The following is a 71434-nucleotide window of genomic DNA, read 5'->3' on the forward strand; positions in this document are numbered from 1 at the left end:
TTAGTAGATAATAGTACATTATTTATTATGAATTTTGTTCCTCCGAGAAACAAAATTATAGCTTTTTCGGAGTCTTCTATCATATTGCCTGAGCCAATAATAGTATTAACATATTCTTCTTTTGGCACAAGATGGGTAAAATATATATCACTTTTTAGAATGGTGTGCAAACTTGCACTATCCGCAAGGCATACATCTTCATTATATATCCTTGCCTTTTTCTTCAAAGACAAATATTAATAAAATGAGTAGAAATATTTGCACAGTAAAATTATTTTCTTGATTGAAAATATTTTTCTAAAAAGTATAGTATATACTAAAAATTTTATTGTTATTATCTTGACACTTTCAGTAATTTTGAAATTCATGAATATTTTATCAAACATTATTTATATATATTATACTTGAAATTCAGATGCATAGAAAATAAAACTTAACAAGAAGTTTCTTATATTATTTATTTACATGAATACTTAACAATCCTACATATTAAACTATTCCGTCATTGATGAAATGACCAATATTTTCTTCAGGATCCTCAAAGAAATCAGATACATCATAATGAGTGGTGTAATTTTTAATATCATTTGAAACAAAATTTGTTTCCTTTCCTAGGCCATCTTTTATCAAAGATGCTTGATAAAGATCGACTAGGTGCCTTGGCGTACGACAGGTACGCGACCAATGGCCCTTTCCACCACAACGGAAATATTTATCCTCTGTTGATTTATTTTACCCATTATTTCTTTTTTTATCCCACTTCTGGTGAGATCCTTTCTTGTGAACATAATTCTTCTTCCTTCCATAATTTTTCTTGCTACTAAAACCTTGTCATTTACCTCTTCTAGGGTAATGATTTGTCGCACTTGCTTCAGGAAATGGGGCGGCGCCAGTTGGGCGCGCTTCATGATTTTTTTAAAAGCAACTCATTGTTGCGTTCAGCAACAAGAAGGCAAGAAATTAACTCAAAATATTTTTTAAATCCCTTTTTCTGATACTGCTGTTGAATGAGCACATTCGAGAAAGTTTTCTCTAATATATCATTATCAGTTATCTTTTCTCCACATAATTTCATTCGTGAGTTGATTCGAAACATTGCTGAATTATATTCATTTATGGATTTAAAATCCTATAGACGCAAATGCGTCAATTCATATCGGGTTTGAGGAAGTATCACCGTCTTTTAATGATTATACCTTTTTTCAAGGTCTTTCCACAGATCTGCAGGATCTTTTAATGTGAGATATTCATTTTTCAATCATTCGTCAAGATGACGATGAAGAAAGATCATGGCTTTAGCTTTATTCATATGGGATGTATTATTTTCAGCCTTAATGGTATCTCCAAAATTCATTGAATCAAGATGGATTTCAGCATCTAGTATCCATAATAAATAGTTATTTCCAGATATATCAAGAGCCTTAAATGTAAGATGAGAGAGCTTCAACATAATGAAAATTTGTTACCTGAGTCTTATTAAAAATTGATCAGAGTCTCGTGCTGATAACGTGTTGTAAAATAAATAAAAATAAATAAATAAGAAAGAGGTAATAGATTGAGAAATATAATTAGATAATGATATTCACCACAATTACTATTTCATATAATAAAGATGATTAATATATTTACTAATATTATATATAAAGAGTGAAAGAGAGGAGTATTTAGAATAGTTATAACATAACGAGAGAGAGAATTATTTTATTGTTGTGTGTTGTTTCAAGGGTGATTTCTCCTATTTATACAGGTGACAAGCCTTTGTTTTCAACTTTTCATTAATTTTAAATTTGTTTTAAAAAGTAATTCCTTTGATAGGAAAAAGATTAGCTGCCCAAATTATAAATGGAGATTCATTCCATTCTTATCACAGCATAAACGTACATTTTCTTAATTTTTAGATTTTTTTCCTAATTTTTTTTGTTAGATTTTGAATTTTTCTTTATATATGTTTTAGATTTTTTTTATTATAAAATTTTAAAATAATTTTGGATATTCTTTTTGGATATTCTTAATTTTAGGGTTCACCAAAGATCGAACTATTGACCTTTCGAATCTAGAACTCTAATACCATGTCATGATACCACTCATCCCAAAAGCTTACACTGATAAAAAAAGGTAACACTAGTAGTTATATCTCTAATACTCCTTAAACCTCCATTGTACACATTGTACAAATATTCTATTGGCTCTCTATACTTTCCCATTAAATATTTCTTTTTATTAGGTTTTTAGATATTTCTCATGCTAATTTGAATTTATGTTCTCTCCAAAGAGAAAATAAAAAAAAAGTTCAAATGTTCTTTTTTTAATTTTTTGGATATCCTATTTTTATTAGTTTTTAGATATTTTTTATTACGTTTTGAATATTTTTCTTAATTATAAATTTTAAAATAGTTTTTTAAATAGTTTTTGATATTTTTTTATAATAATTTTAGATATTTATTATCATTTGAATTTAGATTTTTTTTAAATTTTAAATATTTTTTATTAAATTTTTAAATATTTCTCGTGATAATTTAAATTTATATTTTCTTAAAGAGAAAATTAAAATAAAATACTAATCGATTGCAGTTGGCTGCATCCCTTATTTACCTAACAAAATTATTCTAAAAAAATATGTTATATTCTCAGACATATTATGCCTAGCTAGCAATATCATATTCAGGTATTATAACAAAATTTGTTTATTTAGTGCCATTAATGTTTAAGAATTATTTTTAATAGTTTCGATAATAAATTAGGATAAACTTGTTTTATCATATATATTTTTTTAGGATAAAGTACTTAGATAAATCAAATGCAGTCAAATATTACTTGTATCATCTAAATCAAAAGATGATGTGCATCTTCTAAAAAGATTTTTTTATATAAATCGAATCAGAGTAATTTAAATTACAAATTCTGATAGTAATTTGAATTAAGCTGCTTAGATTTACTAGGGGAGATTTTGATTTTAATAAATCGAATTAGTCAATTTTGAGTTATACTGCTCCATATAATTTACTTTATTAGAGACCAACTTGCATAAATAGGTTAGACAGATTTACTAGAGCTTTAGTAACATATATAAATGGAGGCTGACTAATTTGATTTAGTTGGGAGCAAATGTGACGGGCTCCAAATTAGTTAATTATTAAAAAAATATAATATTAAATTATAATGTGATTTTTTAAGTATATTTAATCTTTTTTATTATTTTTTAGTATATTTTTTAGATAGTATTTTTATAGTATTTAATTATAATATGTTATAATTTTTTATTATTATAATAAAATTAAAATTTGTTTATTAAATTAAAAATAATATATAAAAATTGATAACTTTTAAGTACTTTTATAATAAAAATTAATATTTATTTATTAAATTAAAAATAACATATTTTAGTATTTTTTAAGTACTCTCGATAAAATTATTACTGTTTTGGATTCTAACTTTTTACTAGTTATGCTTTTATTATTATTTATGGTTAATTTTTTATTTAATTTATTATTTTTAACAAAAACATTAATACATATTATAAAAAATTAAAATAATAAACAGTGCACAAAAATTACCATGATAAATATTTTATAATATCAAATATAAAATATTTTATAATTTTTCGAGTACTCTCAGTATTCTTTTATTTAGTATTATTTTGGATCGTAAAATTAGTTAATTACTTATGATTTTATTGTTATGTATATGATCAGTTTTTTATTTATTTTGTACTTTTTAATAAGATTAATAATTTATATTATAATAAAATTATAATAAAAAATTTAATAAAAAAAGTACTAAGAATGATAAAAAAAATAGCCAATGAGTTATAGCTCAAATGGCATAGACTCCCCATACTCAATTAAGAAGTCGCCATACTCAATTAAGAGGTTGCGGGTTCGAGTCTCATATCTTTGGTAAAAAAAAAAAAAGAATGATAAAAAAATAAATATTTGAAATAACTTGAAATAAATATGAATTTTTATGGAATCAACCAACATAAACGCATTGCCTAATCTAATTCGATTTATGCATGTTGGTCTTCACCAGGTAAATCGAATTAAGCTCCATCGATTTATTAGAAAACACACACCAAAAATGCATAAATATGCTCAGCTGAATTACTCTAATTCGATTTATATAAAGAATTTCTCTAGGAGATACACGTATTATTTTTTAAATTGGGTGATATAGATAATATTTGACTGTATTTGATTTATTTAAGTACTTTACCTTATTTTTTAGAATATTTAAAATTTAAAATTAGTCCCAATATTTGACAAAAAAAAAAAAACAATTAAAAAAATATACTAGTAATTTCATCTTTAAATTTTTATTCCCTTGAGATGAAAATATCAAATATATACCTTTTGAATGGGAAGAAATTATTCTACTTATTCCTAAGAATTATATTTTAAAACTTTAAATAAATAGTAACATATTATATTTCTATAAATATTTATATATATTTCTTGAAACGATAGTCAAACCCGGAAAGAAACTTACAATAGTGTAAATTCTACACACTCACAAAAATAAAATATATATATATAAGTTTTACATATAATATGACTTTAATAATGTTATTCTATCACGCGAGCATTTTAACGATTTCTTCTCCTTCACTTTTGGAGGTTGGAATACTTTTTTGAGTTAGTTATTAACTGAATTTGTAAAGATAGTCCAAAACGCAAGTCAATCTTCATTATTACGTTTTACCTAATTTTCTCAAATCTCACAAAAAAAATCATGGACCATATATTTTCTCTTTGCTGAATTAGGAAACGAAAATTTGTACTTGCATACCGGTGTGAGTGCAGGAGACTATACATGCCAGTGATAACACTGTCTCTTCAAAGGGAGGAAAGTGATTAAATTAAAAAAACAAAAAACAAAAAATTATTTGTAAAATAGTGGAAAACTTTGAATATATTATTTTTTTATTTAAGAAAAGATATATATTTTTCTTCTTTTTATTCCTTCAAAGAATAAATTATTCAAATAATATCCAAAAATTTTATATTATTGACCAAAATAATCTTAAAAAGTATTAATAACAAATAAATTTTCGAAAAATTTAAAAATATGATAAAAAGACTAGATATTAAATATATAATATAAAAATTTTTTAAAGATTATATTTTGATGTAACTTTTTGTAAATATCATTAAAAAAATAAAATTTTTTTATTGTAATTTTCCATCAAGTAAATTTTTTTAAATTTTTTTATTGCAAATGACTAATTTATTTTTGAAAACTAAAAAAAAAATTCGAGATCAAATTTTGCTACCAATTTTTTTGTATACGTTTTAAATATTTATTCAAATGTTGGCACAAAAATTTAAATAAAATGGATAAGTCGTTTATAAAATTTGTAATTTTGTTGTCACTTGTAAAAAATATAATATTTATTGATTATTTTTCTTGTATTTTTAAAATCATTCAAGAACTGTTTTAACCATAATACTTTTTAAGGATCTTTTTGTCGGTGCCTGAATATTTTGAGTACCAAATTAATAATTAACTTTTCTTTCAAATAAATTTTCCATTTTATATTTTTAGTTTCTATATTTAAATTGATACTCCAAAATCTGAATTGATTATAATATGTCAAGAGGCTCAATAGCAGAAAAGAATTTCTAATGAAGTAATTATGCATATAAAAAATTATCTTATAATTGTATATATAAAGTTGTTAAAATCAAAAGTTTATATAAAAATAAAGTAGTAAATTAAAAGTATAAAACATGAATTCATAAAATAGATTAAATTATAAATCTATCTGTTTTAATAAAAATTATCAGAACTAATTAACTTAAATCATATATCACATGTCAAGAAAGTGTGAAATTTAACAATATTAAAATAATAACAAATTTCAATAAATTAAAAATTCTACTGATTTCTTTGTTAAAAGTTTAGATTGCACGAAGCCACTAGCGCGTGGTAAACCGCCTTAAGAAAAAATTATATATTTAATTCATAAATTTATCATCTTTCACGGTGGCAAGAGCAAAATATAAAAACCCCATTATATTGTGGCTGCTGGGGACCCCGGGGTATAGTGTATTTAGTGGGAGCGAAAAGGATCAAAACGATTCGTTTCGTCCAATCCTTTTCTTCGTTCTCTCTTTTCGTTTCTCCGTTCTATGCCTCCCTCTCCAATTAATTTTTTTTTTAAATATATTTGTTTATTTATTTACTGAAGAGCCAAAGAGAGAGAGAGAGGGCACAGAGCACCGAGCAGCCTCCACGAATCTAAAATCGCATTACGGCGCGTGATTCGCACTCGATGCTTTGAAGCCATTCTCCTAAACCCGCAATTTCCAACTTCCACAGGCCACCATTGCTCTCTTTCTCTCTGTGTATTGAATTTCAATCCACAAGAACGGTACAATAAACAACTAAACCTTGTTTATCCTTATGGAAAGTCAATTCCATTCATGCCACTAGGTCAAATTAAACAATATTTATTTGTTCTCATATTTTGAATTTGAATTTTCATTTTACTTTGTTCAAATTTTCAGGAGTTCGTGCTTTCCTTTGGTTCATGTGTTTGATATTGTTTTGCTTGATTGGTTTTACTCTGTGGATGTGTTTGTTGTGTGTTCTGTTTCTGGTTAATTTTTGGCACATTGAATTTAGGGTTTCATAATCTTTTTTGTTTTCCTGTTAGTGATTGTTTTGAATGGTGCAGAGGAATGTGTGATGCGTTCTATGGTGGGTCAGAGGTCTAGAGGAGAGTTTTGTAGCCGTGGAGGCTGCTTCTGTGGTTGAATCTGTTACTCATTCATGAGGTTTAGTCTACTCTCTGCCCTTGTGGATTTTTCTGATTGATGAATGTTGTGAAATTGAGTGACTGTATTCAATGGAGAATATGAATTTGTTTTGGTGTCAATAATGATATGAAAATCTTGAGGAAGAATTCATGGGTTTGATGGTTAAATTAATGCATCTTACAACTTGTATACACATTATCTCTTATTTTGTTTGAGTTGGTTGTAGAATGTGAACAAAGGGCTTCTTTTCATGCTCTCCTTTTAGTTTATTTGCTGCTTTAAGAGAGAGAATAGGTTTTGATTTCAGAAATGTTGTACATTAGAGGGGACACTCTGCAACTGGATGATGTTGCTGTGGTTAACTTGGATATTAGTGGATAATGTTGTACATTAGAAGGTTGATGATGCTGAATTGGATGTATAATGTGAAGGTGATTGCTGATTCATCTCATAGAAAAGAAATAGTGAATTTGGAGATTGTTTACACTCCGTCATTAAGGTTGCATTTGGTTAGTATCCATGGACAAATACAGGGACAGGATAGGACACAAATATGTTTGGTTGCACTAAGACAAAGACTAAGAGTGTCACGGTGGGATGCAGAATTACATTGTCTTGGTATCTCTGTCTTACTATCTTGTCCCATTCTGTTCCTTGTTCCAAACACATCTAAGTTACTTATGGCCTTAGGAAATGGCAGATAATGACCTTGTCATGGAACCCTCAAATATATCCACTATCCAGGGACCAAAGAAGACCAAAAACAAAAAAACAAAAAAAGAAGGCATAGTTGATTTTAAGTAGTAAATTAGGTGTTAGGCTTAAGGACTTTCTGGCAGTTTTAGGAACGAGGTAACAAATCATAAATTGTTGTAGCTAAGAATGGAGGGTGGATCTAATAGTGGGTAGTCTAGTAGCTAAAGATAGAGAGAAACCTGGAAATACCGTAGGAGAAAACTATTAAAAGTGGTGTAGAGCTTTTAAATCAATTTCTAAATGTAAAAATAAGACACAACATCATGCCAGCGCCTAATCTATGTAGCCAATCCAATCTTCTGGGACAAGGTTTATTATTCTTTTTTTTTTTATTGTGCGTCTTTCATAGTCCAGACATGATATTTTGGTTTTTCTTTGGAAAAAGAGCATGCTTGGGAACTTCCTAAATCAGCTTTTCTTCACCCTCGAAAAAGCTGTTTCTTTTTTTTTTTTTGGGGTAGGGTGGGTGTGGGGGTTGGGGAAGAAAACTTGTTTGGGTAAAATTTTAAAATAGATTATAATCAACTGCTTATAGCTGAGAAACAACTTTTGAAGTTTATGATGTTAAGTAGAAGTTCATTATTTCAGATATTTTAGGACTTTATTAAATTGACCTCAAGTATCAAATAATATATAAAACATCATTTTATACCCTCTCTAGTGATTTTATTATATAAAAGCAATTTTGTTTTCGTCGACAATCTAAACAAAACATATTGTCTTAAAATTACTTTTTAGCTAAGGTATCCAAACATAAATTAATTCTATATAATCAATTACATAAAAATGATTATACAGATAAATAATTTTGATTTTAGAGCTTTCCCAAACACACTGAAGTTTTGCAAATTTCAGCTCTGGATTTTTGAAATATTCCTGTTATCCTCTGATTGGAAAAAAGGACCATTTTATTTTTAAATCTTTAAACTCTATATATTATGTTTGAATGTCAATCCAAGATTAGGAGCTGGTTGTTTTGAATGCTCATTACTCAATCTTTTCTTCAAGTTGTTATTTCCGATGGAAAATCAATATTCATGCAGTCTTTGAGGGTGAGATGGTGGAGATAGATTTAAGTTTATCAATTACTATTTACTGGTTGATTTATCTCTCTCTTTTTTATTCTTTTGGGTAGGAACAAGGGAATCATCGGCAATGATAGTTATACTTTTGTTTTATCCGTATACTTTCTCAATAAATGAATTCAATATCTGAATCTTGGCTATAAACTATTTGTTGCTCTTCTTTCCAATGATTTCCTTAATTGCCTTTTACATTTTGTTTTCACTTTTATTTTGTCACAAAATAATGAGTTGTAAGTTTAGGCTCTATCTGTGCTTCACAGGAATATGGCTTTGCAGAAGTATGTTCCTCCTGGTAATGCACCTTCTGTGAATTTGAAACGTTTAACTATTTCCAAGAAGGTGCCTGAAAAAGCTCAGCTTAAGATGGCAAATCAGAATCGTGACATGGATGTGGATGTTGACCTTAGAGAAGTTTATTTTCTCATGATGCACTTCCTTTCTGCTGGGCCGTGCCATAAAACTTATATGCAGTTCAGGAATGAACTTCTTGAACATCAACTCTTACCTAGAAGGTATCATGCTTGGTATTCAAGGAGTGGGGCACCTAGTGCTGATGAAGATGATGATGGTCTATCATTCTCTTTAACTTACGATAAGTTGTTGGAGAGGTATTATGATATTTTCCTTTTTTTTCTTCAATTTTTTTATTTTTATTTTTTAGCCTCTTCTGACTCTCTAAACGAATTTGTCTTCACTGTTAGACTCTTCAAAATTCACCTACACTGGCCCATTTTAACATTCATGTTTTTCATCTTACTGTTAGTTGTATTGATATCTTATGGTAGATTACCTGTTTGCTATTCATTTATGCTGTAATTTTTGAACAAATAAGTATGTAATGATTTTTTTTTCAATTTTTTAAAATGTTAACTTTCTTTATGATCTTTGCAACACAGTTGACTTCATAATTACTTATTCTACAGGTATCCTCACATTGAAAAGGATCACTTAGTCAAGCTTTTGAAGCAATTGTTATTAAATACAGCCTCCCCATCTCTTCGCATGAGTAGTGGAAATGCTCCAAATGCAGCTGATGTTCCTACTCTTTTGGGGAAGGGTTCGTTTTCACTTCTGAGCTGTATGTGTCATTTATTTGTGTTTTTTTTTTTTGTTATTATTATTAACTTCAGCATTAACACTTCATTGTGCTGTGGAAATTCTCAAACTAATTAGTGAATTAACTGATTATACTTTTCTCTGTTACAGATGACAATGATAAAATAAATGAAGTCAAGCGGCCACCTCCTCACATGCGCTGGCCTCATATGAAAGCCAATCAGGTTCATGGGCTTAATTTGAGGGAAATTGGGGGTGGTTTTCCCAGACACCATCGTGCACCATCTATACGTGCTGCTTGCTATGCAATTGCAAAGCCTTCTACAATGGTACAGAAAATGCAAAATATCAAGAGGATAAGAGGACACCGTAATGCTGTCTATTGTGGTAGGTTATTCTTTGTAGTGCTAAATAATCTAGCTTATGTTTAGAATTTTTATGTAACTTTGTTGTCCCTGTACTTTTCCTGAAATAAGAATTTACCTTGTTTCTTTTTCGTTTCCTTTAAGGGTTACAGTAGAGTAGAGATACATAGTTGGAGAAGCCATATTATATATATTTAATGGGTAGCTGTCTTATTTAAAAGATGATAGAGGCAGAAATAGCTTACTGTCAGAAATGTCATATAGGAAAAAAAATGTCATAATTGATCCTTCTATTGTCTCTTTCTCCTCCTAAGGTATTATATAATATTAATACACATTGTATTATAGAGCAAGGGACAAAGCACAATTAGGGGTGAATAAAACACTTGAACATGCCAAAGACAATTAACCACAACGAAGACGGAAAGATATAATCCGGTAAAAGTGCTTTTTTGTGTTGGGGGGGGGGGGGAGAGTAAGGCTTGCTGAGCAAGCTACACAGTGAGGGTAGAAGAGTCTTTTACCTGCCAAGCTGTCAGACTAGTTAGGCAGATAAATGATTCTCTGCATGCAAGTCTATCATAATAATCTGTACGCATACTCTATTAAATGACAATCAATCCCTTGGAACTGCCAGATTAGAACAGCAAAAGGAAGCCATAATCACAATCCTACCTCATGGCAGTTAAGGGGCGGCTGCATCCTTAAAGGTGCCTTGTGCTCCAATCAGATGCTCCATAACACTGAAATTATCAGTTCCACTATTTTAGCCATCAATTGGTCTAAACTCTCTTGTGTATCATTTGAAGATTTCATACCGCTCTAGGCCTTACCATCTTCGTCCCCCTCACACCCCCCTTCCCCCTTTTTCTCTCCTCCTTTCTTGAATTATGCTAGTTGCTTATTGAACATGCGACTGAGTTTACTTTAACACATGCCACAGCTATATTAGATCGGTCAGGGAGATATGTCATCACGGGCTCAGATGATCGACTGGTAAAAATTTGGTCAATGGAAACTGCCTATTGTTTGGCCAGTTGCCGTGGACATGAGGTGCATTTGTTTTGTACAATAAATTTTATTTCTCCTGTTTGTCTAGATTTTCATTTGTTTGATATTCTTTGGCCTTTAGATTGAACTGTATGCTATGTTTGATAGGGTGATATCACTGACCTGGCTGTGAGTTCAAACAATGCTTTAGTTGCATCATCATCGAATGACTGTATCATTCGAGTTGTAAGCTCCATGTGACTTATTCAGTTGTATCATTTTGTTTTCCTTCTCCATTGTCCCTGTGCTTTCTGTATGCACTTTATGTTTGACTATTTTATTCTCATAGTGGCGCTTGCCAGATGGCTTACCAATATCAGTTTTGCGGGGACATACTGGAGCTGTTACTGCAATAGCATTTAGTCCAAGAACTGTGTACCATCTTTTATCGTAAGTTTGTTATAATAAAGAAAACAAAGAAGTTTGTAATATAGTCATATGCCTGTGATGTGGATGCTAATCATAAAATGCACAGTAAATTTGAGGTTACCAATCTAATTATGAGATACTTAAGTAGTCCCGTGGTACCATGAGACACACAATTGCCCATAGAGTTTAGCCATTTTGTTACCGTTTCTCTATTTTGATTTTGTCTGACTCTTGATGATTAATCCATCTTATCCATTTACTTTAGGCCCGGAATATAATAGTTTATAAACATTAGGGGGTTATCTTCAGTATAAATTTATCTTTTTATCGTGAATATAATAGTTTAGGGGAGATAATCTGTGTGAGTTGGATTTTAAAGGATCAATCTATTAAACGGTCCTGATTTCTTCCTATTGATGCTATTTTATCATGACATTGAAAATGTTATTTTCAACTTCAGCCTACAGATTTTTGTATGCATTTAATGGTCTGACCTGATTTGCTTTTGCATGTATTATCCTTACCTTAAGAATTGCAAGCTTTCTCTCCCAAGTTAATATTGTGTCTTGTATATTTTGCAGTTCCTCTGATGATGGAACTTGTAGGATATGGGATGCAAGGTACACTCAGTCAAGTCCAAGAATATATGTTCCGAGGCCTTCTGATTCTGTAATTGGTTAGTTGATTCTTTTGTGAATTGATTGAGTAATTTCTTTTTTGTGAGAAGAACTAACATGGAATACCTTATTCAGGGAGGAATGGTGTTTCGTCTTCTAGTACCTTGCCACATAGCCATCAGATCTTTTGCTGCGCCTTTAATGCTAATGGGACTGTCTTTGTCACTGGTAGCTCTGATAATCTTGCTAGGGTACATATCTCTTGATACATACATCATACATGTCTGAATATGAAAATATCTCTTATTTCCTCTATCATATATTTGAATGCCATAGTGTATAGGCTTTAATGGTCATCATATGCTAACAAAACAGCCTCAAAACTAAAATTTACTGTAGAAATAACTCGTTTTCCATTTATAAGAGTACCCAACTATCTCTGACATATTGTTAAGTGCTAGCATCTAAATGAGTGTTTAGCTTTGCATGTTAAGTAGCATTCAGAGAAGTTTACAATCAAGATGTTTAATGCTCACAGAGGCAGAGGAAGAGAAAGGAAGAAAAGAACCCATAGAAAAAAAAAAAGAGGAGGGGGGGGGGTGGCTTTAGGTTTCCTTTAATTAAACCAATCATGTATTTATTGAAATGGATTTTCAGCTTCACAATTTCTTATCTAACTTCAAGGTTTTACAGGTCTGGAATGCTTGTAAACCAAGTGTGGATGATACTGAACAGCCAAATCACGAGATAGATGTGTTATCTGGGCATGAAAATGATGTAAACTATGTGCAATTTAGGTTTGTATTGCTCCAGTATCTGATATACTGGTTGATAGATGAAATTTTTGCGTGCTTATGCCCTTTGCTTCATGTTTTGCAGTGGATGTGCAGTAGCATCTCGGTTTTCCACATCAGAAACTTGGAAAGAGGAAAATCTTCCCAAATTTAAGAATTCATGGTGGGTGGGTGTGTATATATATCTTCGGGAACTAGTGTTTTGAATGTTCTGACTCCTAGATTGGCCCTCTCCTCTCCTCTGCTTTCTTCCAGCTAAAAATGCCTTCTGCCCAGTTCTCGATGCTTTTGCCATCTAATAATCTAGTCGGCTTTTATTCCAGGTTGAATCATGACAATATTGTTACCTGCTCTCGTGATGGGAGTGCTATTATATGGATTCCCAAATCACGCAGGTCACATGTAAGATTCATCAAATGTAATTTCTTCTATGGTTGCTTTCTTTCTTTTTCCTCTTTTTATGAAAGAAAGTGAGAGTTGTGGCTACTTTGTTACCCAAATTACCAAAGATTAGTTGACTACATTCTAGCTTTTCAAATTTTTTCCATTTAGGGGAAAAGTGGTCGCTGGACTCGGGCATATCATCTGAGAGTTCCACCTCCACCTATGCCTCCTCAACCTCAGAGAGGTGGTCCTCGTCAGAGAACTCTACCCACTCCACGTGGTGTAAATATGATTGTTTGGAGCCTAGATAACCGCTTTGTCCTTGCAGCTATTATGGGTGAGTTCGTTTGTTTTTGTCTCTCCTGTAGTGCTCCCCTCTTTCCCTTCTCTCTTGGCTTTCCTTTTTCACCGTTTTTCTGCTTTTTATTTTGTCTCATTGTCATACCTTATTTAATGTTCATGTATAAGTTATTGTGGGAGATTTAGTTTTCTTGTAAGCAATTAACTGAAATAGGAATAAAAATCATATCTAAATTAGCAAAGAAAGTTATATGATAATGCAACTGCTATAAATAGTTTTTTTTTGCACACCACAATCATGCATGCATTGTGATCATGCAATCCTATTTCATCATTTGGTCGCGACTACTATATCTGACTGCTAAACCTTTTTGCAGATTGCAGAATATGTGTTTGGAATGCTTCTGATGGCAGCTTAGTACACTCGTTGACTGGACATACTGATTCTGTGAGTATTCACTTTCTTGGTTTTTGCTTTAAATACCATTTTTTCACTGTCAGAAGACATAGCAGTTGTGGTTTATAGGCTTGTTACGACAATTATATGCATGACATCTGATACTTATTGTTGTGTTTCTCCGTTTTTGTTTCAAAGTTTACAAGTTGATTTGATTATGTTTCAAACGGTTGACCTTTTTGTTTTGCAATTCACTAGATATCATTTTTTGCTTTATAATGATAAAGCACAGGGCTTTTTAAGAGAGAGAAGAGAAGTGAAAAAAAGAAAAAAAAAGGGGGGGGGGGGGTCATGATCTGAGCTTTGGGATTACTTGTCCTCCTTTGAATTGCATTTCTTTGTTTCAAGTAATTTTGTTTTCTTTTACATCAGACAACAAAAAAGTGGATGGGTAGGTGTTACAATTGTGGTTGTGGGGAGAGAGAGGAGGGAGAGAGAGAGAGAGAGAGAGAGAGAGAGAGAGAGAGAGAGAGAGAGAGGGGGGGGGGGGGACGTGGGTATTATTTTCTATAGTTGTCCCATTCAATTGGATTCATATGGTGTAACCATTAGCTAACTAGACTGCCTTTCATTTGTCTGCATGCTTTATTTTTCTGCAGTGCTGAAGGAAAAAAGTATGATAATATTGAATGCTTATTTTCTGCAGAATCTGTCTGATATGACATGCTTTGTTCTTTTCTGTGTGTAGACATATGTTCTGGATGTTCACCCATTTAATCCTCGGATAGCTATGAGTGCTGGATATGATGGAAGAACTATTGTGTGGGATGTGAGTCACCGGTTATTTTTTTATCTTGCAGATTTCTAGGCATTCTTATGTTGTTTATATGACTTCGATATTTCATGATTTTAGATATGGGAAGGCATGCCTATCCGGATATACGAGATGTCACATTTTAAGTTGGTAGATGGGAAGTTTTCTCCGTGAGTATAAGTGTGCCAGCTTAGAAATTTAGCTTGCAATAAATTCTCTAGACATATTTGGTGGTTTCAATAGTTTTCAAAAGTTATTCTCATGGTATAAACACCAATAATTTTTATTTTCAGCTATAGCCTTGTTTTGTTGGTATATGATGTTTTATTAATCCATTTGTACACTACCTGAATCAGTTTGTTTATGTTTTGTTGAATCATACATTTATTTTATAGGGATGGGACATCCATAATACTTTCAGATGATGTTGGTCAACTATATATATTAAGTACAGGTCAAGGTGAGTCCCAGAAAGATGCAAAATATGATCAGGTACATATATCTCTAACCCATTACATGCTTTCTGTCTCTTTGCTAATGTTTGGAACTAATATTCTTGGCCAATATTGACAGTTCTTTCTTGGTGATTATCGTCCTCTCATTCAAGACACCCATGGTAATGTACTTGACCAGGTTAGTTGATTGCTTAATTTTCTTTTTCATTATGAAGGCTGTATAACATCCCATTAACTTCTTATACCTCTGCTGCGACTGCTGTGTATCTTTATCTTTTTGAGTGAGGTTGTTGGTGAAGTTTTTTCTAGGAATTAATCCATGCATTTTTCTACTTATGCCAATTGAAAATTTATGTACCCAAATACTCCTTTCTATTTGCACTGACGCTAAACTACTACATTTTAATTTTTAATGCATTGGTAGGTTAGTTCGGTACTAACCAGCTGTCAACGCATTTAAAAACCTAAAACAGCGTAATGCAAGGTAAAAAGAGTATTTTGGTACATAATCGTTAACTTAGAGTAAGGTTTAATTTGTTTTAATAGTAGGAATATTAATATAAGAAAGCTCAAGGTTAAACTGTATTTGATTCACTCCTGAAAAATTAAATGATACATTTTATGATGGATCATCCACTGGCACCTGATATGATAAATTTAAGCAATTATGTTGTCGAAATCCTTAAGTGTTGATAAAATGACTCTCTCTAAAGTTATGATGCTTTTTCTGATTCATGTTTTATTTATGGTCGTATAAAGTCCGCATTTTCTTATCTGTAACTGGTATTAAATTTTGAATCAGGAAACTCAGATTGTACCCTATCGACGAAATCTGCAAGATTTGCTTTGTGATTCAGGTTAATTCTGCTTCCTGGGTCTGTCCATGATTTTATATATATATATATACTGTATTTCTTTTGTTTCTGTTTTCCTCGGTTATTCTTCTTATACATTGTTGTTATATGTTGTCAAATTTCCAGCAATGATTCCTTATCCAGAACCTTATCAGAGTGAATTTCAGCAAAGACGATTAGGAGCTTTAGGCCTTGAGTGGCGGCCATCATCGCTAAGGCTTGCTGTTGGTCCTGACTTCAGTTTGGACCCAGATTATCATATGCTTCCATTGGCAGACTTGGATCTGCTTACAGAACCCCTTCCGGAGTTTATAGATGCTATGGATTGGGCTCCAGAAATTGAAGTGTTTAGTGATGATGCAGATTCAGAATATAATGTCACTGAAGATTTCTCTTCTCGAGGCGAGCAAGAATGTTCAAGCTCCAATGGCTCTGGCGATACAGGGTGCAGCACGGACAACAGTGAAGGGGAGGATGCTCATATGGACTGTATCCGTAGATCAAAAAGAAAAAGACAGAAGACTGAAGTAAGTATACAGAGAATGTAAACAGCATGCTCCTAAGGACTTCTGTAACTAATTTGAATTATCCTGTTTTCTTTTCTACAGATCGAGATTATGACTTCTTCTGGGAGACGTGTGAAAAGGAGGAACTTGGATGAGGTTGATGGCAATAATTTAACTGGTAGTCGAAGCAGAAAGGGAAAAAGTGGCCAAAAAGCATCAAGGAAAACTTCTAAATCCAAATCTTCCAGACCTCAAAGAGCTGCTGCACGCAATGCTCTACACTTATTTTCTAAAATTACTGGTACACCAACAGATGGAGAAGATGATAGTTTGGTTGGTGATTTTTCAGATAGTGAATCAACACTGCAAGATTCTAACATGGACAGTGATGAATCTGATAGAGCTGCACAGAATGATCAACTGAAATCTTCAAAAGGAAAAGAAGTATCAACATATGAATCGGAGGACATGAAATCTCATGGGTTAACGGAGACTGATGCAGTTGCAGGGAACAGAAGGAGATTGGTTCTCAAGTTGCCAATTCGTGATTCATCGAAACATACTCATGGATTTGACAACCAAGCTGAGTTGGTTGGGTCGTCATCAAAATCTGCACAGGAAGCTCATAATTTTAATAAGAATAGTTGTATGGATGAAGGTTATTCTGGCAGTGGAAGTTACCATACAATTGAAGGATCACATCGGTTGAATATTGAAGTAGACCGTGTAGACTTGCTGGAGAAAATTAGATGGGGAGTGGTTAGGCCTCGTTCTTCCAAACCCCTGAGAGTGGGAGAAGCTGCAGCATCAAATGCAAATCCTGACTCTCTGAAGTTTAGTAATCATCTCATTGAAACAGAAAAAGAGGAGAAGGAATTTAGTCCATTGACCCCTCCTTCAGAAACCAAAAATGATGAAAATATGGTAGACAGTCTAGCAGATATCAATGACAATGGTGATTGTACTACTCATCCTTTTAACCCTTTTGAGAATGGTGAGAATGAGGAAGAGCTCACAACTACCAGAGATCACAGGAATAAAGAGGAATCACTAGTGTCAGCCCTGATTCCTGATAATACAGGTACTGCATTTGTTAGCAATAGTGGTGCTGAGCAACTGCCTGAACCAAATAGCAGTTTCCCTTCCGTATTAACAAAGTTAAGGTCAAAAAGAGGTTCAAGAGATCCTGAATGTTCATCCAAGCATGGAACAAAATCTCCAGTGCTAAAGAATAGTGCATGTAGCAATCATGCCAGCAATGAACAGTGTATGATTGTTACTGAGAATGATGACAACAGCAAGGTAGTAATACCCAATCAGGGAGAAAATGGATCACAAGAAATAGATGCTCAAGGTACACAACATTGTACTTCAAATGGTCCACTAGAGCCACATCCCCGAAGAGATAAAATGTTCAAAGCCGTTTACAAAAGATCAAGATCAAATAGGGCATCTAATAATTCATCTAATGGTGGTGCTTTAGGAGAATCCACTTCTAATGGAAGCAATAGTAATTTCAATACATCAGTGGGTTTCAGTAATGGCACAAATAAGGATGTTCGTGACAATGGATCAATAGAGCTGGAGCCAATCACATCTGACCCAAATGACAAGGGGAATCATCTCAAAGTGGAAAATGGGCATGAAGATGGTGTTGGTAGAAGTCAACATAACATGCAGACCAATGGAGTAAAGTTTACAGAAGAAGAAAGAGGTTCTAGTTCAAAATCGACCGTTGGTATAAGGTCCACCAGGAGCCGGAGATCTAGTTACAATATTCATGAAACTCATGAAACTAGTCCTGTAAATAGAAAAAAATCACTACAATCAGCTAATAAAGGATCGTGGTTGCTGTTATCAACTCAGGAAGAAGGTTGTAGATTTATTCCACAACAGGGAGATGAGGTTGTATATTTGAGGCAGGTTAGTCATAACATTACCTATTACATTTTATAGTTTTGCGTGTGTGGTTTATTTTATTTTATCTTTTTATTGGTTTATCTTAGGTTTATGGTTTAAGTATTATTGCTTTTATAGGTGTAATATCTTTCTTAAGAAATATCATCAACGAGATGGATGATGGTTTTTCTAGGTGTTATATTAGTTTTGTATGTCTCTTACAATATGTTTTCCTTCGAAAATATCCATTTTTCAGGGGCACCAGGAATACATAGCTAATTATAGTCGCAAAAAGGAAGCAGGACCTTGGATGTCGATTAAGGAAAATATAAGAGCTGTAGAATATTGTATAGTTCAAAGCCTTGACTATGCTCATGATTCGGGTTCTGGTGATGGATGCTGCAAAATGATCCTTCAGTTTGTTGATCCTGATTCTAGTGTTTTCGGCAAATCTTTTAAATTGAATTTACCAGATGTGACTGGCTTCCCAGATTTTCTGGTTGAAAGAACCAGGTTTGATGCTGCTATGCAAAGAAATTGGACGCGCAGGGATAAATGCAGGGTTTGGTGGAAAGATGACAGCGAGTCCGATGGAAGTTGGTGGGAAGGTCGAATTATGTGTGAAAAAGCCAAATCTTCTGAATTTCCAGACAGTCCATGGGAGAGATATACTATTCGGTACAAGAATGATCTTACAGAAACACATTTACACAGTCCTTGGGAGCTTTTTGATGCTGATACTCAATGGGAACAGCCTCATATTGATGATGAAGTAAGAAACAAGCTGTTAACTGCACTCACCAAATTACAGGAGTCGGGAAATAAAGTTCAGGTATCATCTTAAAAATCCCTGCCATTTTTGACTTTTGTCTTTGCAGGCAAAAACAATGTACATACTTACCTTTTGTCACCAATATCCAGGATCGTTATGGAGTTCATGAATTGCAGAAAATTTCATCCAAGTTAAAATTTTTGAACAGGTATTCGATCTATAGCCTTTTTGAAGTTGCACTATGTAATGTGTATCACTATCAACATTTACTTGAAGATTTCTTGTAAATTTGCAGATTCCCTGTTCCACTGTCTCTTGATTTGATAGAGTCAAGGTTAGAGAACAATTATTACCGAAGATTGGAGGCACTGAAACATGATGTGACAATTCTGCTTTCAAATGCAGCTGCATATTTTGAAAAAGATGCGGGGATGTCAACAAAAATCAAACGCCTTTCAGAATGGTTCACGAAAACATTTTTATCTTTATAGCTCTTAGCTTCTTTCTAGGCACATAGCGCAATTTTAAGGCCAAAGGGGCCTTAACTATTTAATTTTTTAGGCTAAATTTTTTGTAGATATTTTCCCCCCCGTTTGTTCTCCATTTGGATTAGTTTCTTTATTGTTTAATGAACTTGCTGCTGAGTTTAGTGATAGGAAAGAATATCGGGATATAGTAGCATTTTGCTGTGGAAAATTTCTGCAGCTACATTCAACATTGTATAGAGATACTCATTTGATAGCAAATGCAAAGTTCACATTCAGATTCTAATCCTGCTGTCTGATTGAGCTAATTACTAACCCTGCTTCTCTTTTGATAATTTTGACTTCTAAAATGGCATGTATTCAACTTCGAGGAATGTGCATTTGTCATTTGAACACTAATTGAAAATTAAAATCACAAATTGATTAAATATTTTTATTTAATAAATAGTTTCTAATTCAAATATTTTATTGTTTATTGTGTTAACTTTCCTTGGAGGGTAGTAATTAGTAAATATTGCATTGAAATGAAAGAATGATAGGTATATTGAACCAAAGATATTTAAAAAAAGTGATAAGATTTCTTATACAAAAAAAGAGAGCTTAAAATTAAGAGAAAAGGACAAATAGGTCTCTGATCTTTTGTCCCGCGGACATTTTCGTCCCTGACCATTAAAAAATACTTTTAAATCCCTGACCTTCACAAAATTTGAACGGATCAGTCCCTCCGTCCAAATGCCTCCGTCAGGGACTGATCCGTCCAAGTTTTGTGAAGGTCAGGGACTTAAAAGTATTTTTCAATGGTCAGGGACGAAAATGTCCGCGGGACAAAAGGTCAGGACCTATTTGTCCTTTTCTCTAAAATTAAAGATAAAGCAATGTAAGACAAACACTTATATAGCTGTCAGATAAAATTCATGATCTAACTTCAAGTTGAATTATTTATGGTAATATTAAGAGGTAAAAATGAAAAAAAGAATGTTAATTATGTCGCTAGAAGTCCAACAACGGCATAAAAAACTTTTTGAGAAGTCCCTAACCCAAAGGTAGTTGTTGGTTGACTTCTGGTTGTATAATTGTCATTTCCTAAAAAATATAGTCTAATCTATTTGAACTCTTCATAAAACGTCACCAGTGTAACTCTAAACAACTGTTATAGCAACTTTTCATTCCAGTTCAATTACCCACATCTCACATTTGGTATAAAAAACATCAAGCTCATGTGAATAAAAGTTCAATTTAATAAAGCATAAATTCAGATTCCTTCTCGGCAAACATGATAATAATGGAATTTTGGTTCTAAAGTTGAGTGTTTAACCAAGAAAATTCACTCTCTCTTGGATGACAAAATAAATTGGATCTTTCTAACATAAAACCCTGAATAGAGCCACCATCAGTCTCTCCATCGGTATCCACAGTTTGGATTACAGCAAACAAAGAAAAGCGTCATTCCTTCTTCCCCTCGGGCTGTTGCCTGCATACATTTAAACAAACAGCCATCAATAATTGAAATACAAGAGTTTCTTGACATGGAGCTCTGTGTTTATCCAAATTCATAGCATATCGAAAGCATACACCAAAACATCTTTCACCAACACAACATAACTGCATGATTTTTGTGGGCAACTATGAATGCTTTTAGAGTTTATGATTTAGGTATACATGGACAAACTCATTGAGCTGCCTGCCTGTCTTCTGTTTAGTTAAGAACTAACTTCGCACTTTTGAACAAGTTATATCAAAAGCAAATACACTTCCTATGTAGCAGGAAGAAATCCCCTATCATATAAAGTTAGACCAAAATATCAAGCACCACATTTGAGCAAAAATCTCCCCTATGTTGATCTATATGATGAATACATCTCCCTCATTTTCTAGCAATGTTCTCAAGTCTGTAACTCTAAACAGTTCAGAGTCTGATTTGATCACTTAAGCAGCACAGAACAATGAAGCTTTGCATCTTTACACTTCTACACATATTCTATAATCAAGAGCCTTTTACGCTCGAGTTTATGTTTGAGGCGTTTTTGGTCACAGGTTTTCCTTCAAAGTAAAAGACTTGGTTTTATTGCTCTCCTGTGATTCAAACTTCTGGATTGGGAGGGAGAGAGTCGAAAGCTAAGGCCATCTGGTCAGTATATGCAAAGTAAACTCATGAATCTCATTAAGACTATATGACTACCTTCCATCATTCTGGGCATTGGTGCATGCACTAAACAAGGGATATCCCTTAACTGTAGAACTTACTATTGCAAGAAAATCAAGACATATTTGGCAGACATTATTGTTGCCATGGAACACCTTTTCTACCCTCTAAATATCTCAATAAAAATAAAATGCAATTCTTCAGTGCTATAATCAACAGTTTACCTGGAAGAAAACGGCTTCTCCATGGTTGCACTGAACACATCTAACTGCCTTGGTGCGAGGTAGAGTTGGATCTGCAGCCACATCCTGCAACACCTGAGTTCGCTCTCCCACAGAATGGTGCACCTCATTTCTGTACACACAGTTGTTATCAGCAACCTCCTGAACAAACCAGTCAAACAAGCAGTTCCCAATTAACTTTCAGACATCAGAACAAGAAAACAATGGCTCCATAACCAACAACACAAAGGCCAGAAGCAACAAATTGTCACACCAAAAGTGCATGAAAAACGCATGCACCCACCACTTCCAGTTCAGATAATTCTAAGCTTCAAATCCCAAATTATTTGCTTTTTATCAATGATTCGATGAAACAAATAAACAAGATTAATGTTTTGCTCCAAAAAACGAAAGAAGAAGTCTTTTTAACCAATGATTTGGCAAAAGTAAACAAACAAGTTTATTTATTTTTATTTATTTATTTATTTATTTTTGCTGTGTGGTAAAATGTTAGTAGCATACTTAAATGGAATCTATCCTGAAGGAGAAGCGTACGAAAGAGAAAACAGAAGAAGAGAACCTGGTGATCGCAATTACGGCATGCATAAAGAAGAATCTTCTGCTCCCTGTCTTCCTTAGGGTACAGAATGTTGTTGCTGATACCAAATCCCAAATCCAATTTTGATCAGTTATTCATTGTAAGCATTTTATCAAACAATACGAGTGCATGAATCAGCTTATTCTGAATTCAAAGAATTTCACAATCAAAATTAGACAGAAAACGATTTTATCTTCAAAAAGATAATTGGGTAGCAACCATTCGCGGCAAAATTTCATGGTACTCATGTTTGCAAGGCTCTAACAAGCAACAAGATTCACAGCTTCGAATCTTTGATTCTGCGTCTTTTTGCGCGGGCTCTCGTTTCTTGTTTCTTGTTTCTTCTTCCTACTGCCACTACTTCAGCTCAGTAAATTTATTTATTTATTATATAGAGAGCGCAATGATTTACAAGTCCTAATTTCCTTTCTAATTATTCTCTTATTAAAAATTCAAATATTATAACATAAAAATCTAGAACTAACTTTATTTAAAAATTGGAGAATAAATGGGGATTTTGTATAATTTTTCTTACTCCTTATATAAATGTAAAATATGAAATTAAAGAATATAATATAGTTAGAGTTTAATTTTAATGTAGCAAAAATCATTCACGGGGTCCATGAAAATAACAATTCCGCTACACATTCAAGTCTTTTTGGCAATTAAGTTCAATTAAAATGGTCCAAATCTAACAAAATCCACTCACACAACATGAGCGTTCTTCTTTTTCTTCGTGTTTTTTTCCGTATTTTTTTACGCCTTCGTCTCCTTCTTTTTATTGGTGCAATTTGAGTTTTTTTTTCTCTTCTTATCTTCCTCATTTGGTATTGTTTTCTTTGTTTGATTTTTTTTTATTTTATTCCTCTTAAAAATATAAAACAAGAAGAATTATGAAAAAATAAAAAATAAATAAAAAAAGAAGAAGAAGAAAAAGATGTAGAGAAAAGATTTTGAATTATGCAAAATTTATCAGAACAAAAAACACTAAAATTTTTTAACAATAACACGTAAAAATTTTCTAAGTTTTAACACTAAAATTTTACTACGAAAATACAAAAAGTATATTTTTTAATGTTGTATTTTTTTTCTTCTTTTTATTTTTTTTCTTTTTGTCTTTTTTACCAACTATATGTACATAAACAATAAACTATTTTTATAAAGTACATGTTCAAATTACTTTGTTACAATCAACTATTCTTATAATGTACACATAGCACTTTTTATATTACTTTGGTAAAATTTTCAATCACAAATGAAAAAAAGCTTATACAAATATTGTTACTTAAATAAAAATAAATAAACTAAAATAACTCCACGTTTTCTTCTAAAATTACGTTAAAGTTTTGAGTCTTGTAAATAGATGGAAATAGAAACACAGTTTTGCTCTGATATCAGTTCACTAAACATGAGCTACATAGCCAAGTTCCACAATGGCTTGGCATTATAAAAAACTACATGAGTACAAAAGCTATAATTGAAATGATTTTTTGGTTAGCAATCACTCTAAACACCTCTCAAATTTTATCTTCAATCCAATATGGAACTTGAATTGAGCAGCCTCAGTCTCTCCATCGGTGACCGCAATTCGGGTTGCAGCAAACGAAAAAAAGACACATTTCTTCTTCACCTCTGGCTGTTCCCTGCAAACATTACAAATTCAAAACTATACATAATCAAAAACTAATCAAAATTTATTTGAAACAGCAGCAAAGAAATGAGCAATATTTCTTCACTATGATCTTAAAATAGGAAGTTCAAACACTTCAGATTCAAAGGTTTACATCAAACGTTTCTTCACCCACATAATATAAATGAAGAAAATCCTAAATTATTTCTTAATCTAAGAATTCCAAAAAAACAGAACAATTGATCAAGTACTGCATTTTAGCAAATACTATGATCCCATATACACAAAAACATAAAATTACCAAAATTGTCCGGACTTCAAAACATAATCAGTACATTATAGAATCAAGTTTAAGCTAGAAACATTCCTGTTTAAGCAAAAGCATTCACAAGCTTTCCGTAGATAAATTTTGTTTTTCATTCACACTGAGTAGGTGGTAGAAGTTGAAATCCAATACTAACTAGTCAAGATTTTAATTTATCCACAAAATAAGTCATGACTTTCAACGAGTCAAAATGACTCTACTTCCTATCATTCCATGAACACACAAAACAGACCAAAATTCCTAAATTGCAAAATCAGAATCCAACTTATGAGATAGAAAATCATTGGAAATTTGGAATTGCCCTTACATTGGAGTGGAACACCCTCTTCTCTCTTTTCCTCAAACATTTAATATCAAATAAAATAACAAGAAAAGCAATTCTTCAATGCCATTGAGTTGGAATTTACCTGAAAGAACACAGCTTCTCCATGGTTGCATTGACTGCAGCGAGCCGCCTTGGTGCGTGGAAGAGTTGGGTCTGCAGCTAGATTCTCAGTAGCCTGAGTATTCTCTGCTGTAGAATGATGTATCTTTGTTCTGTACACAATGTTGCTATCAGCAATCTCCTGAAAAATAAATCAAATTAAAAATAAAAGGGGTAAGCACATACTAAGTAAGTTACAAACTCCAGGACTGAAAAATTGGTCACCCAACATTCCAAATCAAAGACAACCAAGCCAAAATCTTTATATTAATGATTCTGTAAAAAAATAAAACAAAAAAAAAGAGTAAAAGTTCCTTTATAAATAATTTTGTTAAAAATGTGAACTTTCTGGGAACTAAAAACTAGGTTGATTGGAATCAATGGATTTAGTACGGGAAAAGGGTTCACCTCGTGATCGCAATTGCGGCACGCGTACATGAGAATCTTTAACTCCTTGTCTTCCTTAGGGTACAGAATGTTATTGCTGAAAACGGAACCGAAACCCACCCCATTTTATAATTAACTGTTAATAAGAACAAGCATATGAACACATGAATGAGTGAAACATGGGAAAAGGGGGCACAAACCATTTGGTGCAAAACTTCATGCCACCCATCTTGCCATTGAATCGAGAAGAAGAAGAAGAAGACATGGTGATGATGCTGACTGCTGCTGAGTCTCACTCTCTGCTCTTTTTCGCGGGCTCTTGTTAAATTTGTGTGCTGCTGCCCTTTGCTCTATTTATGGAAGAGGTGGAGAAATAAAATTATTTTTTTGTTGGGAAATTAAGGTGTGTTTGGATTGTTTTTTTATTTAATTAGAAAACATAATATTTGTTTAAACGGAAAATATAAAAAATATTTTTTAATAATAATTTATTAAAATCAATTATAAAGTAAAATAATATTTTATTTTTAAAAATATTATAAAAGTGATTTTTTAAATTAATCATATGGACTTGAAAAATATTAGTTCATTTGAACATTTATAATTTTGGGTTAATTATACTAACTTTTCCTAATGTTTGACATAATATATAACAATAACATTCTTTTAATTATATCACTCTAAAGTTTAAATAAGAGATAGTGTTATTGTTCTTTGCTTAATACAAATGTAGTAAGCGGAGAGAGAGAGAAAAAAAAGGAAGAGCACGAGGGACATTTATGTGTCACTGTTTACTATTTTGGAGGACCAAAATAATAAGTAGGGATATGTACTTTCCATGTGTTCTTTTTTTCTTCTTTTGGAGGATTTAATTAGTATTTTTTTAAGGACTAATTAGTCCAAGATCAACATCTTCGAGAATCTAATTGTCACTTTACTCAAAACAAAATTTAAAACCTTCTCTTTTCTTCTCTTTCCAACTACATTTCCTCGTCTCTTCTTTATTTTTTTCTCTTTGCAACCAACTACCCAATATAATCACACTTATCTTCATCATCTTGTTTTCTTTTTCTTTTCTATTTTATCTTTATTTATTCAAAATATCATCATTTTTTCAAAAACCCCAAATCATCGAATTTTGACTTAACGAGCGAAGAAAGCATTTAACTTTTGAGTTCCGATTATTATTAAGGCTTCAAGAATTGTAAAGTTATTGGACATCAATTGATAGTTCGGTGGCGCGCTCAGAGTTGTTTCCGGTTCTTTGGAACCAAGTTGTAAGTGGATATTATGTCTATAATTATTTTTTAAGTGTATTATTATTAACATTTAAATTGAATCATTATTTTTAGAATTTGAAAATATTTTATTATTGTGACTTTTGAATTTTTGAAATAAATATTAATTTGTGAACAACTTATAATTTTATAAAAATACACACGAGACAATATTTATATATTTTGTAAAGCACACATATTTTTTTTACTTGACTTTATTAAACTTTAATTAAATTTTAGTATATATTCTTATTTATATTTGATTTACTATGAAATTTAGTAATATGTTATAAGTATTAGAGATTTGTTATAAGTGATTTGGTTTAGGAGATTCTGACTAAAAAATCGTAATTAACGGCAATTATGGCATTAACTTAGATGTATCTAACACAAAACTCAGCTAGCACCTAGCAGGGGCGTTGCTAGTCCAATGTGTAGGCCACATGTTAGATCTATTATAACGTACGAGCACACTAGACAAAAGGACTACCTTTAGAGGTGGAGCCGCCCTAAGTGTGTAATATTCGATTTGATTTGACTTCTGGAATGAGATTTTTCATTTCCGTTCATCCGCTTAACTATATATCTATTTGTTTGCATAATTAATTGATATGAATTTCTTATTTCTGTAAAGAAATGTAATTTTTAAGGTAAAATTTGTATTGTCTCATGTTAGTTATAGATATAATGTTTGCTCACTGAGTTGCAAAACTCACCCTAACATATTCCCATATTTTTTAGATACAAGTGTCATTCCAGGTTCCATTCCACTCGTCTCACAGTAGATCTTATTCATTTCGGTAAGCTCTTCTTCTTTCCAAGGGCTATGTGATATATAATAGAATCTTTATGCAAAAACCTAGAGTTTGTCAATGCTACATATGTCACAGGCAGAGTCCTCGTGTGTGTTATGTTATTTTGAATCTCGAACTGTTAATATAATACTTATGACTTAGTTATGTAAAACGCATGAATTTAACTATATACTTTAATTATCAACTTAATATATATAATGCGATTTTGACATATTGAGTTGTGAATATGGTTAGAATATATTGTTGTTGTCGTCTTTGAAAATAGATGTTTATTATTGATACAAGAAGATAATATTCATATTAGTAATATTCTAAGAATAAAAAAAATTCTGTTTGTTTTTCTAAAAATTAGATCATTTGACTTGCTGAAAGACTTATCCCTTAAACACTAGTCATGATTTACTTCGGACCATGATAAATGAACTTTTTTTCCTCATATTTTCATTGCATCTTGCATCAATAATTATCATCTAAAAAAATTTTTATCCGTAATGATAAGACAATGTAACTTGTAAAATTTTAACCAATAACTGTGTTTAAGCTATTTGTTTAAAATTTAACCAATAAGGAAGTTTTTTTTATTGAAAATCAAAAAATAATTTAATGTTTTCAAAGTACATTTATTTAAAAAAAAACTTTGTTTATTATTTTTTACATCATTTATGCTCGTTACATATATATTAATATCCTTCTCTAAAAGGATTTTAATCTATACATTTTCAATACTAAAGATATGAGATTCACATATATGAAATGAGACTCACACTTTATGCATATCAAACTCATTTTATTGGTCTTAATTATTAAGTTGCAACCTATTAACAAAAAACCAAGCACGGTTTATTTTGAGTTGTCACAAGAAAACATCATCTATGTCGTAATCCTGGCCAGCATGATTAGCCTGAATTTGATGCATACCATTCTTGAAAAGAAAGAGAGCACAAGCCTCCATTTGGGTATCCATCTTCCCTCTAATCTTAGAAACAAGTCTCTTAGTATAATCCAAAGTTAGCTTCACAGGTCCTTCAACTTCAACACACAATCCAATCCTCTTGTTGTTGGTTATCTTCATTCTCACATTGAAAGTCAACTCATCATCAACCACAAAAGCATGCTTAACCTTCACCATTTCCACAAACTCGGCATTCACCTTCTTTCTTGTCATGGAGAAACAGCTGCCGGAGCCGGTGTCACGACAAACATAGCACAAGAGCTCGGCGTCCGACAGCGGCGGCACGCAATAACTCTCCTTAAAGGAATCGTAGGAACCCGAAAGCTTTGTGTTTGTGTTGCATAAGACACCGTACCGGTCGTCCCTTATGATACGCATGCTCAAGTTGGCAGAAGCTCCCTTACCGTTTTCCTCGATGAGATTGATCTGCACCACGTTCACCTGGCCGGTACACCCCATCTCCGATATGATACAAGAAAGGTGTCGCTTGCCGAGGGTGTACGTGGTGCACCTTTCCGTGGAGAACACGCCAGTTTTGCTATCTCTGGCTTTTTGCATGCTGTTGCTCAGTTCCAATGGAGGGTTGCCAGGTTTGAGTCTGATCACACTCCTATTACTATTATTGTTCCCAAGCATGATGATGAACAAGGTTTATCTGGTTTATTTTTTGTTGGATGAATCCCTGGCTTTTGCATCATTTTCTATTTGCTAATTTATAGGTGAGATTAAACTGAATAATCCATGTACATCAAAGATTCTCAGCGTTAAAGAAAAGCTTGGCATATGAATTATTGTTTTAAGGGTCATCTACAAGATGTATAAGAACGTGACACACAATAGGGAATAGAAAAATATCAGGTCAAAGGCATTTATTTGAAAGAACATGAAAGGTCCAAAATTGGTACTATATCAGCTTAGGGTTAGAGATATCCTTAAGTTCTGTATGTATGAAAAGGAATACTGCATTAGCAGATCAAATTGCATCTGATTCTTGCTAGTTGATAGGCAAACTGATGCGTTTATATAGATCATTCTAAGGTATATAAAAAATCAACTTCTAGAAAATCAACTTCTATAACTTCTCGTAGATATTATATATCAAAATATAAAATATACATTTAAAATAAATAAAATAATACATGTATTTATACGTAAATATATAATAACTAATTTGATAATTAATTATTAGTAGGCACATAACATTTTTTATATTCAGCATATAGCCCAAAGATACTAGATACTAAATTTCTTAATAAATTTGCATTGTTAACTAAAATTTTTACCAAGTATTTAACTGCAATTTATTTTTTAGATCAACCATTTACCAAAGTAATACTAAAGCCCGCTTAATCCAACTAGATTTGTAAAAATCTCTGCTGAGTTTTAAATGTGCTAGCAAAATAGTTTTCTATTCGTAAAACTCAAACAGAGACAAACTGGATATATATCTCTTGCTAAATGCTAAAATGCTTCAAATTTTTCATGTTTGAAGTTGTCAAGTTTAGATTTTTCTTTTAACAACTCTAGTAAATAAAAAATAATACGGTGTTATAAAAAGGAGAAGCTAATGCTTACTTAGGCAAAACCACAATGAATTGAAAAACACTTGGCAATTAAGACATATAAATTATAATAAAAAATTAAATTTAAGAGAAAAATCATTGCAGTATGTACTAGTAACTCTAAGAATCAAGAAGGGAAAGAAAAGGGTACTAATATTAAAAACGAATGTTAACAAAACATCCACTCAGAAAATCCCAGTGAGGAGATTTGCAGCAGTGGAGATTGCAGCTCCAGTGATAGCACACTGCACAATGTGTTCATGAGATGAGTCTTCCAGTGTTAGTGCAAGTGTTGCCCCAGTGATTGCTCCAGCAACTGCACTATTTTTCTGCATCAAACAGATTAAAAATTCAACTTGCACTCTTATCTTCCACAAAACTTAAGGGTATGTTTGCGAGTTTGGTTTTGGAGGGAAAACGAGGAAGGAAGGGGCTTGATGTAAACTTGGCTCATGTTATACTCCAAACTCTTTCCTTCCGTCTTTTTTTCCTCCAAAATGAAACTAAGAGACATATCGTATTTAGACTGAACATCACAGAGGAGAAAATGTTCTACCAGAGAAGCATCAAGTAGCTGGAACATAAAGATCATATATCATTGAAGTTCTTAGCCTAAATTGGTTTTATCTACATTTGTAATCATGGTAGCGGTTATGTTATAATTACAAAAATAAATTTGGCTAATCCAACGGCAATTGTTGCTGCGATTTTGGACTTTCAAGCTAATAAGAGCTGGTGGTGTTGTTCAAAGCTATGTGATAAAAAAAGGAGAAAAAGAAGTATTACCCAATCATGAGCTCCGCGAGCTTCCTTCAAGCCATATGTAAGACCTGAATATATTCCAGCAGCCAATCCTGCATTTCGCAAGATTCTTTGAGGTTCATATGTTGATGTTGGGACATTTTACCCTTTAAATTTTGTAATACTAATAATTTCCAAGGATAATACTTGTATCGAGTTCCTTATCTTTGTTGGAACTAGTAAAATTAAGATATACATTTTTGTGAAGAGAAGTCTACATATCATCATTCTTTAATTTGAGAATGGGAAAAAAAAGATTCATGGAACTTGACCAAGTATTCTTTTTTTTTTTTCTTTAAGGTAAGTAGAAACAATACTTAAAACGGGAAAATGCAAGTTATTATAACACACAATAGAAGTTATCACTAATCTAGAAAAGATCACTCAATGATATTACAGAAGTAAATGGTGTCTTGGGTTGAGGGGATATATCATTACCCCATTGTAAGGACTCTTTTCCAGTGTTCTTCACCTGAAGAAGAGAAAAGGCAATACAATCAACAAAAAAAATGTACAATTTTAACTAATAGCTAACTTATCTAAGTTTGGCACTACAAATGTTAAATTGTGGAACAATATTAAAGCCATAATAAAGTAATCTTATATATGAAGTTATAAACTCACCAGTGCCTCAAGGGACTTGCAGCTGGTTTCTCCTGAATGCACAAAACAAGAGTGTTATATTTATCAAGTTATACAACTTATAATCAGTACAACGTTGTAGCGATTGACCATGTAACAGAATATATATGTAAGTGAAATGTTCTTTACACATCCAAACATTGTATTGTGTCCATATCTGCTCCACTAGTCACCTTTAGATTTTGATGTGGCCATGTTTCAATATCTGAACTCTTTTGTATCTTTAGATCTTAGTAGGTGTCTCATATACATCAATTTTTAGATGTTCAAAAAACACATTTGGCAATGCAGTCTATATACTACACTTGTAAAATGATATTAAAGAACTAACACAACTTATTCTTTATGTTTCCAACAATATTCTCAGTTGTTTTAAAAGAGATTTAACACTAGTTCATAAATGTTAAAGAAGATAAAATATTAGTGGTGATTTGGGAGTGCAGAGCAAGCAAACCATAATGCATAAATAGATAGCTACTATATATTAAAACTTTGAATTGATAGAAATGAGGTGAATTCAAGTGTGTTAGATGCACCTTTTAGACCTGAAAAACACTGCGTCTTCTTCTTCTTTGCACCTGTAATTTCTGGCGGTAAAGCCCCACCATTATTAACAGCCCCGCAACCTATATGAAACCAGATCATGGACACAAAAAATGCATCATGTGGTATAACATACATCATAGATGATAAAATAAAATAAGAATTAATTTCCAACATGCCTCAACATTCTTATCTCGTTTTATTAAAAAGAAAAGAAAGACATTAATATAATATATAATTTGCAATGATCACCCGTACATTGGCAACAAATCAGCAATGATATTTGAACCTATTATTTCATGCATATTGCATAGTATCCAGATTCTTCACCACTAAACCACTCTTAGTGGCTTAATTACAATAATCATATATGTCACAAAAATTGAGAAAACACAACTTCAAATTAAATCAATCTAAATCAAATCACAACCAGCAATAATGTAAATCATGCTACTCAAATTACCTAAGTTGAACTCTTTAATCTCCTTAATTTATTACATAAAGAGAATAGAAAAAATAAGCTTTTTTTTTCTAATTATGGTGTGTTAGTTAGCATGATATATTATTTTCTTCAACTGTAAACTCTTATGGCGCCCATTAATGTACCTTCAATGGCCGTGAAATAAGCCTCACGCGACACAGCTTGCACTGCTCCTACCTGCAACACAGTGCATATAAGACATCACCATTCATCAACCGCAAGATCCGTTATCACAATAAGAAGGAAATCCGCCATATCAGAATAATCGAAACAAGAATCAAGTAAATCAAATTGGAAATGCATGCATGCAAATAAATAGAAATGGGGAAATTGAATACACCGGCGGCTTTGAGAAAGCTCTCAGCGATGCGGTTGAGAAGAGGGTGGCCAAGATCCAACATTCCCTCTTTGTCGAAGTTGCAGAGCTCATCAAGCAGAGACCGCGTCTCCAAGTTACTGCTTGTGCTAATGTTCATCTTTTCTTTCTTCCTTTCTTTCTTTCTTTCTTCTATTTCTGTTAATGTAACTGCTTCGGGTGAAATGAATAAAAGAACACTAGTGTGTTTGAGGGACACGTGTAGGGAGGAGGGAGATGACACGTGGCGTATTGCGGGGAAGAGGTGGTAAGTGGAAATAACAAGGTTGATGGAGTACACCATTTCAAGCCACTAAAAAAGGAGCAATGCCTTCTTCCATTTTCACCTTACGACTCAGTCCTCTCCTCCTTCCCTCCTTATTACTTGTATTTTTTTAAATAGATATTAGGATAGATTATATAACATGTAATACTTAATTATTTAGTTTAAAATATAAAATAACAATAGCTTAATAATCAAAGAACGTGTTTAAAACAAATAACGCATAATAATCATGTTTGGATTCATATGAATTGACCTTATTATACAATTAGTGAACATTTATCAATCAATACATAATATGATGTCGCTGTTACAACCTTATTCTTTCACTAAAATACCTCGGACATATTACGTAAGATTACTTTATCACAACAATGATATATCCATTTCAAAATATTACGATGAAAATATCCAAACGGAAACAAAATATGAACCTCCCACTGCATCAAAGGAAAGGGAAAAAAAATTCAAAAGGCTTCAGTAATCAGTTCTTGTAGCTGCATCTCCACAAATTAAAACTCGATGGATGTTAATTAAGTCCGAATCCCGTTTTCAATGTAATATACCACTAAGAATCCGTTGATTCACATAATGAAACAGCAAAGTAAATTGTAAGCATGAAGCATACAGTGTTAGTGAGCCAGCATGAAATACTGAGGGTGGATTCTATGACATTCGTCCCTTGTTTTCGTCTTCCAAAATATATATATCAAATAAGTAAACCAAAAACCATCCACTGCCGGAGATGTATACATACTACTGTTATTATTAGGCGTGATGAGCATCTTGAAGACAAGGTTAACCTTGCCTTCAATGTTAATAGTATTATGACAAATTCACGTACCTCATCTCCAACCTTCGGTGAAATTCATTATGACTCGTTTATTTGTAAAAGGAACGTAAAGTCATTAAACTCTTCTAAACCTACTTTCAAGAAAGTTACTGTTATGCCGTAATATCAAATATATTACCGAAAACTTCGGAGATTCAACGTGATAAGAAAAGAGAAATTTATTTCACTGGATCTTAGAAGATGTAAGAATACTTTGCCCTTAATATTATTATCAACCAAATCAAAAGGAAAAGTCACTCACAAGATAAGATCACTGCAGCCAAAACTGAAGGAACAAAGCAAACACTACCATGAGATGGACGTGAAGTTGCTAAAAGTCAAGCAGTCACAACAATATAAAATTTCAAGGCAAAACTTTTCTTTTTGCGTTTTGGATGGGGTACAGATCTTAGGGCAAAGCTAATCATCGTAATTACAGTTGAAGTTGACAGAACTGCATTGCAAGTCCAATGCATGCGTTAACAGCTTAATACAGATTTACAACGGACTCTGTTTTTCTCATTACTACATTTCTGAGATATTGGTCCTAAACTCAACTGCACATTCTCTATTATCACATCCACCACAAAAAAAGGGGGGAAGAACAAGAAAACAGAAAAGTAAAAACCTGTGTTGGGCGAATATTAGTGCCCTCTATCAAGTTGATATAACTTAGAAAACGGCGAAACAATGATAGCAAGATCAACCCCCAACCCCAGACCCTCTGGCAGGAACCATGAAAATGAGGTGGTAGGTAAAATTAGGCGAGACAGAAAAGAAAACGAGAATTATCGCTGGTGAATGTTACACAAAAGCAACAATTACTATGCTCAAAGCCTGTAATAGCCAACCAAAGCATAGGAGCAGATCCAAGTTGCAGTATTAATGTCTTCCGCATCTCAGCGACACTGTACAGAATCTCTGCATGTTGTCAACGGAATGCAAAATAAGAACTTACCCCCTTGTAGAAAACCTTTCTTTTCTTCTGGCTCATAGCTTTGGCGTACGCTCAGTAACCACCTAGCCACCAGCATATCCATAGGTCAGACAACATGAACAATAAGCCTTCCACAATACGATTCTGAAAGCCTAAGATCCGTTGACAGCCATCTCTGGTGAGGATTTTGGTGAAACCAATGGATGTTCCTCAGTACCCAACTGGCCATTCTCCAGGGTGCCAGGTAACCTTTCAGAAACATTTCTTGAGGCAGCAGTTTCTCTATCTAAATGGTTCTCTTCATTTGTTGTATTGCTAATCTCAGAACAGGTTCCAGAAACACTTGACCCCTTTTCTTGATTGCCTTCCCCTGGGCTCTCCCTCCCATCATTTGGCCAAGGGCCTGTATGAATGTTCATTGCAGTTCTCTTAACAGGTAGCACAGCCTGGCTCAATGTTGAACACAACGCAGCAAAAACACTCTCTTTTGATTTTGAGTTCTTAGACAGTTTCTGCTTCTTCACTGACTCAGGATCCTTATCCTTTGAAGGCAATTTCCTTTTCAGCCTGAGAGACTCCATTGTCCCTTCATCCTCTTCAGAAGTCTCCAGTTGCTTCCTTTGTGGCGGCCTGTAATCCTCATCATCCTCGTCATCATCATAATCAACCAGTGCACCAGACCTTGGACTGAAAATCAAGAAAAAGGCATCATCACTTTACGGATGATGATTGAGAGAACAGGACTAGGAGAACCCTAAACATAAGCCAGCATACCTCTGCGAGTAGCCTGCAGCAACTCCATTGGACAAAACAGGTTTTTGCTGCTGCCCTTTCTGATTTCGCGAAATGGATGCAGATGTATCCTCTTCATCACTGAATAAACCATCAAAAATCAAGACACACCATGCTATCTGTATAAAACCAACTATAATATTCATGAAAGAATATACATACCTGTCTTCATTAAAGTACTCTTCCTCTTCTTTCTCCAAACAACGCTCATCAGTTCGTCTTCGAAGGTCAGTCACATTAGATGTACTTTTTGTACCACCATTATCTACACACTGCATGCAAGCATGTAAGCTCAAGAGTCAAGACCATGTGCTTGATAAGAGTTGGGTAAACACAAGGAATATACCTGCTCATACTTTACTTTCAGCGAGCGAATGGATACCAAATACTCAAATTTCATCAACTGGTCCCAGAAGGATTCAATTATATATTTCAGCAACAATGTTAGATTCTCCTGCATTAAATGTAATCAGCACAAAATCATGCAAGGCACTTAAGATCCACAATGACTACATAATAAAGGAGAGTTACCTTGCGAATATACTCAAAAAGTTCAAGAACCGCAGAGTTAAGCAGATTGTAGCGATTTCCATTGGCAACAAAGGCATCTACAATTGGTTTGAGAAGATTATTTCTAACAAAATGGATAATCAGATGCTCATCCTGCAGGCAAACCCACAAACTATTAGTTGCACTACATATGAGGACCAAGACACCAACAGTCTGAAGGGAAATAAGAATTATATAGAGGGGTAAAAGAAATGAAATCACAATGATATTAACCTAAATCGATATACCTAGCTTCACAGAATAAAAAAAAAAAAGTCATCCAGCTCAAACAAACTTTCAATGTGAATCTTAGAACAAGAAATCTTATAAAACGATTATGGACATCTTCTACACTAGAAGCTATAACATAAGCAACTTAAAGTAATAACTAAGTCTACCAATATTCCCAGAAGTTATACAAACTATTGTGGTTATATAACTGTTACTCTTCTTGTCCTCAAAGGTGAGAAGGATAAAAAATAAATATCAAATAATCTACACCTGTTTTAGGCAAATAAGGATGCTCAAATAATCTACACCTGTTTTAGGCAGGCAACAAGAATAAGGATGCTCTATAACAGCTAAGATTAACTCATATTCAACAGGTTCTCTTACCTGTTTACTTTCCAAATATAGTATATCGCATACATCTAATTTAATTAGACATGCATACAAAAACTAACAGGTAGAATTAATTGTGCTTGCTAGTATTGTTTTAACTAAATTGTTGAGATAAGTTACAGAGAAAATGGGAAAATGAACTCTAGTTCAACAAGGAAGATGAGGTGATTACATGCAACAAGGGAAAAGGAACAAGCTACTAACTGATATTAAATTTCACGAGAGAAATTGCAGACTACAAAAGAAAAATGAACTAAAATGTGCCGACATAGGGTTTTTCCGTTTGCATCTCAGTGGTGCCCTACTAATGGTCTCTTCAAAGATGTTTAGATATGTAGACAGATCAGCGGAATAATGTTACATATCCAAGTCTTTTTATAAATCAAGTCCAGCCAAGTTAAACAACAAGACTTGAAATAATGCGACCCATAATTGATTTTTGTTGATGTTAGACCAACTTGATTGGACTTGGTTAATAAGAACACTTGGATGTATATCATTATTCAGATTGGCATGCCTTGTTACGTAGCTCAATCACTTGGACCTACATTTTCTCTTTTGCTTTATTCCTGTGCAGATATTTATTGTCTCTCTTTTCTTTTTCTATTTGTAAATTCCTTTTTCCTCCAGACAATAGAATAGCAAATAGTTAACCATAATTGATGCTTCTGAGTGTAAGATGTGATACAGCTTTTATTTGAATTCCCCACTCAGTAAGGTAAGGGACATACAGTGGCAATGGAAAAAATAAACTGTCATCAAACTCAAACCATTCTGAAACTACACTCAGAACCAGTCAACATTGCCTAAAAGGACAAACAAACTGTTTAAAACTATACTCACAATTCCAACAGCCAAATTGCCAGAGAAAACAAGATACAACTATGGAACATGAAAAATGTGTTTTTCTTAAAAAGAAAAAAAGAAAAGTCAAGTCCAACCAGAGAAATCAGCTTAACTAACTCCGTGCATAAGAACACTGAATTATCTAGTCTAAAAAAATTGATAAAATATCACAAACCTCTACCAGGATTATTACCTAAATTTTGAATCCATGTATCTACAAAAAGCCCAATATAATTTATATATTGGTTTTTCAAATTTCTATATAATTATAGAACAGAGAACATCACAATATATCAGTATTATCAGGGATCGCATAAAATTATTTCTGCCGCTACTATATATATCACATATGCTACATCAACAACTACTAAGCCTTGTCTGACTTGGTTTAGATGTTTGTGTGTGTGAGAGAGAGCGATTTCTATTTATCCTCAACCTTTTATCCAGTTTCTTTTGATATAGACTCGCCAGTTCTGGCCTGTTCCCACGAATCTTTGATGCTCAAATTATTCGATTCGAAAAGCTAAAAACGAAATACTTGTATCATAAAACATTATCAAGCATAAATATAGACTCTGATTTCTATGATACAAAACTAAAGTGCCAAAATAAAATGTCACTGATAACACCCTGACCACCAGAGGCAATCACTTGTATCGTGACAAACCCCCCATAACCCATTCCACAATGGTAGCTTCTGTTTATAAAACCATGTCATTGAAACTACTTAACAGCCTTCTGTGTACCCCAACACAACTAGAATTTCTCACTCAAATTATATACCAAATTACAGCGCCATACAAAAGCCAAAACTTACATGGCGGGAGAGAATAGTACGAACAAACCGGACAGCACCAACAACCAAGTATTTTTCTCTTCTCCGTGTCAGTAACAAAATTTTATCAATCACATTATTAGGAAGAAAGTTGCACCTGCAAACAGGAAAGAGTTATCCATATTGGCATTTACAAAGCAGCACCAAATAAGTGAATTTAATTACTCTACGGATACAAGAAATTACTTTATCCTGTATGGATGGTGCAAGACACAAAAGCATAATAAGTCACATATGTTTGCTAGTATCTCTGGCTTCGTCACACTCTGCAACTTAACTCTTTGAGCAGGACCTACAGATTTGCTACTTGCACGGGAAACATTTTCTGGAGGACATGATGCTGTTATCACTTCAATCAGTTGACCCAAATGCTTCTCAAAGAATATGTCAATTATAGTGTCCCTCTGAGCAAGTCAAACAAAAAGGTTAACATTGAGCAAGTCAATGAATAACTATCTAATAAATCTACAATAAATCTTCCAACTTTATGAAACACTAACTCGAGTTTCAAACATGTCAGAAGATAGGACATAATCAACATGCAAAATTTACACTTGCACAAATAAATTCAGTCTCTCATTTGTGCTGACTCCAAGATTCAAAGTAAAATCACATCCATACTTAAATTCAGCTAACAAGCTTATGCAACAAATCCATGTGGCCAAGAAAAAATTAGTATTAACGCATGGTTAATTTGACCAAACAGAAAAGGATAGCAGGAAACAAACCTGTGCTCCAGACAATGTGCATGAGTCCAACAAACTCCGAATGATTTCAAGAAACTGGCAGTGCATCTCATCTCCAAAATCTGTTATCATTCCTCTAACCTGTCCAAAAAAAAAAAGGAGTTAGCTAATACCTTTTTCTTATGGATGTTTTTAAAGGGAAATACATTAACAGGTCCAACCGATTCCAATATCCCTCTTGTTTCATAACAAAGTCTTTGGTGTAATTGTGTAAAGCACATAACCTTTCTAAAGAATTTCGATCTCAGATATCTTAAAGATACCAGAGAACTCAACTTTGTTGATAGTTGTTTTCTTGTTTCTTCTTGTCCTTGAAGAGATGCTCTCTTACTGCCCTAAATATAACTATTCCTCTTCCCTTTATCTAAACAGAATAATTCTTTTATCCAAAAACAAAAACATATATTATCCAACTAGAGTGTTTACTATATATATATATATATGTTATACAAAAGCTCTTCATGAAAAGTCCAAAACATAAATAATAGAGACTCGGACAACAAAATTCATAAATGAAATAATGCACTAACATGGTTGTTTGACTTTGGCTGTTTTTTTAAAGATGCATGCCATTTAGAGGGTAAAAATCATTTGTCCTCTTGCATACAATACTTACCAACAGTCCAAGTAGTGTCATTCCTTCTTGCCTCACAACATAGGAACGCAGAAGATTAGGATCCTGATTCAAGAATAGAATGAGGATATCTGTTCTGCAAGCATCACAAATATTTCCCCTCAGAAACTAATCCAAAAAAATGTAAAAACAGACCAGTAAAAACTGAAACTTTTATACATAGGGCCAATATAGCATCAGTACCCAGTAAGCACAAACTTCTTGTCTTGACATTGCAGGACATCGGTGATAATGTCAAAGATGCCTTCATTCATCAGATCCCTACAAATAATGAAATTAAATTAAAAAATCAATAAATTTTACCAAGATATTAAGATTCCGAAAAGAATAAAGAGCAAAACAAAAATTGAAAGATAATCGGGAAACAGAGAAGTTGCAAGAACTTCCTAATGCAAATTGCATTAACTGTATATCAAAAGTTTCTTCTGGAAGTTTCTTAGTCGTGAAAAACTTGCTATGCATACAGTTGTATGAAAAAAAGATAACTATTTCAGGCCTCCACCATTAAATAGTACCAAAACAAGCAGCACCAGCTCAAGATGTTCATTCATTATTTTTTCTATATGAAGATGCTAATTCAGATTACATCTTAAGAAAATCAACAGAACATTTTGGAGGTAATCTATGTAGGTAGTACCAAATTCAGAGTAAACAATTAGGAAGAATGCAAGCAACAATAGCTTCTAAAAATTGGATAAGGAAAACAAACCGCAGAACAGGCTGTGCAACATCCATCACAGATGTAACATACCTAAAAAGCCGAAGCTGCTGAACCATTGGTAGGCTCTTGCTTAAACTACAAAACTCATACAAGAAATAAACCTGTCCATCCCATAGACAGAAATTAAATTGAAAAAAAAAAAAAGAAAGGAATAAGTAACATGGTCAATCATGAGAATAAAAAGAAAAAAATAATTCAATTAAACAAGACAGGAAACATTCCAAGCAAGCAATATATAATAAAGGCCAAACAGGCATGATTATTCATCTAAAAAGACAAGGAATAACTAATCCAGTTCTAATCACAATATGCTAGTTAACAATTCTTGCCATGTCATTCCCCTATAATGCAACTAACTGAAGGTGATTGATGTTCCTTTTTCTCTTCAGGAAAGATAAAAGTAAAACCATCAAGGAGGAAAATATTTCACTACTTAATTGTGTTTAACATGTAGAATTGGAATAAGGAAGCATTCCCTTGTAATACTTCTAATATAACTTCTGCATCCTTCAAGTTAAGGCAAAATGAAACATGAAATGAACCATTGTACAGTCTTTCAAATTTCCAATTAAAGACATTTAAAATTAGAAGAGTGCATCTAAAACACATTCCATCCATAATTTTATTGCCTTCACAGGATGGCAAATGTAATACCATGAACCAGATTGAAACTGGAGTGTATTTAAACTTCAACCAAATTGAGCTGACTTTAGATCTAAAGCACATTCAGTCTTATGAAGCTAAATACTAAATGAAAATACAAGTGCCTTGAAACAAATCAACTGATTCTACAGGAGGAAAAAAAATGACACTGAAATTCTGTTTCTTCTTTAAGTAAAATTTCATCAAATGTGCAGAATAATAACCTAAATAAATTGTACAGAACAGAGACCATTTATTAGCATAACCTGACACTGGAATTCTGTTTCTTCTTTAAGTAAAATTTCATCAAATGTGACTGCACATATATAATAAGGTAATTACCAGGAGGGGAAATTGTTAAGTTATGAAATAACAATGTCATACTGGAAATAGTACAGTATCACAGCCAAGGCTAAAAGAAAAATGAAACAATATCATCAACAGACTTACCAAATTTTTCTTTGATTCAGAAGTAGTGGTGGGGGATTTTAACCTAGCAAATAACTCCTGGATAAATGTACTGTCATCCTTCAATACAGAAACAACCTAGGAAATAACAGAGAAATAAAAAATAACGATACTAATCAACATATCAAAGTAGAAGTTACTTTTTGTGTATCTGTTGTTTTTTTTTTTTGTTTTTTTTTGGGAAAGGGAGGGGGGGGGGGGTAATAGAAAATCAAATCTTACAAAGGCATTGTTTGCATATATCATAGAGTTGAGATTTGCAACAGTAGCCTCATCCAATACTCTAGCCAAAACAACATCCTGAAAGCACTAAAAAAGCTCAGAGTCTCATTTCAAAAAGAGGGAGCAAAAAATTAAATGGCTTGTACAAAGTGAAACCTTCAAAAGACCAACTCTATATGTCTGATGTATCTTTGACAACACAGTACGATCCTTTATTGGTACAGCCTACAAAAGAAAATTGTTGCACATTATTATTAAGAGGGATATTTATTTGCATTGCTACAAAACTGCATACAGCCTGGCTCCTATACAGCATAGAACAAATAATCAGGCCCAAAACATATACCTCCTTAAAAATAACATGCTCCTTTAAGAATTTACGATGATGCTGAATATGAGGAGCTTCTGGATCATCTGAAATAAATAAGAAATGAAAAACTCAAGATCATAAACTACTTTTTAGTTTATGCATATAAAAGGAGAAAATAAAACCACAAAGTATAATTGATTGGGAGGAGAAAAAACAATTCATTGGGAGGAGAAAAAAAACACACACGCACACAAAGGCTAAAGTGGCTGAATGCAAAATACAAAATTTCACATAATTAAATATAATACAAATTTGGGATGAACTTACACTCAAGAGAACCAATAATGTCCATTATAAATTCATCACTGAATATTCTCTCGAAAATTTGTGTACTATTAAGCAATACTGCAAAGCATCACAAAACCTCAAAATGAAGAATAAAGCAAATGAAATCAATGGGTTGAAACCAAAATGGCACAAAATTGAACACTGACTTATCCCTTTGACTATCTTGAAAATCATGTGAAGGCCATCAATATTTTCCAAGTCTTCACATCTTCTGAATAGTTCCATCAGCTTTCGAAAAAAATCTTGCTGCATTGCAAATATAAATACAGATGAACAATGTTATGTGTAGAGTTCAAAATAAAAATTGAATAAACGAATATCAGATAAATATTATTAGAAACATCAGGATATAATAGCACAATTGGAAATCAACAACATAACCATTACCAATATAATAATTTTGGGTGCCCCAAGTCCTTGTACCACTTTCATATGACTAGCTTTACTAATTTGATAGAAACAAATAAGCCAAAATAGGCTGCAAATACATTTTTGTTCATTTGGGTAGAGCATCACTCTAGTAATTCTTAGGGTATCCTTCACAGAAGAAGCCATTTTGGGACAAGATTGTGTACATGTCCATCCACATATGATAAGAGCTCAAGGTCTTCTTAAAACAAATGGTCCGTGCAAATATGATGAGGGATTGGGAAACTTTGCTAGTTCCTACACTGCAATGATGAATTTTTCTCTACATCTTTCGCTTTTTCTTCCCTTTTTAAGTTAAGGAAAGATTTATTTTTATCCTCCATTCCTTTTGTACTCACCTTCAAATACTTTTTAAGTTTGTATAATAATAATAATAATAATAATAATAATAATAATAATGCCATCCTAACATATTTGAAAATAATAATTATCAACAATTGTTGCAAAAAGAAATACAAAAAGCTAAGGGAAAACCATCTAAAGAGTAAAGCCTATACTTTCCACTTGAAGGCCACAAAACCAACATTTTTCTTTTTTCACAGAAGAATATCAATAAAACTAAAGAACCAACTTGTTCTACCCTACACTACACACCAGTACAGCATAGCAACACCACCACCACAAATGTGGTTAGATTGCAATTATAAAACAACAACAACAGGAAAACATATCGAATCAATTGACATAAACTTCAATTAGTCATGCATAAGCAGAACAAAGGTGAACAGTTTATCTGACACAGACAAATTTGATGTGGCTTACATCACTCAATATTAGCTCCGCAAGCCGCAACTGGTCTGCAATGCCACTCTCAACCAGAGTCTGTGCACAGAAAAAGAGAATGGATTTTATGAGAGTATCATAGATAAATGTGAATTTAAAAATGATTTAAATGAATACATGAGAGAGTTCAGTAGTAATATTTAACCCTTTTTTCACTCAGTAGTCAGTAATACTCTTGCATAAATTTTATGAACCTGCTCTGCCAACAGGAGAGAAGAGCAACTTCACAAAAGGATGACAAATACAGATGGACAGAACAATCAAAACCATAGGTAATTTCTTCATCTACCACTCACGGTGTCTTTTTTAGAGGGTGGGAAGTGTGTGGAGGGATAGAAAACCCTTTTTTCTTTTTTTGGAGAGAAAAAGAGAAGGGGAGAGGGGGGCCTTATCTCTTTCAAGTATAAAAGCAACTTTCTTGTCAAAAAGTGCTCAAACAAGCAGTTCTCATTTTTCAAACAAAGAGAAAATGAGGGGAAAATGGTGAACTGCAAAATGATAAATAAATATAATCAAGAAACAACAACTTATATGATTTAGTCATATGCTCAGACCTTAAGAATCAAAGGAAGTGTTGACAACTCAACCGCGGGTAACTCCCTTAACTCACTGTTTACACTGTGAAATGCCTCACCTGAATATAATACAAAAATAGTCAGGCTAAGTCAAAGTAACAATCAATATGACTCTGCAAAGGAGCCTAGGAAAGGGTCAAAAACAGAATTCAAGGATCATGTTTCTTATTTGTTGGACTAACATTATGCGTACTTGTGTGTTGAAAAAGCCAATGAAATTTTCATGATAAAAAACAACTTTATATAAGGGACATGGACATAAATTTAATAAGTTCAACCATTTTTCATTTTGCCCCATTAGAAGTTAGAATTCAGGCATAATAAATTATGGGTGATGGTATTGTCACTCCTATTTTTGATAATGCCACTCTACAGATGATTTTATTTTGCATTATGTTTGCATGAATTTGTTAAAAAAAAGGAGTGGTATTATCAAATAATAGTGGCAACATCCATCCCTAAGTTATTGATCACTGGTGACAAACATCAGTTCAAAATAATCCAAACATACATGTCCATTAACCTTAAAAACAATTCCAAACAAAGCAGTGTAATCTACGCAGAACCATTATGGCTATACTTCACAGTTATGGTTGCATGAACTCTCAGGTCTAGGAGCCAGACAACAGTATGTCATATATAACAGATAACAGAACCATAGAAAGGTGCAACTCATCCACCCTAATCGAAGAAGAAATTTTCTATATAGCACCACACGACAACAGAATAGTAAAGCAGTAATATATGCAAGCCAACATAAACAGGCACTAAGTTTCAGTAAATGCATATACATATATATAATCAACATCCAGGTGGGTGAAGGAATAATGACATTCAAATTTTACATTACTTACTATTTAAAGTAAAATGCATATTCCTTTGCACATTGCAAATATTGTCCCTGTACAAAAAAGCATAATCCTCAAGACAGGTTTGTAGGAGCAACGATAAAACTCGAGAAAGAGTAACTAATATTTAATAAACGTTCATTACCAAATATAAGAGCATCCACTAGTCTCTTGAAAGCTAAGGGCTAGTTCTGTACCAGATTCTGGATCTCTCCATGAGATGATTGTATCTGAATGATAATAAAAGGATATCTTCTGTCAACCCTCATATATTTCAAGCATAAATGTGTAGATATCAGTCATCAATAGAAAAATATATCATAACAAGCACTATTATTACCTTCTTGTTTCCTGTAAATATCTTCAGAACTGATGCGATGCATTAGTAAGTTGTCATTATCTTCTTCATCATAAACAAATAAACCCAGCTCTTCTGATCTCTGCATCATATATCATTATGATTTTCATTCATTATAAGAAACTCAATATATAACTAATAAAAAGATTAAAAACCAACTCAAAAGACCTCCATATTTGAATATGATAGAATTGTCTTTAATTATTAAATCCAATTCGCAGATATTTAGGAAGAGTAAGGCAGAAGATGTAACAGAAATTAGACAAGAGAAATAATCCATACCCATGAGCATCACCAATCATTGATGAGAATATCTCAAAAATAAACGCTTTCTTATAGAACTCGAGTATAGATTATAATTTATAATTTAAAAGGTCAAGATAAAAGCCTCCTAGCAGCATAAACAAAAGCAAACAATAAGATGAAAAGTCATGCATACATGGTCCCCTGACACATGCACACAGACATGTTGATCAGAAATGAAAGCTTGGATGAAACAGCAGACAAACCTCTATATAATCAATAGTGACATGTCCAGTGCCTTGGTCATCCCATTTTCCATCATCATTCATTCGATAAACCTTGACACGCTGTATCCAATAAGAAGAATTACTAAGTTACATAGGCATTTAAACCACTCAAGATTTTAATATTAAATTAAATGATGTTATGTACAACTACAAATCACATAAACATCATATATAAGTGACTAAGAAATCATATGATCTCCTGATATGTTTAGCTGTAAATCTTATTTCCATTTCCCAATTCATTTCTCACATACAACTCTATCCACCATGATAAACTTGTTTTGTAAGTCTACATCTCCCTCTAAAGTCAAATCCATTATTTGGATAGTTCTGCTCAACAAAATTAATACCAATGACATATTGTAGGTTTGAAGGCCACATAAGGCTGTTTCCCCTTAAGTGTGTGTTATATGTGAGACAAATTCAAAATTAATTTCACATGTATTTTGCATTGCAATGTGACTCACTTTTCTGGGGTACTTTGTTAGACATCTTTAATAAGTTAAGCGTGCCCTGCAATTTTAGATAAGCTTTTGTTGACTAGTTTTGCAAGTTTCAGGAGAAGGAATATGGCCAAATATTTGTTGCAATGTGCCATATCTCCCATCATTTCAAATATTTGGTTGAGGCATAATTCAATCACTTTTAATTAGATGTTTCTAGACAAGTAAGTTTTGAGGGATAGGGTTAGGAGTTTGGCCTTCAATTATAGATTTTTTTTTAATAAAATTGTTTATCAATAAATAGAAAGTTCGCTAAAATAGAACAAGAATAAATGTCTTGCAAAGAAAATCAAGAGTAGATAGAATACCCTCTATTCAAAATATACGTTAGCCGGTACCATTTTTCTGGGAGGGGGAATAGTAACACATAATTCTCCAATAAGTAGAATTGGACACACATGGAAGGTAACAATTTAAATTTGATGGAACATACAAAATTGAAAAGCTCAGCAAAAGATCATATACAAAAGACACAAGAAGGAAGATGCCATGTGGCTGCTGCATGGTAAAACAGATAAACTGAAAACAGGAAAAAGTTGCAATACCAAATAACTATAATTGAACACTCTTTAGCAAAATTTGTTTTTTCATTTATGCAATATCTTATGTAAGTTCTGAACCTTAACCAGTATGTTAGATAAATGCTTGAATTAATAACAGACTGACCAATCTGCACCAAGAAAAGAAAGAAATATGAAGAAACAAGAACAAGAAGCCAATTAAATTGGATAAAGACTATGCATTCTTTTTCAAAGTAAAAGACTGACAAAACTGAGAGGGTGCCGACAACCAAGATGCCAGTAATAATGTAGTACATATCCATAATAAATCCATGACATGCCATGTTATTAAAGGCAATAAGTATTCCCCTTAAAAGAACAAGGTAGCAATACAGCCACAACAAGCTGCATACAGAAGAAGAAATTGCCAAAACGTTACAATAGTAAACAAAATAATGCAAATTCTTTTGTTCTTATTAGCAATTATTGAGATAATTGGAAAAGTAATGGTCCATTTAGTGAGCAGTTGGGACTAAAAGCATAAGCGCAAAAAAAAGACTATAAATTGGACTTTTAGCAAGTGCGCACTGCTTGCTGCCCAGTGAGTCCATACTACCAAATAACACACAGATCTCAGAAGAAAGAAATATATAATGAATGTATCTGAATTGCAACCAAAAGCAAGGATGGTAACATCAGAAATTTATTTCAGGCTCAAACAAGACTGGCCTTATCCAAAGTTCTCCAATAATTTTAAACCAAGCACTTTCAGGTTACTAATTCCTTCTAATAAGGACTGAGCACAGCCCCCTAATCACCTCCAAGTGGATGAGAAGGTATGAAGGTAACCAGTTCTTTTGATAAAGAGGTTTTAATTTTGATCTACTTTCACTTTAAAAATCCTTTACGACTCGTACCATCATGTATTTCCAAATCATCAAGTTTGAGTATTGTTAGAGATATATATTTATTCATGTGGCTCTATGTAAAGTTCAATCCTTACTACCCCCATTATTATAAATAGAGATATAACTCCAGTGCAAGACAAAAATAGACTTGAGCGCAATCCGCACTTCAAGCTCAAAAAACTAAGTTTTTAAGAGAGATGGTTCATAACAATTATCTTGACCAGTTGATCACTACCTAGGAAATCTAACTTGTTTAAGAGCCCTGATAATTAGTACAAAATCCTTCTAGACATGTGTCAAGTGGACAAAAGCTAAACCAAGAAATAAATAAAAATTGAGAAAGGGAGCCAAAATCAAGCAACCTTGTTTGGCAGCCAAGTTTCATAGAATGCTTTCATACTATTAAGCATCTTCCTCTTTTACTGATGTGCCAGCACATCATTGTAGATGGTAGTTCAATAAAACTTTAAGCTTTGAATCAATAATCAATACACACTGACACACTGACACATACACATATGGATAGTGAACTAAAAACAATTATTACAAGAAAAAATAAATAAAACAAAAGTAGACTATTCACTATTCAAGCAAGAGCATCGTCCTATTTCCTAAAGCTACACCTCTCTGCATCTCAAACTCATGAGAAGAAAGGAAACACAGTCCAAAAATGAATTCCAAGGCAACACCAGTAAATCGAACTCGAACCCGCACAACATCGAATAGCTAAAAAAGAAAATTGCATTGACTAGATTCTACGACAAAGCAGAGAGTTTCCAATTAGAGGTTAGGAGAGCTTGCCTGCATCGAATTAGAGGAATTCGCCTGCGATTTCTCCGGCGCGCCCATCGCAGCAACTCAGAAAACAAAAAAAAAAAAAAACTCAGCTCAACAGTGAAGAAAATTTCCGAAGATACCGAATCCTAGCGTCGAATTAGGGTTTGAAGAAGCAAGACAGGGAGACAATTGCAGAAAGGGAATCGAGCTTGGGAGGATCAACGAGAAACCCTAACGCCATTCACGCAGCAGCATCGTGTGAGCTCTTCAACTATCTCTCTTTCTATCTATCTCTGGGTTCTTTCCCTGAATTTAATTTATTCTTCTCTCAGGAAGCAAGAGGGTTTTCTTTTCTTTTTCTTTTTTCTTTCTTTGTTTTTTTTTTTTTTTTGTGGCGTGTTTTCCTCTTTCGCTTTGTGCCCCAGCCCCTGAGCTTGTTCGATTAAGCAGAAAGAGAAGTAGCAGTAGTGGCAGTGGAAGACAATTACGCTTGTTTGTGTCTCGCGCTGTCGAATTTCCCAATATGCCACTGTGTTTGCAGTGAAATTACGACCAAACCATTGAGAAGAGTAACTCGCGTTTGTTTTTGGTTCTGACTTCTGACATGCGCGCCTCATTCTCATACTAACCCCACTTTTAATTAAAATTTAAGGGAAAAGAAAACACAAATTTCTTTTGAGGTATTTCTTGAGATTTAATTAAATTACGAGGCTATTCGTATAAAAATATGGAAGATAATAATATTACTCTTATTTTGATAATATTAATTTTTTTATAAATTTATGTACAATACAATCTAAAAAAATTATGTAAAAAATGATATTATCAAAAATAAAAAATATTATTATTATTTTAAATAATAATTGAAATATAAATACATGTATCAAATAATTTTATTAAATATATTAAATTATTTAATAATTTTTGCTTCGTCATTATTCATGTAAATAATCACCTTTAAATTATACTACGCTTGGTAATTTTAGATTTAGCAAAATATAATATAAAACATACAAATAATATTATACCAATCTCCAAGGATGAATTTATGTTATAAATTGTGGGGGAAATTTCCACTAAAATTTGAAAATTTTTTTATTAAGATATCATCGTAATATTTATTTACCCTATTTTATTATTAATTTGACTCCATTATATTAAATTATTATAAAATTTATTTTATTACTATATTATGTATATTTTGTCTTTATTGTCAAAAAAAATTAAATTTGTCACGGTCAATTTCTTTTTTAAAAGAATTGTTTAGAAAACGTTAATTCAGAGAAATCATCATAAATTTTACTAAATCTCATATTATGCAGTAAAAACATGTTATGTGCATATATACCAAAAGTTAATTAATTTAATAATTAATTGTTAATGCACACTTACCATAATTATATTGTAATTTGTCTTTATATATATATATATAAAGATTGCATATATGGAATGGTGTGTTAGATCTTAGATCTAATTAAGTTTCAAAGTAATTTGCTCCTATATAAATTGAATAGTATTATAAAAAATATAACTTTATATATATATTATGGTTATTTCCTTGTGTACTCACACTTGTAACTTTAATACTATAAAATTAAGAGTAGCTCTCAATAGGTAAATAATGATCACGCTTATATAACAGGTAACAACATAAACTATACCCAAAAAAAATAAATAAATAACATTAATAAACCAAGTAAAATTTAATATTACATAAAAATATTAAATTAAAAATGTTACAGGCATGTTTTTGTGTATAAATGTATGTAAATTAAATTTACCAGATTTGATTTAGTTTTTCTAACACTAAATTAAATCAGTATGATTTGAATTAATAAAAATAAAAGCAAATTAAAATGGATAATTTTAATTTATGAATGAACAAAATTCGACACAATATCAATCAAATTAGGTTATTTGGATTTAGTTTGGTCACCTAATAAATCGAATTAATGTGATTCGATTTAGTACTATACAACATACACATAGTAAATTGAATCAGCTTAATTCGATTTACTATTTATACAGCTTATTCTATATTAACTTTAAAATAAAGATATCAATAAAAAAATACCTCAATTTAAATTCAAATAAAATATTTAAAAAAAAATCAAAACGAAAAGAATAGAAATTCAAATTTTATCTTTTAATTTAAATTTCAAAAAATCTATATCTTTACAAAATTTAAATTTTTATTCATTTTTTCAATTAAAAAATTTAAAATTTGATTTTTTTTTTTCACGGAGTAAGTAGATAACACCAAACAATAATATGAAGTTCTAGTCACCAAAAAAACAATAATATGAAGTTCTTTTCAGTGCTTTCCAAAAAATCACAAGAAAGCTTTTTATTAGTTCTTGTTGTTACTGTTCTTGATCCTTGAGTTCTGTAAACGGTGAATTTTCTGGTGAGTAAGGAAGGAATTCGACAATAACAAACAAGATAATTAAAAATGCCAGAAACGAACCAACCCACACAATTACACGCACATACAACACATACGTTGTTAGCCGGTAAAAGATAAAAGTCTAGAAATAGTTTTTATTCTAATTTAGCGGCATTTATAGAAGAATATAAAGAAAGACCGACGCAAGCAGAGCAGATCGTCATTCAATTTGACTATTTAATAGTTTTTATTCTAATTTAGCGGCATTTATAGAAGAATATAAAGAAAGACTGACGCAAACAGAGCAGATCGTCATTCAATTTGACTATTTAGTATTTACTCTTTATTTATATTATATTAAATATTAAATATATTTAATAATTTTATTATTAATATAAGATAATTATTTATCATATATATATATATATATATATATACTTCAGCTAAATTTTGTTTTAACAAAATTAGAAGGCTAAGGTCTATGTTTACTCTCTTCAATTCGTCTCTTTATGTTTTGATTGATAATAAAGTTAATTATGTTGCGGTTCTTAAATTTATTAATACAAAATATGAAAATATCTTTTGGCCACTTTAGTGTTTATTTTTTATGTTATTTTATATATATTTTTATTTTTTTAGTACAGAGTACTCACACTAATACAAGATGATAAAAAATATCTAAAAATTATGCATTTTTTTCTACACAAATTAAAATTTGTCAATATTAATCTATTTAAATTTTATGAGATTACTTTATCTCTAAATAATATATATATATATATATATATATATATATATATATATATATATATGCATTTTCATTTATTTTTCTTACACTAAGGTATGTTCTACTCCAATAGTTAAAAGTATAATAGTTTAATAGATATATATGGTAAAGAATAAAATATCTTTAATAACTTTCTATTTTGCTACTATCATCTCATCATAAAATAAAACTTAAACAATAAATGTAAATATCAATCTAAAATATATATCATTACACACTCTAAAAAATCTTTATTCGTATTATATTTTATCAAAAATATCTAAAAAAATATGTATCTTATTATGGGTAAATACTCGTATAAAAAGATAAGACACTATAACAGGGACACCAAAATAAAAATATAGAAACATAAAATTGTGTTTGGTAGATGGGATATGAATAGAGCATTGTCTCCAGAAATACTGAACTAATATATTTAGAGTCTATCTTGACAGAAATGACACAGAGATATTAACAAAGGATATAACTTATTTTTTATTTTTTCTTATATTATTCTTGTTAATTTTTTATAATTATATTTTTTATTATTATATTTTTCTTCTCAAATTTTTTAGATGAAAAAAATGAGAATAAATTAAATCTTTATAGTTTGTTCTAGTTTATCACCAAATAGAATATAAGAACACAAAATTTTATGTTTCTGTCTTTTGTGTCTTGTTTTTTGGTGTCTTGTTTTATCTTGTTCTCATAAATAAACACAACCATAAAGATTAATAATAGAACATTATAACAAAAATATTATTTTAGTTTATTGATTTTTCTAAAGTATATTATTTTTATTGAGTAAATAATATTTTTTATTATAAAAAATTTAGATACCAACAAATTTATCTAAAAAATAAAATAAAATTGACATTGTGATGATAAATTTCAACTAACAAAGTATAAATTTTCTGTTGAAGGTGCAACAAGGTGATGCAAAGGCAATTAGATGAGAGAGCAGAGAGAAGAAGATGAGAAATGAGAATGAATTCAATTAAAACAATGATAAAATCACACCTTACACTAACAGCCACACTTGTCTTATATAGTGGCTGTTACAAAAAAATTTGCACAATTAGAAATTATCTAACTGACTACTTAGGAGTAATTTATGCAACTAAATTATCTTCGATTACTTAGCAGTAATTTACGCAACTAAATTAGCTTAATTTGCCTAACTAACTAATTTACTATACTGCATAATAGGAATGTCTATTGGCTAGCTGTCAATTAATTTTCTCACTAGACAACACCCTCCCTCAAGTTAGGAGTGTGGAAATTTACCAATCCTAACTTGCCATACAATGTATGAAACGTAGCTGGGGCTAATGGCTTCGTTAAAATGTCCGCAACCTGATCGGTTGTGGAGATTGTTAGCAAATGATGAGACCCTCCATGAACTTGTCTCGAACGATATGGCAATCAGTCTCAATGTGTTTAGTTCTCTCGTGAAAGATGGGGTTGGAGGTGATATGAATGGCTGATTAACTATCACAATAGGTGCTGATAGGCTTGGTGAGAGGCATCCCAAGGTCCTTCATAAGAAATCTTATCCAAGTGGCTTCCTTGGTGGCAGTAACAAGCGTGCGATATTCAGCCTCAGCTGAGCTACAGGCCACATTAACTTGCTTCTTACTTTTTCAAGAGACTAAAGCACTACCAACATAGAAGCAATAAGCAGAAATAGATCGTCTTGAATCTGGACATGCAACCCAATCAAAGTCAGTAAACCCAGTAACACAAAGGACTGAATCAACAGGAAAAAATATGCCTGTGGCAGGAGAGCCCTTGATGTATCTTAATACTCTATGAGTTGCAGTGATATGAGCAGTAGTTGGGTGATCTAAATATTGACTTAGAGTAATTTGTCAATTAGCTTTCGAAATTCACCAGAGTCATTCAGTGGGGTGCTATCATCCCTTCTCAGCTTGTTGCTATAATCCATGGGAGTCGTGGCTGGTTTACAATTCTCAAAACCTGCATCCCGAAGCACATCTAAAGCATACTTTCTTTGATAAAGCATGATACCTTTCTTGGACCTAGCCACTTCCATACCAATAAAAAACTTTAAGTCCCCAATGTCCTTTATCTTGAACCGATCATCCAAGGCAGCTTTAATAGCATTGATCTCATTTAAATCATTACTAGCTAAGATTAAATCGTCAACATAAACCAAGACTACAGTAAAACCCAAAGCAGATCTCTTGGTAAACAAACTGTAGTCTGACTTGGACTGCACATAACCAATTTCAATCAAAACTAACTTCAACTTTGAATTCCACTGTTTGCTTGCCTGTTTGAGACCATATAAAGACTTCTCAAGCTTGCAAACTTGGCCAGGTTTTATGTCTAATCCTGGTGGTGGCCGCATGTACACCTCCTCATCCAAATCACTATGTAAAAATGTCGTATTCACATCAATTTGTTTGAGATACCAACCCTTGGCAACAGCCATAGCCAACACAATTCTCAAGCTACTCAGCTTTATCACTGGACTGAAAGTGACACGATAGTCAATTCCAGGGACTTGAGTAAACCCCTTTGCTACCAAGCGGGTCTTGTGCCTCTTTATTGTGCCGTTAGGATGGTATTTGACCTTGAACACCCACTTACACCCAATTGCCCTCTTGCCATGTGGAAGAGAAATGAGCTTCCAAGTTTGGCTCTACTCAAGCGCGGTAAGTTCATCTTTAATGGCTTTGAGCCAGCAAGGTTGAGTTATGGCATCACTATAGTACTTGGGTTCAATGTTTGAGGAGATAGTAAAAGAAACTGCAGTATGAGATGCAAAAATTTTTTTATAAGACAAATAATTAGAGATTGGATACCTTTCATGGTATGAAGTTGGAGGCTGGTCAGTGGTGGTGTTTAAACATTGATAGTCGCTCAAGTGAGACGGAGGCCTTCTTATTCTTGAGAATTTTCTTTGCACATGGTGTTGTTGTTGGATATGTTGTTGCAAAGTGTGTGGTGTGAGGGATTGTGTTACATTGTGATTTTTGGAAGATGGTGGTGTTGTGTGTTGATCACGTGGAATTGGTGTTGGTTGTGTTTCATGTTCATTTTATGGTGAGATAGTGTTTTGTGTCTCGGGTGTGTATGTGGATTTAGGATTGAATGCAACTTGTGGTAGATGTATATCATAGGTAAATAGATCAATGCATGAGTGAGGAAAGTGAGTTGTTTATTTATCATTGTTGGGTGCATTATTGGACAAAAATTAAGAAAAATGATTTCATAAAAAGAAACAATCTTGGAAGTGAATATTTCCATAAACTTTAAATCAATGAGGAGGTATCCTTTAATGCCCTCCCTGTATCCTAGAAACACACACTTCCTGGATCTGGGATCCAACTTTTTCCTATTAGCATGAAGAGTATTTGCATATGTTAAGCATTTGAATACCTTTAAGTATGAAATGGTTGGCAATGTGTTATATAAAAACTAATAAGGGGATGAATTTTTAAGAAAATGTGATGGCAATCTATTCAAGATGTGAACAACATGGCCAATGGCAAAATGCCAAAAACATTTAGGTACATTTGATTGCAATAGAATTGCTCTTGTAATGGCAAGTATGTGTTGATGTTTTCTCTCAACAATACCATTTTGTTGAGGAGTTTCAACACATGACTTTTAGTGCAAAATTCCAGTTTCATGAAAGAAAACATTAAAAATTTTATCCCATTATCTGTTCGTATACATTGAAGTTGTTTGTCAAACTGAGTTTTAGCAAAATTCACAAAGAATTTGACAAAATGAGTTGTTTCAGACTTATGCTTCATGAAGAAAATCTAGGTAAATCGGATTTTATCATCTATAACAATTAAAAATACTTGTGACCGCTAATAGATGGAATAGACAAAGGACCCCAAATATCTATATGAATCAAGTCAAAAGGAGCTATTGAAATATTATTGCTATTCTGAAAAGATAATTTTCTTTGCTTAGCCATGTGACATGAATCATAGGGCTGTACATCAGTGTTACAACTAATGAAATCAATTTTTTTTCATTTCTTTTAATGTGTATAAAGGAATGTGGCCTAATCTATAGTGCCATAGGTGTGTGTTGAAAATGTTGAGAATTGACGCAATTCTGCAGACCTTTATTGTATCATGTGCAGCTTCAGATTTCATTGCCCCTCCCTTCAAGGTGTAAAGACCACCATAGACATCAACTGCTCCAATCATCTTCTTCAATTGTAAATCTTGTATCTCACATTTATCATCAGTAAAACTCATTTTACATTGCAAATAATTTGTGACTTTTGATATTGAAATCAACTTGAAATTAAAGAAGGGGATATATAATGCGTTTGTGAGATAGAGTTCATTTGAAAATTTGATAGTCTCTGCTATGTCGCTAATGGTTTGGGCACCATTAGGCAACTGAATGATGACGGAAGCTATCTTGAAATGAGTTTGAAAATCGTCAAGAGAGTAAGATGCATGAGTTGTAGCCCCTATATCTAACACCCAAGAACCATATTTTGATGTAGAAATATTTAAAGCTAATATATTGGATTTGAAATGCATGATGTGTGCTAAGCTACCTGGAAGAGGAGCTTGTTGTATAGTTGTGAGTTGGTTAGCACTATTGATCTGCTTTGTATCTTGCTTACTGATCAAATCCAACAAAGCTGATTTTTGCTCATGAGTGAAGTTAAAGTTCAAAGTTTCATTTTCTTCCATACAACTAGAGGCAACAAAGTGCTCAATAAGACTTGCCTCAGTGCCAATTTGAGCTAAATTCACTGCACCTGCTCGTCCAGCACTATATTTTTGTTTCAAATGGGGAGGCAAACTGTATTTTTTGTAGCACACATCAATGATGTGACCACTTTTTTCATAGTAAGAACATTGCATTCTGCTTCACCCGGTTTGTCCCCTTCCACCAGCTTGGAATCTACCTCCTCTACCCCTCCCTCTCCCTCTGCTTTGCGAGGCTTCAGTAGTGTTTGAGAAATTAGTAGAGTAAGTAAGAATTTTGGGTTCAGAAGTATCTTTTAAGACTTAACTCTGCCTTTCTTGCTGAGTTAAGAGGGAGAAAATTGTCTTCACTTGAGGTAGGAGTTCCATCAACATTATTTGAGATCTAACATTTGCATATTGGTCGTTCAATCCCCTAAGAAATCTTGTTAAATGGTGTTCTGATATGAACTTTCTCATTGCGCCTAATTCACATTTGCATCAGTTTCTATACTCACATGAAAGTATTGGTCTAAAATTGTCCAGTTCTTCCCACAACACCTTTAATTTTGTGAAATATTGAGTTACATTTATTTCTCCCTGTCTAGTTACATACAATTATTCCTGAACCTTGGCTATTCGAAATTTATCCCCTTGATAATACCTATGCTTCAGGTCATCCCATAGATCATAGGCAATGTTGTTCCAAATTACACTTTGAGAAATTTCATAGCATAAAGAAAGATTTATCCAAGCCAAAACATAAGTATTGCATCTATCCCACAAAGCAAACAAAGGATCGGTTCTTTCAGATTTTTTTAAGCTTTCATCAATGAACTCTATATGATTTTTGGACTTCAATGCTAACATCATAGCCTTACTCCAATTATTATAGTTCTTTCCATCAAGAATTATAGAAGTAAGAGAAATACCAGGATTTTCGAATGGATGAAGGTAGTAGAGACTTGACGGATCCTGACTCGGATTGCCGTTGTTCTTGTTGAGATGAGCTTGAATCGACGAGATCTGACTTAAGAAAGCTACGATTCCTTGATGATCCAAGCTTTGAAGAGAATTTGCTCGATCTGGATCTGAATTTTCACTGGAATTAAAAGATTGTTGATGTGGATTCATCATTGAGATTCGAATCTTGCACTGTGCTAGGTTCGAATTCTTGAGCTTCTCTCTTCCTCAATCTCTGCTTCAATTACAATCACCTCCTTGGGTCCACGCTCACCTCACCATGTTGAATGTGCAGCAAGGTGATGCCAAGGCAATTAACTGAGAGAGCAGAGAGAAGAAGATGAGAACTGATAATGAATTCAATTAAAACAATGATAAAATCATACCTTACACTAACAGCCACACTTGTCTTATATAGTGGTTGTTACAACAAAATTTGCACAATTAGAAATTATCTAACCGACTACTTATCAGTAATTTACGCAACTAAATTAGCTCAATTTGTCTAACTAACTAATTTACTATACTTCATAATAGGAATGTCTATTGCCTAGCTGTCAATTAATTTTCTCACTAGATAACACTATCTAAAGTCCAAACCCCTTAAAAATTATTCAAAATTCTTAAATTATCCCTCTTAACTTAATTCCACCCATTTTATAGCTCTATCACTTTCCTTTTCTTCTTCCTTTTTCACAAAATTGGAATTTCAATTCCAAACTGCATGAGCATTCGGAATTTTCATCCTTCTCCCCTCGATGGTCCTTGCGTGTGAACCCCGTCAAATTCAAATATTGCCACATGGATTGCGATTCTTTGTCTTTTGTGGACCACCACGATGATGATTGCATCCTTACCTCTTCGTTCCGCCGCATGCCTCCATCCTGTGATTTGAACATCCCTGCCTCGGTGGCTGACGATATTGTAACCACTATGTGTCACTGTATTGTGCTTTTGATAATCGGTGATGAAAAATGATAGAAGAGAATCGATTTTTATTTCCTTTCTCTTCTTTACTTTAATTATAATTTTAAATTTGTAATAAAAGGTTGATGAGGCCTGCAAATTAAAAAAGAAGAGGAAAAAAATTGGAGCATGATTTAGATTTTTTATGTTGTAGAATTTTTTTTTTTGAAACAAAAGCTAAACACAACAAGGTGGAGCAACTAAAGAACACGGAGTTACTACACAAACAAATATAGATTAATCCGTAGTCATCTCCGGCATTGCTATCAACAACTATAAGGATTAAAATCGGTCAACTCTTTATAGATCCTAATCGACTTGTTGATAACTTTCGATACACCTGCTTCTTGATTTATGAATAATCTATCATTTCTTTCCAACCATGTATTCCCAATAATAGCAAAAAAATCAATCAACCACCTAGTATATTTTTCCTTCATTATAGGTCTCCCTGTCCAACTCTCAAAGTGTTGCTTGATTGTTCCTGGTATCAACCATAATTTCTTATAAGCGACCAACCAAGCACATCACACCTGCCAAGTAAACTCACACCCAATAAACAAGTGATAATCATTCTCAGTATCTTTTTTACATAAAATACAAAGAATATCATTTTGATTAATAATGCCAAATCTACTTAATCTCTCCTTAGTATTGACTATTGACCCTGCCAACTAATATAAACCAGTTGAATAACTCAACTCTTGGTGATACCAATCTCCTCCAAATAGAACTAGTGAAGCTATAACTTGTAATGTCTTCCAGGAGAATTTTAGCCTGCAATACCTGCATGAGTTAGTAGAATAAATGCATGATCTATCAAATTTCTACACTATTTTGTTTTCTCTCCCATTTGTTAATCTGACAATTTGTAGAACCTCATGAAGTCGGTTAACTAATTCCAACTCCCATTGGAATAGTTTTCTTCTCTAATGAAAATTTCATATCCACTCTAACTCATCCCAGAACCCACAATCCCCTATTACTGATCCGACTTGGTTTGAAACCAATAAGAGCCTTGGGAAGACGTCCTTCAGCACACCACAGGGTAACCAGTTATCCTCCTAGAACCAAATTTTTCTTCCATCCCCTACTTCCAAGCACAACCTTCTAACCATTTTATCTCTCTCACATGTTACTCTTTTATCTGTAACTGATAGATATCCCTCCATGGACCTCCTCTTTTAGGTATAGGTTGACAAGAAAGTGGGACATTTAGCTTCAAGTCATTACCCAAGCACACAATTTTCTTTCATAATGGACAATCTTCTTTTGAAAATCGCCACCACCATATGAACAATAATGCTGTATTCCATATCACTGTATCTCCCACTCTTAAACCTCCTAAACGTTCTGGAGCTTGCACAATTTTTTACCTTACCAAAGGTATCCCATGCTTGCCATCCTCAATACTCCACAAGAACCTCCTCTACAAAGAGATCAACTTTTCTGCTACTGCTCTAGGCATCTCATAAAGACTAAAGTAGTACATTAGCAGACTATTCAGCACAGATTTGATAAAGACCAGTTTACCAGCTTTATTAAGAGTTTTGGCTTTCCACAAGTTGAGTTTCTCTTTCACTTTGTCTATAATTGGTTTCTATGTCTTGACCAATCTTGGATTTGCTCCCAAAAAAATACCAAGATATTTGACTGGCAACAAAACTTTTTTACACCCCAGCAATATACACATCCTTGTTGACCATTCTTGCTCGCAATTAATCAGAATCAAGCTAGATTTATCGAAGTTAATACTCAAGCCATACATTATCTTAAAACACAGCAAAAGTCGTTTGTAGTTTCTGATAGTCTCCTCTTCCTGAGGGCAAAAAAGTATGGTGTCATCCGTGAATTACATGTGAGACAACTCAATATTGTCCTTTTCAACCAACAAAGGAGATATACTTCCATGTCTTATTACCTCCCCTACCATCCGATGAAGGACATCAACAACAAAAACAAATAGGAATGGAGAAGGAGGATCACCTTGTCTCAAACCCCATTCCATCTTAAAAGGTTTAGATGGCGACCCATTTATCAAAGCCGACATAGATGTCGTGCAAACACATTCCTTGATCCACCCTCTTCATCTTTGCCCAAAGCCCATCTTCTGAAGAACAATATCCACAAACTTCCACTTTACTCTATCGTAAGATTTTTGAAAGTCTAGCTTAATTATCTCCGATCTCTTCTTTCTCATCTTTAGCCACTGTACCATTTTACACGCAAATCAAAGCCCCGTCATGAATCATCCATCCCTTCACAAAAGTACTATGAGTCTCCCCTACTAAACTTAGCATTTACCCTCCTCATTCTCTGTACCAACACCTTTGATATCATCTTGTTGATGATTAGACTTTTGTGTGATTTAGAATTCACAATTGATTCTCGTTGCAAGTATAGTTTCTAAACCAATCAATAATCCTTTCATACAAAAGATTGTTTGTCACTATAACAAACCCCTAAATTTATAAACCGAAGTATTAAACCTCGGGTCGTTCTCTCTAGAAATTACAATAAAGTATCTTGTTATTGGTTATGGGTTGTATTTTGGGATTTTTGGGATAAGAGACATGAAATATAAATGGCAATGAAAATAAACTAACAACTAAAAAGGTCTTGGCAAGGTTTGGTGGTCAAGGATCTCTATCCTAATCACTAACCACAACATGAGAATTGGCAAGAATCAATCTAACTAAGTAATCCCCTAACTAATAGTAGAGGAAAGTCAAGTGAGCTATATCAATCCAAGTCCATAAGTCCTAGTTCTCCACCAAATCAATTAGTGAGATCTATAGTTAATGGCTCCCAATCGTTAATTACTTGGACATTAGTAACTCAAGAGTTCCTAAGTTACCTTCCCAAGCCAAGAGTATAAAATTCTACTCTAAAATCCAACCAAACATTTTATCAAACACTTGGAAGGCACAAAAGGAAATCATAGTAAATTGCAAGAATTGAGGGAATCTACAACTACAAAAGTAAGAGATTAACAATAGAAAAGAAACTCATAACTAAAGGAAGCATTTTAACAAACACATAAAAGGCAATAAAAGTAAACAACATGAATTGCAAGAATTAAAGAGAGATCTAACTAGAATAGCAAGAGATCAACAATAGAAAAGGAAAACAATTATGAAACAACAAAGAACTTACCAATTGCATTGAAGAAGAAATGTAGATCTACAAAAGAAATCATAAACTACAACTAACAATACAAATAAATTACAAGAGAAGAAGAATTATACAACTACAAAAGGATAATTAAGGAAGGAAAAGGAAAATTAAGAGAGAAGAAGAAGAAGTAGATCTAGATCTAAACCTAATCCTAATTCTAATCCTAGAGAGAAGTGAGAGTTTCTCTCTCTAAAACTAACTTTTCCTCCAAAAATTAAACTAAACTAAACTAATGTGTGAAAGTATGTTAATTTTCCTTCAATCATTGGTTTAAATAGCATCAGAAATAAGTTAGATTGGGGCCCACAAGGCTTCTAAAATCGCTGGCCACTTATTGCATCAAGTGAATTGTGTGTAACCATCAGTGCGTACGCATACCATGCACGTGCGCACCGATTTGCACAGTGCAACCATAGCAAATCTTATATTATTTCGAAGTCCCAGATGTTAGCTTTCCAACGCAACTGGAACCGTATCATTTGGACCTCTGTAGCTCAAGTTATGGTCGATTGAGTGCGTAGAGGTCGGCTTGACAGCTTTTGCGATTCCTTCATTTCTTCATGAGTTCTCCATTTTTACATGCTTTTTCTTCATCCCCTTGATCCAATCTTTGCCTTCTAAATCTGAAATAACTTAACAAACATATCAAGGCATCTAATGGAATCAAAGGTAAACTAAGTTTAGCTATTTTAAGACCTAAAAAGCATGTTTTCACTCTTAAGCACAATTAAAGGAGACGTTACAAAACCATGCTATTTCATTGGATAAATATGGGAGAATGCGATAAAATCCTCTAAATTCAACACAAGATAAACCCTCCAAATGGAGTTTATCAACCTCCCCACACTTAAACCAAGCATGTCCTCATGCTTAAACCAAGAGAAAGCAAAGGGTATCAACATTTATTCAATGTGAACTAATCTAAATGCAACATAAACTATATGAATGCAACTAAATGCAAAATGATTCTACCTACTTGGTTAAAAGTAAATCAACCTCCAAGACATACATGCACAAGTAGGGCTAAGATCATATAATGATTCATGAATCCTACCAATTCAAGCATAAAAATGAAGTTCAAGTAGACTTGCAAGAAGAACACTCATGAAAGCCGGGAATCAAGGAATTGAGCATCGAACCCTCACCAAAAGTGTTTGCACTCTAGTCGCTCAAGTGTGTAGGGTCGATTCTCTCAATTCTCCCCTAATCATGCTTTCTAAGATTTGTTTTTCTTCTAACAATCAACATATATTTCATGCATGCATACAAGTATCATGAGTTTTTTTTTTTAGGTTGTAATGGGGTTAGGGTCAAGGTAAGGATGCATATTTGGTCAAGTGAGCTTGAAATTTGAATCTTTGATAAGCTTAAATTTCCCACCTAACCTATGACATCCTATACAATTGCAAAGCTTAACCTAACTACCCATTTTTCTCACTTTTTCACATACTCATGTATCCCTTTTCATTTCACAATACTTATCCATTGACCCTTATTGAGCTTTGCTTTGGGGCATTTTTTCTCCTTTTATTTCTTTCTTTTTCTTTGTTTCTTTCTTTTTCTATATTTTTTTTCTTTTCTTTTCCATATTGTTTTTTTTCTTTTCCTTTTTCTCATTTTTCTTTCTATATACAAGATCATCAATGCATAAGGTTTTACATTCATTACACATGAGCATGTACCCAATTCCCATTATTTACAACAAAAATACAAAACTACCCTTTTATTCACCCAATGTTTCGAGGTTTCCCGCACTTAAATGACACACACACTAGCCTAAGCTAATCAAAGATCCAAATTAAGGACTTTTATTGTTTTTCGCTTCAAGGCTTGTAATGTGCTAAATTAAAGAACAAGTGGGTTAATTGTAGGCTCAACTTGGCTAACAATGGATGATAAAAAGTAAGGCTATTTGGGTAAGTGAGCTAATAAAATAATGGCCTCAATCATATAAATGCATAAATACACAAAATAATGGACATAAAGAATCAAACAAATCAAAGATTACAATCATAGAAAGAGAATAATGCACATAAGAAGGAAGAATAAGTGGTTATAAGATGTAACCACACCATTAGACTCAAATCTCACATGCTTGTGTTCTTAGCTCAAAAACCATGTTCCAAAATAAATTCTTTCAAGCAAGTTCAATAAAAAAAATTTTTTTCTTTCAAATTGGTAGGGTGCCCTAAAATAGTTTCTTGGAAAAGAAATCATCACCCTAACCAAGTAGTCCTAATAAGAAAGAATTGGTAAAAATATGTACAAATTTTAACTAACATGCAACCTATCATGCAATGCAACAACTATCTAACATTAGTGTTGAAAAAGGAAATTGTTACCCATGGAGATCGGTCGGACGACCTCCCCATACTTGAAGATTGCACCGTCCTCGGTGCATGCAAAGAAGAGCAAGGTGGACAGGTTGAAACAATTGATGAGTTTCTTCAAAAGATTGTGCAGATGACTTGTTTGTCGCTCCATTTAGAAGCTTTCCTCTTCCTCCTTTGGTGGCCGGCCTAAAGGGAGAGAAAAAGAAAGAGAATTAAGCTTACAACAAAGATAGCAAAGCAAATAGAACATAGGCGGGGGCTAATGCCAAATAAAAGTAGGGTTCTCAACTACATGGTAGCTAAGCATGTGAGTGAGAAAGCAATATAGGCAAAGGGCATATCAACTAATACTTGATGCAAGAATAAAGTCAAAGCATGAAGAGCATGTTGAACATCAAGTTCAAATAAGAAAAAGTGGGTCATGAAAGACAATATGATGTCATATCAATGCACAAAGACACAAGAGTCATACAAGATGAGGCATTGATTTAAAAGTTTCATCACCCAACAATATCAAACAAGTCAAAAGGCACCAAAATAATGCAAGAAATTCTCAACAATTGAGTAGGAAAATGCAACACCATTAGTGAAATAAGAAACTCGAAAAAAATGAAGTAAAAACAGGCTATAAAAACAAAATGAAAATGCAAAGAATAGAAGTATGCGAATGCAAGAAACAAAAGAAAATGGAAGAGGAGAAAAAAAACTCTTTTTTTTATCGGCGCGGACGCGTCATGCACGCTTACGCACCGATGTGCATATTGGCCGAAGGGCGCGTATGCGCCAGGTGCGCGCACACGTACAGGTGGTTGTGCTAGTGGCACAATGTTGGCCCAAGGTTCGCGCAACTCTCGGGTCCATGGCCTGGAAACGGTTTTGGCGAATCGGCGCGCACGCGCCATGTGCGCGGGCGCGCGCATTGCAAAAATGTGTATATTGACACGTATGCGTGCAGTGCGCGCACGCGTGCAAGTGGTTGTGCCATTGGCCCAGTGTTGGCGCGAGAGTGGCTCAACTCTCTGGAAAGAGTACGGGCCTGTATATGCATATAGACGCGCACGCGCACAGCGTGCGTACGCGTCCTTGACCACTTTTTTTTTTCAGAAATAGCAAAAATAGCTCAAAATCCTCCTAACACTACCTACAACTCAAAATTAGCTAAAAAAAAAAATACAAGATGACAAAAATCTTTTTGGCTTTTTGAAAATCTTCAAATACAAGCAAAAGAGTTTGCTCCACAAGCAACCTACAACCAATTTATTGAAACAAATATATGTAAAGAAAACTATCTACAATGGTAACTCCAATCACTTATTGATCAAAAATGCAAGAGAATGGAAAGAGTTTACCATAGTGGGTGATAAACCCATATTTCATGAGTTCTTTTGTGCTTAATTTGAGTAATTTATACAATCCTTCACCTACTTATTCACATTAATTGCATGGTTTTACTTTCCCTTCCTTATTACGTGATGTATGTGAAAAACATGTTTCCTAAGCTTTAAAATTAATTATTTTAATCACCTTTATTTCCATTCGATGCCGTGATTAATGTGTTTAGTAGTTTCAGATTTTCTAAGGCAGAATGACTTAAAGGATGGAAAAGGAAACATACAAAATAGGAAGGAGAAGGCAAAACGGAGCTTTAAAGAAACTGGTATCCACGCGACCGCATGGACGAAGCGATCGCGTGCCAAGCACGAATCAGCAGCGACGCGGCCGCATGACTGACGCGACCGCGCGCCTTAAGCAGAACGCACATGACGCAGTCGCATGACTGACGCGACCGCGTGGCAAGGAAAAGCTCCGAATGACGCGACCGCGTGACCCACGCGGACGCGTGACAGAGGCCACGTATCAGAATTTGTAGCAAATGCTCATAGCGATTTCTGAAGCCCTTTTTGGCCCAGATCCAAGTACAGACAGCATAGACCAGAGGTTATAAAGTGTGGGAATGCATCCATTCAAAGAGAGCTCGCAATTTTTGTTACTTTCAATGATTTAGATTTAGTTGAGAGGGAGATCTTCCCCTCTCTCTCTCTTAGGATTTAGGATTTCTTCTTGCTTTAAGAGTGACTCTCAATCCAAGTTTTATATTTCTTTGTTTTAAACTTCCCTTTCACTTTATTTATTTATTTCAGTATCTGAGTTGGCTATTTACCTTTATAATTGGATCTATGAATTCTTCCATGTTACAGACTGTTATTTGAATTAATGATAATTGAGGTATTTTCAGTTTATGATTGTTCTCTTTGATTTAAGTTACCATTGCTTCCCATCTAAGGACATTTTTTATTATTCCAGCAATTTTACTTTTTTCCCTTTTGTCCTGGTTGAGAATTCAGTAACTCAACAGTCATTAAACTCAACATAACTGATAATCGTTATCTTGCTAATTGAGTTGAACTTAAGTAATCCCAACCTTTTCTGAGGAAATAAACAGGATTCAAAGGTCAATTTAATTAGTCCCTTGACTTTTCTTTGCTTTAGTAAAGGTTAACCAAGTGGAATTTAGATTCAACTTTCATTATAGTTGAGAGAGATAACTAAGTTGGACCTCTAATTTCTCTTACCTTGCCAAAAGTTGCTTTACAGTATTTATTTATTTTAATTGCCATTTACTTTACTTGTCATTCAAATTACTTGCTTCTCACCTTTTAAACCCCGCTTACAACCTTTATAGCCAATAATAAGAACATACTTCCTCGCAGTTCCTTGAGAAGACGACCCGAGGTTTGAATACTCGGTTAACAATTTTTAAAGGGGTTTGTTACTTGTGACACCCAACACGTTTGTACGAAGAGATTTTTGTCGGTTTAGAGACTATATCTACAACGCAACTGTTTCTATGAATCTCTTTACTGGTAAAAATCCTAACGTTAGTGGGTGTCTCCCACCTAGCACTTTTAGTTTAAGTCCTTAAGTTGGACATTTGGGAAGCTCTTTGTCATGGTGGCTTATGCTTGTACTCATCCTTGAATCTCCAAGGATCATTGTTCTTCAAATGGTTGACAGAAATTCCAACCAAATTCACCATGCTTGGGCAAAGTTCTACCCAAGATATGAACTCCCATAGTTGGTCTACATGCTTCGATCCGGGATCCCATATCTTGTTCTCACACCCATCTTCTAGTTGATTGTCATGATTCTTCCATCCGGGTGGTTGATACATAGAATTCTCTTGAGCACACCAAGTCTTCCTCCTAGACCAACATAAAGTAGCCTTCTTCCAATCATGGCCCCTATGCCTTGGAGGCTTGACCTCAATGAGCCTAATTCCTAACTTCCATCCATTACACAACTCCCTTTTACTCTTGATTCTACAAAGAGCTCTAAGTTGTCCATCCATTTCAATCAAGCCATATTCAAGTGAGAAAGTAAAGTTTGAAGATAAGAGTTTTACCCACTTGAATGTCACGTTAGATGGTGACTTGGGGAGGTAAGCCTCCCCACACTTAGACAATGCAAGGTCGACTTCCTTATGCTCTTCTTTGGATATTTCCACCTCTTGACAACTCCTTTCAATTTCTTCTTGTTTGTTGACCTCTTCTAATTCCTCCTCATCATCAATCAAGTCAAACTTGGGAGGTTGTGTGAGATCTTCTTCTGCATCAACTTCACACTTATTGAGAGAGTCTTCAACAAGGTTACCAATAGCACTTGGTGTGGAGTTGTTTTCAATAGCTACATTTTCATGTCCCAAAGGAGAGGATTCCACTTTTGATAAAAATTCATTGATGATTGAATCCATATCTTGATCAACCTTTTCATATTCTTCAATTTTGATATGCTCCGGAGGTTGTTGGGATTCACATGGTGGTTCCGCATCTCCTAAATCTTCAACCACTTCTCCCCTTTCTTCAATAACCATAGGTTTCTCCAATTGCTCCAATACAAAGTTCGATTCCTCCTTGTCCACCGGATTTTCTAATCTCTCCTTCATGCTATGCTCTTCAACGGATTCTTCACATGTGGCTATGGAAGCACCTTGAGTGTTCAAGCATTGGTAGGCTAAAGTATGCACTACCTTAGTCAAGTTAGTCACAAACTCTAGGGTGTTACTTTGCATATCCGCTTGTCCTTGAAGTAGCAATGTGAGAGAGTCATCTATTGGGCTTGGGGTGGATAGGAAGGTTCATTATTTTAGAAAAAAGGTTTATAGTAGGAAGGTGGTTCTTCTTGGTAGGGGTATGGAGATGGTGTGCATTGATGTGGTTTTTGGTAGTAATCACAATGGAATTGTAGTGGTTCTAAAGGTTTTTGCTCATAATGGTCAATAGAATTTAGTATGGGTGATTGGTCATATGATGGATATGGATCATAGGGAGGTGCTTGGTATGGAAAGGCTTGTGAGTATGGTTGAGGTTCATGTTGAAGATAAGAGTCATAGGCATATGATGGTGGTAATTGATTGTCATAAAAAGATTCATCATAGCCATTGAATTGACATGCATTAGGATGGTGATTGTACCCATAAGTATCCAGAGGTTGTTGTCTATAGGAGTGATCAATTCCTTGAGGCTCCTCCCATCTTTGTTGATTCCATCCATAATGAGTGTTATCATTAAAGTTCACATTTTCTACAACATAATTAGAACCAAACTCATAGCCAAAGTGAGAATTCATGGTGACAAGAGAAAATATGAAACAAAAACTAACTAGAGATAACGAAACAAAATCCTACAAATAGCAAAGCTATTTACAATATTCACATATATACAATAACCAATAACACAACACCATTGCAATTTCCTGGCAACGGCGCCATTTTGATGATTAGACTTTTGTGTGGTTTAGAATTCACAATTGATTCTCGTTGCAAGTATAGTTTCTAAACCAATCAATAATCCTTTCATACAAAAGATTGTTTGTCACTACAACAAACCCCTAAATTTATAAACCGAAGTATTAAACCTCGGGTTGTTCTCCCTAGGAATTACAATAAAGTGTCTTGTTATTAGTTATGGGTTGTATTTTGGGGTTTTTGGGATAAGAGACATGAAATGTAAATGGCAATGAAAATAAACTAACAACTAAAAAGGTCTTGGCAAGGTTTGGTGGTCAAGGATCTCTATTCTAATCACTAACCACAACATGAGAATTGGCAAGGATCAATCCCACTAAGTCATCCCCTAACTAATAGTAGAGGAAAGTCAAGTGAGCTATATCAATCTAAGTCCATAAGTCCTAGTTCTCCACCAAATCAATTAGTGAGATATAGAGTTAATGGCTCCCAATCATTAATTACTTGGACATTAGTAACTCAAGAGTTCCTAAGTTACCTTCCCAAGCTAAGAGTATAAAATTCTACTCTAAAATCCAACCAAGCATTTTATCAAACACTTGGAAGGCACAAAAGGAAAGCATAGTAAATTGCAAGAATTGAAGGAATCTACAACTACAAAAGTAAGAGATTAACAATAGAAAGGCAAAACAATAGAAAAGTAAACTCATAACTAAAGGAAGCATTTTAACAAACACATAGAAGGAAATAAAAGTAAACAATATGAATTGCAAGAATTAAAGAGAGATCTAACTAGAATAGCAAGAGATCAACAATAGAAAAGGAAAACAATTATGAAACAATAAAGAACTTACCAATTGCATTGAAGAAGAAATGTAGATCTACAAAAGAAAGTTCATAAACTACAACTAACAATACAAATAAATTACAAGAGAAGAAGAATTCTACAACTACAAGAGAACAATTAAGGAAGAAAAAGAAAAATTAAGAGAGAAGAAGAAGAAGTAGATCTATATCTAAATCTAATCCTAATTCTAATCCTAGAGAGAAGTGAGAGCTTCTCTCTCTAAAACTAACTTTTCCTCCAAAAATTAAACTAAACTAAACTAATGTGTGAAAGTATATTAATTCCTCTTCAATCATTGGCTTAAATAGCATCAGAAATGAGTTGGATTGGACCCACAAGGCTTCTAAAATCGCTGGCCACTTGTTGCATCAAGTGAATTGTGTGCAACCATCGGTGCATACGCGTACCATGCGCGTGCGCGCCAATTTGCACGGTGCAACCATAACAAATCTTATATCATTTCGAAGCCCCAGATGTTATCTTTCCAACGCAACTGAAACCGCATCATTTGGATCTCTGTAGCTCAATTTATGGTCGATTGAGTGTGAAGAGGTCGGCTTGACAGCTTTTGCGATTCCTTCATTTTTTCATGAGTTCTCCATTTTTACATGCTTTTTCTTCATTCCCTTGATCCAATCTTTGCCTCCTAAATCTGAAATCACTTAACAAACATATCAAGGCATCTAATGGAATCAAAGGTAAATTAAGTTTAGCTATTTTAAGACCTAAAAAGCATGTTTTCACTCTTAAGCACAATTAAAGGAGACGTTACAAAACCATGCTATTTCATTGGATAAATGTGGGAGAAGGCGATAAAATCCTCTAAATTCAACACAAGATAAACCCTCCAAATGGGGTTTATCACTTGTACACACATCCTACCATGCTAATCAGCCTAAGATCTCAATATTCTTCGCTCTCACAAACTTTGGAGCCAGCCGTCACCCATGTAACATTAGAATCTATTGGCAGCTTAGCTGACAGAAAGAAATACATGACAGCTCTAGTGAACTCAGAATCAATGTCCCCCCAACAAAAGTTCATATTGTAATCATCATAGTCAGAAGCCTTAGACGACTCACACTCCCAAACTAAATCCTTAATTTCTTCAACCAAAAGCATCCTTTCTAATTCTGTAACCTCTTCTTCCTGTATCTTATTAACTAGTCCATCCTGAAAACCTATCAGAGGTGACGCTTCCTGATGATACAAGTTCTTGTAAAAATCTATTATAACAATCTTAATTTTGGCTTGATTCCTCACCAATCTTCCATTTATCACTAAAGCATCAATCTGATTATTCATCCTTCTTACTGAGGCTAAGTTATGAAAATATCTAATGTTCTTATCCATGTGCTTAGCATGTCGAGACATTGACATTTGCTTCCAATGTATTTCCTTTTTGACATACCATTTCTTATAGAAGCTAACTAGGGCCCTCATTCTCGCCTCTATAATCCCATCATAAACTCCCTCACTAGCCATATCATCTAACTTTCTGATTTCATCCTCCAACTTGTTTATTCTCAAGTCAATATCCCCAAATTTCTCCTTATTCTATCTACTCAACAACAGCGTCAAAGCCTTCAACTTATCAGTAAATTGAATCTCTCTTAGACCCCTCTATTCCTCCTTCACCATTCTGAGAAAATCGTCATGTGTGAACCAAGAATCTAAACTACAAAATGG

General features: G+C 33.4%; 7 protein-coding genes across 12 annotated transcripts in view; 1 reads left to right on the forward strand and 6 right to left on the reverse strand.

Annotated features, from left to right (window-relative positions):
* Positions 1-5979: 5979 nt before the first annotated feature.
* LOC112741665 (uncharacterized) lies at positions 5980-20002 on the forward strand. 6 transcript variants are annotated; one of them, XM_025790722.3, is made up of 25 exons: positions 5982-6370; positions 6677-6776; positions 8840-9207; positions 9523-9677; positions 9806-10042; positions 10964-11073; positions 11179-11256; positions 11360-11460; positions 12021-12115; positions 12192-12307; positions 12750-12853; positions 12936-13013; positions 13174-13252; positions 13403-13571; positions 13912-13982; positions 14680-14760; positions 14845-14915; positions 15141-15237; positions 15319-15378; positions 16003-16057; positions 16181-16581; positions 16663-18483; positions 18716-19291; positions 19381-19439; positions 19527-20002. In XM_025790722.3, exons 3-25 carry the CDS (start codon positions 8864-8866, stop codon positions 19720-19722), a joined length of 5154 nt encoding a protein of 1717 aa, XP_025646507.1. In that variant the 5' UTR covers positions 5982-6370; positions 6677-6776; positions 8840-8863; the 3' UTR covers positions 19723-20002. The 6 variants fall into 6 exon arrangements, with proteins under 6 accessions (XP_025646509.1, XP_025646507.1, XP_072069935.1 ...); XM_072213834.1 differs by having other exon boundaries at positions 5985-6370; positions 9523-9656; XM_025790719.3 differs by having other exon boundaries at positions 5985-6370; positions 8860-9207.
* Positions 20003-20934: 932 nt separating this feature from the next.
* On the reverse strand, positions 20935-23117 carry LOC112741667 (DNA-directed RNA polymerases II, IV and V subunit 9A). The gene is made up of 4 exons (XM_025790729.2): positions 22898-23117; positions 22661-22736; positions 22084-22242; positions 20935-21187 (listed from the first exon to the last, which is right to left on the reverse strand). The coding sequence occupies exons 1-4, from the start codon at positions 22924-22926 to the stop codon at positions 21107-21109; spliced, it is 345 nt and encodes a 114-aa protein (XP_025646514.1). The 5' UTR covers positions 22927-23117; the 3' UTR covers positions 20935-21106.
* An 861-nt stretch (positions 23118-23978) lies between these two features.
* Positions 23979-25860, reverse strand: LOC112741666 (DNA-directed RNA polymerases II, IV and V subunit 9A). The gene is made up of 4 exons (XM_025790728.3): positions 25645-25860; positions 25466-25541; positions 25041-25199; positions 23979-24321 (listed from the first exon to the last, which is right to left on the reverse strand). Exons 1-4 carry the CDS (start codon positions 25707-25709, stop codon positions 24241-24243), a joined length of 381 nt encoding a protein of 126 aa, XP_025646513.1. The 5' UTR covers positions 25710-25860; the 3' UTR covers positions 23979-24240.
* Positions 25861-28135: 2275 nt separating this feature from the next.
* LOC112741668 (uncharacterized) lies at positions 28136-29552 on the reverse strand. Its single transcript, XM_025790730.3, has one exon. It carries the CDS (start codon positions 29122-29124, stop codon positions 28390-28392), a length of 735 nt encoding a protein of 244 aa, XP_025646515.1. The 5' UTR covers positions 29125-29552; the 3' UTR covers positions 28136-28389.
* Positions 29553-30079: 527 nt separating this feature from the next.
* Positions 30080-33228, reverse strand: LOC112741670 (outer envelope pore protein 16-2, chloroplastic). Its single transcript, XM_025790734.3, has 7 exons — positions 32856-33228; positions 32643-32694; positions 32030-32119; positions 31476-31507; positions 31290-31323; positions 30837-30904; positions 30080-30379 (listed from the first exon to the last, which is right to left on the reverse strand). Exons 1-7 carry the CDS (start codon positions 33174-33176, stop codon positions 30236-30238), a joined length of 741 nt encoding a protein of 246 aa, XP_025646519.1. The 5' UTR covers positions 33177-33228; the 3' UTR covers positions 30080-30235.
* A 1087-nt stretch (positions 33229-34315) lies between these two features.
* LOC112741669 (uncharacterized) lies at positions 34316-49450 on the reverse strand. The gene is made up of 24 exons (XM_025790731.3): positions 48894-49450; positions 46161-46241; positions 45634-45733; positions 45439-45523; positions 45300-45346; positions 44425-44504; positions 43850-43909; positions 42805-42904; positions 42638-42715; positions 42347-42414; positions 42157-42225; positions 42001-42078; positions 41761-41856; positions 40699-40769; positions 40131-40208; positions 39930-40023; positions 39296-39394; positions 38754-38971; positions 38550-38664; positions 36248-36379; positions 36063-36170; positions 35879-35988; positions 35699-35797; positions 34316-35611 (listed from the first exon to the last, which is right to left on the reverse strand). The coding sequence occupies exons 1-24, from the start codon at positions 48939-48941 to the stop codon at positions 35077-35079; spliced, it is 2649 nt and encodes an 882-aa protein (XP_025646516.1). The 5' UTR covers positions 48942-49450; the 3' UTR covers positions 34316-35076.
* A 21198-nt stretch (positions 49451-70648) lies between these two features.
* The window catches only part of LOC112742298 (uncharacterized), a 1871-nt gene continuing 1085 nt past the window's right edge, over positions 70649-71434 (reverse strand). Inside the window, exon 2 of the mRNA XM_025791537.1 lies at positions 70649-71302. Coding sequence (XP_025647322.1) covers positions 70649-71302 — 654 coding nt within the window. The remainder of the gene's footprint in view (positions 71303-71434) is intronic.

The sequence above is a fragment of the Arachis hypogaea genome, chromosome 14 (genome assembly GCF_003086295.3).
Source record: "Arachis hypogaea cultivar Tifrunner chromosome 14, arahy.Tifrunner.gnm2.J5K5, whole genome shotgun sequence".
Taxonomy (NCBI): domain Eukaryota; kingdom Viridiplantae; phylum Streptophyta; class Magnoliopsida; order Fabales; family Fabaceae; genus Arachis; species Arachis hypogaea.

Excerpts from the sequence above, each read along its gene's own strand:
- LOC112741665 (XM_025790719.3), top strand. Across the intron at positions 12,308-12,749 it reads GCTCTGATAATCTTGCTAGG|GTCTGGAATGCTTGTAAACC; the intron begins GTACATATCTCT and ends AAGGTTTTACAG. Across the intron at positions 13,253-13,402 it reads CCAAATCACGCAGGTCACAT|GGGAAAAGTGGTCGCTGGAC; the intron begins GTAAGATTCATC and ends TTTTCCATTTAG.
- LOC112741667 (XM_025790729.2), bottom strand. The coding sequence starts at position 22,926 with ATGAGTACCATGAAATTTTGCCGCGAATG. Across the intron at positions 22,243-22,660 it reads GCCGTAATTGCGATCACCAG|GAGGTTGCTGATAACAACTG; the intron begins GTTCTCTTCTTC and ends TGGTTTGTTCAG. Across the intron at positions 21,188-22,083 it reads GAGAAGCCGTTTTCTTCCAG|GCAACAGCCCGAGGGGAAGA; the intron begins GTAAACTGTTGA and ends AAATGTATGCAG.
- LOC112741666 (XM_025790728.3), bottom strand. The coding sequence starts at position 25,709 with ATGTCTTCTTCTTCTTCTTCTCGATTCAATGGCAAGATGGGTGGCATG. Across the intron at positions 25,200-25,465 it reads GCCGCAATTGCGATCACGAG|GAGATTGCTGATAGCAACAT; the intron begins GTGAACCCTTTT and ends TTTATTTTTCAG. Across the intron at positions 24,322-25,040 it reads GAGAAGCTGTGTTCTTTCAG|GGAACAGCCAGAGGTGAAGA; the intron begins GTAAATTCCAAC and ends TAATGTTTGCAG.
- LOC112741668 (XM_025790730.3), bottom strand. The coding sequence starts at position 29,124 with ATGCTTGGGAACAATAATAGTAATAGGAGTGTGATCAGACTCAAACCT.
- LOC112741670 (XM_025790734.3), bottom strand. The coding sequence starts at position 33,176 with ATGGTGTACTCCATCAACCTTGTTATTTCCACTTACCACCTCTTCCCC. Across the intron at positions 31,324-31,475 it reads GCAAGTCCCTTGAGGCACTG|GTGAAGAACACTGGAAAAGA; the intron begins GTGAGTTTATAA and ends TCTCTTCTTCAG. Across the intron at positions 30,905-31,289 it reads AAAAGAGTCCTTACAATGGG|GATTGGCTGCTGGAATATAT; the intron begins GTAATGATATAT and ends TGCGAAATGCAG.
- LOC112741669 (XM_025790731.3), bottom strand. The coding sequence starts at position 48,941 with ATGGGCGCGCCGGAGAAATCGCAGGCGAATTCCTCTAATTCGATGCAG. Across the intron at positions 46,242-48,893 it reads ATTCCTCTAATTCGATGCAG|CGTGTCAAGGTTTATCGAAT; the intron begins GCAAGCTCTCCT and ends TATTGGATACAG. Across the intron at positions 44,505-45,299 it reads TATGCATTTTACTTTAAATA|GTGAGGCATTTCACAGTGTA; the intron begins GTAAGTAATGTA and ends TATTATATTCAG.